The 72089-nt window shown below is 36.4% G+C and overlaps 1 protein-coding gene across 3 annotated transcripts; it reads right to left on the reverse strand.

Annotated features, from left to right (window-relative positions):
- Positions 1-5326: 5326 nt before the first annotated feature.
- CYSLTR1 (cysteinyl leukotriene receptor 1) lies at positions 5327-53793 on the reverse strand. 3 transcript variants are annotated; one of them, XM_058712420.1, is made up of 5 exons: positions 53293-53793; positions 51340-51489; positions 31718-31771; positions 12709-12794; positions 5327-9241 (listed from the first exon to the last, which is right to left on the reverse strand). In XM_058712420.1, exon 5 carries the CDS (start codon positions 9212-9214, stop codon positions 8195-8197), a length of 1020 nt encoding a protein of 339 aa, XP_058568403.1. In that variant the 5' UTR covers positions 9215-9241; positions 12709-12794; positions 31718-31771; positions 51340-51489; positions 53293-53793; the 3' UTR covers positions 5327-8194. The 3 variants fall into 3 exon arrangements, with proteins under 3 accessions (XP_058568403.1, XP_058568401.1, XP_058568402.1); XM_058712418.1 differs by lacking the exon at positions 31718-31771; XM_058712419.1 differs by lacking the exons at positions 31718-31771; positions 51340-51489.
- Positions 53794-72089: the final 18296 nt, after the last annotated feature.

Raw genomic sequence — 72089 nt, forward strand, 5'->3', positions numbered from 1 at the left:
GATTCACCCCTCTATGTATAACACCAAGTGCTCATCCCAACAAGTGTCCTTCTTAATGCCCCTTACCCATTTAGCACATCCCTCCACACACAATCTCTCCAGCAACCCCCAGTTTGTTCTCTATATTTAGGAATCTTTTATATTTTGTCCCCCTCCCTAATCTTATATTATTTTTGCTTCCCTTCCCTTCTCTTCATCTGCTTTGTACTTAAATTCCACATATGAGTGAAGTCATATGATATTTGTCTTTGTCTGACTAATTTCCATTATCATAATACACTCTAGTTCCATCCATGTTGGTGCAAATGGCAAGATTTCATTCTTTTTGACGGCCAAGTAGTATTACGTTGTATATATAAACCACATCTTTATCCATTCATCCATCGATGGACATTTGGTCTCTTTCCATTCTTTGGCTATTGTCAACAGCACTGCTATAAACATTGGGGTGCACGTGCCTCTTTGAAACAGCACACTTGTATCCTTTGAATAAATATCTAGTAGTGCAATTGCTGGTCGTAGGGAAGTTCTATTTTTAATTTTTTGAGGAACTTCCATACTGTTTTCTAGAGTGGCTGCATGAGTTTCCATTCCCAGCAGCAATGAAAAAGGGTTCCTCTTTCTCCGCATCCTCACCAGCATCTGTCATTGCCCGAGCTATTAATTTTAGCCATTCTGATTATTGTGAGGTGGTATCTCATCATGGTTTTGATTTGTATTTCTCTGATGAGGAGTGATATTGAGTATTTTTTCATGTGTCTGTTAGCCATCTGGATGTCTTCTTTAGAAAAGTGTCTATTCATGTCCTTTGCCCATTTTTTCACTGGATTATTTGTTTTTAGGTGTTGAGTTTGATAAATTCTTTATAGATTTTAGATACTAACCCTTTATCTTATTTGTCATTTGCAAATATCTTTTCCCATTCCATTTGTTGCCTTTTAGTTTTGCTGATTGCTTCCTTTGCTGTGCAGAAGTTTTTATCTTGATGAGGTCCCAATAGTTTATTTGTGCTTTTGTTTCCCTTGCCTCTGGAAATGCGTTGAGTAAGAAGTTGCTGTGGGCGAGGTCAGAGAGCTTTTTGCCCGCTTTCTCCTCAAGGATTTTGATGACTTTCTGTATTATATTTATATCTTTCATCCATTTTGAGTTTACTTTTTGTGTATGGTGTAAGAAAGTGGTCCAGGTTCATTCTTCTGCATGTCACTGTCCAGTTTTCCCAACACCATTTACTGAAGAGACTGTCTTTATTCCATTGGGTATTCTTTCCTGTTTTGTCAAAGATTAGTTGGCCATACATTTGTGGGTCCATTTCTAGGTTCACCTAAGTGTCTGTTTTTGTGCCAGTACCATACTGTGTTGATGATTACAGCTTTGTATTACATCTTGAAGTCCAGGATTGTGATGCCTCCAGCTTTGGTTTTCTTTTTCAGGATTGTTTTGGCTAGTTGGGGTCTTTTCTGGTTCCGTACAAATTTTAGGATAGTTTGTTCTAGCTCTGTGAAGAATGCTGGTGTTATTTTTGATGGGGAATGCACTGAACATGTAGATTTCTTTTGGTAGTATCGACGTTTTAACAATATTTGTTCTTCCGATCTATGAGCATGGAATCTTTTTCCATTTTTTCATGTCTTCTTCAATTTCTTTCATAAGCTTTCTATAGTTTTCAGTGTATAGGTTTTTCACCTCTTTGGTTAGATTTATTCCTAGGTATTTTATCGTTTTCGGTGCAATTGTAAATGGGATCGATTCCTTGATTTCTCTTCTGCTGCTGCATTATTGGTGTATAGGAATTCAACCAATTTCTGTGCATTGATTTTATATCATGAAATTTGCTGAACTCATGGATCAGTTCTAGCAGTTTTTGGTGGAATCTTTTGGGTTTTCTGTACAGAGTATCATGTCATCTGAAAAGTGTGAAAGCTTGACTTCCTCCTTGCCGATTTGGAGGGCTTTTATTTCTTTGTCTTGCCTGAGTGCTGAGGCTAGGACTTCCAATACTATGTTTAATAACAGTGGTGAGAGTGGACATCCCTGTCATGTTCCAGACATCCCAGTCAAGCTTTCAGTTTTTTCCCATTGAGGATGATATTAACATTGGGTCTTTCATATATGGCTTTTATGATCGATTAATCTACTATTTTTATTTACCTGTGAAATTTTTTCCTTTCCCAATTTTCTTCCTCCTGATTATGGCTTTTCTATTACACTCAAAAATTCTCTTTAAATTTTTTTTGTAAGGCTGGTTTAGTGGTAATAAATTCCTTTAACTTTTGTTTGTCTGGGAAACACTTTATCTCTCCTATTCTGAATGATAACTTTGCTGTATTCTTGGCTGCACGCTTTTTTTCTTTTTAGTGCTTTGAATATGTAATGCTAATCACTTCTGTCCTGCAAATTTTTTTTTTTGCTAAAGAATATCAGCTGATAGCTCAGTAGAGTTTCCTTTTTATGTATGTAACTGTTTTCTCTTGCTGCTTTTAAAGTTCTCTCTTGGAGCACCTGGGTGGCTCAGTTGGTTAAGCGTCCAACTTCAGCTCAGGACATGGTCTCATGGTTTGTGGGTTCGAGCCCCATATGGGGCTCTATGTTGACAGCTTAGAGCCTGGAGCCTGCTTCAGATTCAGTGTGTCTCTCTTTCTGCCCCTCCCCGACTTGCACTCTCTCTCTCTCTTTCTCTCTCAAAAATAAATGGATATTTAAAAAGTTAAAAAAAATAAACTTCTATCTTTATCACTACCTTTTGCCATTTTGATTACTGTTATGTCTTCGTGTGGATCTCCTTCAGTTGATTTTGTTGGTGGTCTCTCTGTGCCTCCTGGATCTGGATATCTGTTTTCTTTCCCAGATTAAAGAATTTTTCAACTATTGTTTCTTCAAGTAAATTATCTGCCCCTTTTTCTTTCTCTTCCCCTTTTGGTATCTCTATAATGCAAATGTTTTTCTTAATGTTCATTTATTTATTTTCAGAGAAAGAGAGAGCATGTGAGTGGGGTCAGAGACAGAGAGAGAGAGGAGAGAGAATCTCAAGCAGGCCCCATTCTGTCAGTGCAGAGCCTGACATGGGGCATGATCTCACAAACTGTGAGATCATGACCTGAGCCAAAATCAATAGCTGTCCACTTAACTGACCCATCTAAATGGGTGACCCATCTAAAATGCACATGTTATTACACTTGATGTCACCAAGTTCCTTTAACACATTTTCATTTATTATTTTTTGTTCAGTTTGATTGCTTTCTATTACTGTCATCCTTCTTGCTGATCCATTCTTGTGCATTTTCTAGTCTATTATTTATTCCCTTTAGTATATTGTTAATTTATGTTATTATTCATCTCTGATTGTTTATTTTTTTACATTTTCAATCTCTTTTGAATGTCTCACTGAGATCCTCCACTCCTTTCTCAAGTCCAGTGAGTATCTTTATCACCATTACTTTGAATTCTCTATCAGGTATATAGCTTATCTCTGATTCATTTTGCTTTTTGAGGGTGTTTTTTTCCCCTTTTCTTTCATTTAGGACATATTCTTCTATCTAACTCTCTGTTTGTTTCTATGTATTTGGAAAGTCAGCCATGTCTCCTGATCTTGAAAATACTGGTCTTAGTAAGAGGTCTTGCAATGCCTTGTAGTGCCATGTACCCTTGTGCACCAGAACCAGGTGCTTCAGTGGTGTCTCTTATGTGTGTTGCATGTACCCTACTGTTTGGTTGAGTTGTGTTTGTCTTCAGTCCAGTCAGCTGCAAAAACCTCTTTGTTTTGCAAGAATGGTTCGATGCTTGTGCTTTTAATGGGTCAGGCTGGGACACTTTTGGGTTGTAGTTGGGTCAGACCAAAAGTATGCCCTCAGCCCATTTGCTGAGGTTTGGGTCACATTGAACTGCAAGGTGCTATTGCTGTGTTGTCCCCTGAGAGGCTTCTCTTGGTGGGCAGGTCTTGCCATCAGACCACATGTCTGCCTACAGTACATCTGTGGAGTTTTCAGTGACTTTAAACTACAGGGATTTATTTTTATGCTTCTTTTTGTGAGGTTTTTGTTGGTGGGCAGGGCCTGAAGTCAGTTCAGTGATCTGCTTCTAGGCCACTAATGGGGATAAAGTTGAACTCATGTGGGTGTTTATCTTCCCATTTTTTTTCAGGGCAAGCATCACTTTGGAGGGGTACTAGTCACTGTTGGGGTATATAGAATGAGAACTGGTCAGAGCCACTTTGGAGGAACTCCTACAAGTGGGTTGGGTTTGGTGGGGCAAGTCTGTGGGAGACCATGGGTATGGTGAGCTCAGTGTTAGCAAGCTATGTGGCAAGTGTTCATGCTGGTTCATGCAGGTATCTGGGTATCTAGGTTGGAGGCTGGGTTGCAGAAATGGTGCCTACCCACTCTTTTGTTCTTGGATAAATCTTCTAAAGATTCTTGTCCCTCAAGTGCAAGTTCTCAGATTAGTAAATAAATCTCCATTCCATATAACCAGGTATTTTTCAGTTTCCTGCTTCTATGTTGTATCTTTCCAGAATTGTTTATTATACTGTTTTTTTTTAAGGGTGGGGATTCATTTTCCTATCATCCTCCAGCTTTCCCAGAGCTAAGCCTGCTGATTTTTAAAATACCTAAAGTTAAGCCTCACTGATTGTAACAACTCATGAAGTTAAGCTCCACTGGTTTACAAAACCAAGTTTTATATGGACTTGTCTTCCCATTGCAGGTCCTCATGTCTGGGGTGCCTGTTTTGAGGTCTGTTCCTCTTCTTTCTTTGTGTTTGTGGTATCCCTCTCATTTGTGGTTAGTCTCACCAGAAATTTGGTTTCCAAGTGGGTGTCTGACTTTCCTACCATTTTTGATGTTGCCTGCTCTCTACAATTAACTGTGGACAGTTTATTCTTCCAGTCTTTGGGTAATTTTCTGGGTTAGTTGCGCTGAGGTGGCTGTTATTTAGGTGTCTCCATGGGATGGGGTAAGCTTAGGATCCTCCTACTCTGCAATTTTCCCAAACTTTCCTCCATGTTGCTATTTTAGTATTGGACCGAGGCAATCTAACCCAGGATGTACACATGAAGATGAATAGAATAAGTGAGCTTCTTTTCCTACCTCCAATACAGTACTTACTAAAAAGGGCCAACAAATTTACATTGCTCTAAAATCTAATCTCATCTTTCAAGTTCCTAAAAAAATTTCACTGTTGGAGTTACTAAAGGATTAGTAAAAGTTAGATATTGAGGTATATATTTAATTATCTCAAAAGGCCATTTAAAAGTCAATTAAAAATGAAAAATATTTAGAGTGAAAGCCAGGTGATTTTGAGAACCCAAAATCCCAAAGTTTAGAGTCTGAGATGAGTATACAAAGCCATTTATGTTTATTCTGGAGAACAAAATACAAAACATTGCTTTAACATTTGAAATCGTTTTTTGAGATACAGACCTATATTAGCTGAACAAAATAAAAAAAAGTCAAGTGTATAATGAAAATGAACTTGAATAGCTGATGGGATTTCAAAGAACTGTTAGAGACCAAATGTATGTGAAGACTGTGTCATGGTAATGCCACAGGGTATTATATAGTCATTAGAAATTATAAACATTAGAGTCCTTCTAATGTCAATATTCTAGGATAGTATACAATATTCTTAAGATTTTGTTTCCAAATAAAATCATAGGCTTTGGTTCATGGTTCATGTGTTCATGTAAACAATTTAAGACTGTAGGTTATTTGTAAAATAAACAAATAAATCATTGAAAAAACCCTTGCTTCTACTCTTTATTTTGAAGATAGAACATGGTCCAGCAGGATAGCATAGAAAATTAAGGAATTGAGCTCTGGAGTCAGACTACCTATATTTGAATCTTAGTTCTGATCCTTACTAGCTGCCTGACAATGGACATTTACTTAATTTCTTTGTGCCTTGGTTCTTAAGTCAGCAAAACAGGGATAAGAATGTTATATATATCACAGGGCAACTGTAAGCTTTAAATGAGCTGATATAGATAAAGCACTTAAAACAGAATAAAAGCTCAATAATTATTAGGTACCATGGTTAAAAGGCATATTTTTCAACCTCAAGGAATTTATAATCCCAAAAAATGATGATTCCACTTTGGGAGAAAATACATACACATATGAAAAAAAGGAAAATAATTAAGTACTAAACAGTTTCATATAAGATACAAAACTAAATGACATTAAAGAATAACAAATCATGGTTAGATTGTACGTGATTGAATTATGGTATGTTTCTGTGTGGGAGAAAGTGGGACTGCTAGTGGAAGTGGAAACATAGGAAAACACCTAGAGGTGGGGATAAGACACAAGTTTCTTTTATGTGCATTAGAATTTCACTATGACTATATTTTGTTCTAATTCTTTCAAAATTTGGAATCCATGTAATAAATATGAATCATTATTTTTAACAAAACCATCTATATACTTTAAAATTATTTAAAAGTAAAGCTTTAACATCTGTATGTTAACATCTGTATGTATGTTATGATCACATTTGAGTTTCAAAAATGCCCTGTAATAAGGCAGAAGTATTATTATTCTTATTTTATAAATGAGGAAGCTGAATATCAGAACTCATGTCGCTTGCTTAAAGTTACACCACTTGTAAGTAATAGAGACAAGATTAGCAACCAGGTGTTCTAGCTTCCAATTTAGTGCTCTTCTACCACACTATACTTACTGAATAACAGAAAGCTTAGTACATGATAAATGAGGACTGATTTTTTTGATAAATAGTATGCTTGATCTTTGTCTCAACCAAGGAAAAATGGTATAGGATAAAAGTGTAGATACTGCTAAATCTCAGGTATGTTAAAAATAAAAATAAGTGGGCACCAGTTATTACTATGCCTTGGAAGTCCTCTTTCTTTCTGTTTTGAGTGCTTTCCTAAAGGGCTGCAACATTAGAAGTGAAATAGAAATAACATAATAACATACACATGGAAGATTCAGATAGAACTTCTCCTTTCATAACTTTCTTTTTTTCTTCACCATTATCATTTATTTCCTCTGAGGTAATGTGCCTTTTGAAACACAGAATAAAGGAACAGACCACACTTCAGCAAAACCTTGCCATGAATATTATATTTCAGCTATAATCAAGTTGTGTCTTAAGAACAAAGATTCCACTGTAATATAAAACCCACTGTAAATATATCCTTGATACTCCTGTCAATGTGCCAATAAAGAAGTAAAAAGTATAAAATAGTAATAAAACATAACTTCTACTCATAAATGTATATCATAGAACAAAATCTCTGACATAGTTGTATAAATATAAGTACTTCTTAAAACAATTTGTAATATCAACATTCAAATTTTTATTCAGAAACCTATTGGAGCTAGTTTTGATACCAGTAATAAGCATGTATAAGAAAAGTAGAATCCCTTCTCTCTTCTTTAGATAAATTTTAAATTACTTTTGTTCATATATGGGGGTGCCAGTTGTCTAGTTTCTTAAGGAAGGATTGTATGTCATATAGGGAGAGAATTACCTATAATAATGTCAATAAGCCACAAAAACTCCACTATTCTCTTTTGAGAGCCTGGGGTTAGGAGCAGAAGAAAACTGGACACAAACTGGTTTTTGACCAGGCTTATATTCTTCAGTTTCCAGATTGCACATTGCATGGGGCCTTTAGGACTATTTGGTTGGATATTACTGTTCTATCACTTGCATATTCTATTTTGGAGAAAAAAATGGCCCTACTTTGCCTAGTCAGTCAATATTACAAAGAAAGAGGGTGATGGGACATTTTATGTAGGTCCTCGGTTATTCCAGTTCTCATCTGATGACATGCCTGCAAAGGGATATGTTATGATGACTGGGGACTAATTGCTAATTTTGTATCTTAAAAAGCTATTTCTTATCCTTTGTAAAGTTTTTATTTGAGGAGAAAAACTTTGATCTCAGATCCATTTTTTTTTACAATGCCAAGACAAAAATATTCTTCACCTTTTGGTGAATGATCAAACAAACCACTTTTAATTTAGTTCATAGTTGTGGACCGAATTTTTAACACTTAAAATATCTTTACAACCCCTAACAGTGTGGATTCATAAATGAGATATATTTATAGGCACACATTCATTTAAGTATTTGTAAATTATTAATGGAAATTCTTATTTTTATTACAAATAGTTTGAGATAATACTTGTTTGGGAAACTCTTTTCATTGATTTGGATTAGAAATAGGCTTAAATTATTCTTTACATATTTCTTCTTTCTCTGGCAAAGAGGCTTTTTTCTTGGGTACATAAGTCACACTGGACAAAGAATGCTTTCTAATTGTAGACAGCCTTCTCCTAAAGTTCCCCCCTGAAAAGAAATATAGGAGAGGGTCAAAGCAACAATTTGATGCAGCCAGAGACAAGGTTATGACTACTGACTTTTGCATTCTAAGAACAGAATCACAGGGTTTAGTTTCATTGTGTAAAAAATGAAGGTGGATGGTGCGTTGAATATGATATGGCATGAAGCTGATCAAAAAGGCAGCTGTCACAACTATGATCATTCCTATAGCTTTTTTACGGCTTGACAGATTTTTGTTCATTGAATTTTTCAGTAAGGTTAAAATGATCATTGTGTAACAGACAATTATAATAACAAAAGGAATAATAAATCCGACAAACAATGACACATAATGCAAGACCAAAACATGATTTTTAGCCTGATTGTCCTGTGGAGGCTCAAAGCACTTGGTATTGTTTTTCTCATCTTTGTAAGATGTGGACATTAAAAATGGAGAACTGGTCAAAATTACAAAAATCCAAATGCCAACACACACAAATTTGGCTTTCTTCTGTTTAACCAAATTAATGTTCTGGACTGGGAAAACAATTGCAATGCACCGGAAAAAACTCATGGCTGTCATAAAGAAGATACTACAATAGAGGTTGACATACAAGGCATAGGTGCTGAGGCGGCACAAAAAGTCACCAAAGAGCCAAATGCCTTTGTGAACATAATAGACCACACGGAGAGGCAGTGTACACACGCACAGTAGATCTGCTACTGCTAAATTAATCATATATACTTGGAAAGCTGACTTCTCATGATATGTTTTTATGAGGACATAGAGCACAAAGCTATTGCCAAAGAAGCCCACAACGGAGATCATGGAGTACAGGGTGGAATACACTTGATTGCGGAAGTCATCAATGGTATCATTGCACGTGTTATTACTGCCAGAAGAAACTGTCAGATTTCCAACTCCATCCATATTTCTCTAGGAATGTCTGCTTGGTGCCTAAAATACATACATATATATATATATATATATATATATATATATATTTCTTGCCATTTTTTACCAGACAATAAATTACAGGAAGTATTAAGATTTCACTTTGTAGTGTCATTATATATACTTTTTGACCATGGTAGGAAGCACAGGTGCTGGGGAAATGAAGAGATATTCAGCTGCATCTTGCCTCCAAGAGAAGGGTTTGGGACCTACAGGCTCAAAGAAAACTCTTTTTCCCCTCTTTTTTCCATCCAAGCTTGCCTAATGGACTTACTCTTAATCTTCAAGACCTAGCTAAAACATCTCTGCTTTTCTTTAATTCATATTACTCTAGTACTATTCTGTAAATCTTCCTTTTAATTGAGTTTGTTTCTCTATTAGATAAAATCTTTAAAGATAGTAGTTTCATAAATATAAATTTCATCTATCTTCTATCTACCTATAGTTACATATCTATCATCATCTACCTATTGGAAGAGCATTGAATTCACTTGGAGAATACGATCTAGGTGAAAATGCTTGTTTTCTTCAAGAAAGCTTCCTAGGTAACATCTGCTGGTTGATGCTCATCCAGTTGCTTTAATTAGAGAAAAAAAGTTCCAGAGGTAAAACACGTTTCTAAAATCTGCACCATAAATTAAGGCTCTGAGGAAAGATGTAGCATAACTAGTTGAAATATACTTTCTGGGTAAGTGTATTGTTGTAACTGTTTATCCTTGTTCTCTTCCTAGACTCACTCTCAAAGTCATACTATTCAGCAATACATGATCATTTCTCTTTATACCAAGGGGTTGTTACTTGGTCTAATTTAGTTAAGTTATATCAAGACAGTCAATTAGGGCAGTAAACAAGCTCTGATTAGATAGAGCTAGGGATGAGACAATGTAGAAGTAATGATTTCTAGTGTTCCTCCAGATTCTTTTATTCTTTAAGAAAGTGGGAGCACCTCATCAATGTATAATATGGTGGATAATTTTTTACTGAAGTCTTATTTCTTGGACTTTTACATGGTTTCTGCTCCCTAGTAAGAAAGAGTTGGTTGGGGTTTGTAAGGTGGAAAGACTGACTGAATATAAAGAAGTCCCAACAATAGAAGGGACTGATCTTGTCTCTGAATTATAAATACAGAAACAGACAGCTATGGTAGTGGTTGTAGGTGGGATATAACTTCCCGGGTTTACTACTGCTAACAACTTGGCCAGTTCCATTTTTTCTTCGATTAAAAAATTTCATTATTTTTCACCAAGAACTGTTGGTATATGACAAAAACAATGAGGGTGGATATCTAAGATCAAAGAGAAAAACGAGGTGACTATTCCCAACTTCTGATTTATTTCTCAGGTTTTTTTCCAGCTGCCCACCTCTTTCACCATTGGCTCCCTGAACTCAGGTGCAATTATGGGAAAAAGGGAAACCACCTAAGCTTAATCTAGTCTTTTTTTGTTAGCTCTATTACTAGGTTTTCCACAAACTGGGCAGTGTTATGCTGAGGCACTAGATGGTGCTGTTGAGATTTTTTATATAACTTTTGTTTTAAGAACTACACTTGAAAGATATTAGATAATTGCCATCTGTCTTTCCTACCACCACCTTTACTCACTACATAATTTCCAGAATAATTTCCCTATATTGGAGCTTTCAACTATGTCATGCTCTGTTCTAAAACCTTCAATGGTCACTGAGTGCCTTCAGAATAAAATCCAAACTTCTTGGCCTGATATTTAAGGATCTCTAACACTCTAGTTGCAACTGAATTTTCATAGCTTCTCTTTCACTTTTCTCTTTTACACACCCTATATTTCTTTTTTAAAAAAATGTTTATTTATTTATTTTGAGATAGAGCATGAGCAGGGGAGGGGCAGAGAGAGGGAGAGAAAAAAATCTCAAGCAGGCTCTGTGATGTTAGCCCAGAGCCCTATGCGGGGCTTGATCTCACAAACAGAGATCATGGCCTGAGCCAATATCAAGAGTTGGATACTTAACCGGCTGAGACACCCAGGCACCCCTGCACACACTGTACTTCAATGAAACAACTATTTTATTATGCTAGGGACATGTGTTACATGTTTTCCCATCTGCTATCTTTTTTCATGGTATTTCTTTTTCCCTAAATGCTTTTTGTTTCATCTATCTGTATGTAAAAACTACCCACCCTTTAGCTCAAATTACACCCTCCTTGACTAAGAATTTCCTTATCCTCCTTCCACAGTAATTTCTATCATATTCTCTTATGGGGAACTTTAAATTTATCTTTCAGATCAGCAATTTGTACATATATATTGTCTTCCCTTACAGACTATCTTGTTGATATATAAGAAAGCATGTCACACAGGGCTAATACATATGTACTTTGACCATAATTGCTCAATAAATTTTGGTTGAATGAATGAATACATGAATGATGAACAAGTTTGTTATCTTAAAGTATTTTTTTAAGTTTATTTACTTATTTTAAGAGAGAGAATGAGCAGGGGATGGGCAGAGAGAGAGGGAATCCCAAGTAGGCTCTACACTGTCATAATGGAGCTTGATGCAGGGCTCAAAACCCATGAACCTTGAGATCATGACCTAAGTCAAAACCGAGAGTTGGACACTTAACTGACTGAGCCACCCAGGTGCCCCTTAAAGTATTATTTATAATTTAAAACCACTTAGAGTTATCCTTGCATTCCAATATCATTTAAAATTTTTCCACCCTCAGAGCCTAAAGCAAAGTTGCTTCCTAAAGTATTAAGGAAAGCACTAAATAATAAAGCTAACTGTAAGATTAAAAAACATTCATATCTTGACACAGAATACCCATTTATTTTTCTGTTAAATATTAGAAATTTGAAATTCCCAGATCTTTGAATAAAAGATGCCAAATAAAACTGATAAATAAATTAATGAAAAACGGATGGTCATTTGTCCCATTAATAAACTTTCCAGCCCTTACAGACCAAATTAAGTTTTCTTAGTAATGTTTGTATTTAGTTTCAATTGTTTATTTATAATTAAGTCACATCCATGACTTATATTAGGTTATAAAAATAAAATTATAAAACTTTCAAACAAGTAATGAATCCTAGAGGGGTAGAGATCACTTAGTCTAAGGCACTCATTTCACAAATGATGGCTTTGCTTATCTTAAACAGCATTTAATTCATTTTTGTAGAACTTACTATGTATGATCCCCCAATAATGAGATCTATGCTGTAAGGATACATAGATACCTAAGATCCCATCCATGCCTTCAAGCAGCTCATAATCTGTTCATGGAGAGGAGTGATGACTCAGAAGTATGGAGAGGTTACAACACAGTATGATAAGAACTATCTTAGAACAAAGCAAATGGGCTATTAATTGGTTAATATAAACAAGCAATAAACATAAATAAAATTAATTTTTGGTGAAGATGACAAAAAAAGTTACTTTGTTAAGATAATTTGCAAGTTGAAGAAACAAGATTGATTTAGAAAATGGAGCCATACCTCTTTCTGACACTGCAGTGCCTTTCACAAATGTTCCTAGTTAGTGGTCAGTGCTTCTTATAATGTAATTTCAGATGAAGCCTAAGCTGAAATCATAAGATTGAAAAAGAAGTTAATGACATTAGAAGTATTCTGGAAGGGTCATGGGAGCTTAGTGGCCTTAAGTACAGATCCAGAGTGTGTCATGGGACATCACAGCTTTAGGACAAATTTAGGGCTAGTTATTGGATTCCATGCTTCCTTCTTTCCTTCCATTCATTTTTACATCCCCAGGGAAGAAACTTGGAATACAGGCCAAGGCTGATCACAGATATTTGTTTCTGTGTGCAGAAAGCTTCCATATCTAAAGATGAACACAGTATCATAAAAATACTCCTCTCTCTATGAAACCATGATATTTTCCCTATTTTCTTTTCTAAACCATTTGGTATTAAGTTCAAAGGGGAAATAATTTGGAAGTTCATATCTGAAGATATAGTTTGCTAGAAAGAAGACTCAGAACATTAAAAATTTCAAATATATCTGTCTGGACTGGTTTAGGGACAATTTTCCTTTAAGGAATAATAGATTAGAGGACTTTGGACTCTTCTCCCTAAAAATCTCATAATAGTAGTTATTGTTTATATCACTAATTTGGCATATATTATATACCTGCAGAAACCAACTGTTTTGTAGTTTGTACAGTTAACTTTTCATGAGTATATGCTTCTTCTCTTCAATTAAACCATATCAGAAAATCTAACAAAGTATAACAAATCTCCAAGAAATGAACAAAGAAGGGTTTTCATGAAACATTAGCAACCTGGACACTTATCCCCTAAATTTGTATTTCCCTATGGCAATTTTCATCCCTGTCTCAAGGACTACGGAGACTGGCCACTTTTTTATTTATCTATGGTCTAAACCAACAAAATAAACACCTTCCTCCAGTTTATTCTTAGCAAGTATAAACACACTGGGCCTTTGTAAAGAACTCTGCTGAAAAAAAAAAAGGAAATCACAAGGAAAATAAAGGAAATTCAGAAATATAAAATATAGATATATTTTAAAAGTAGGAATCTCAACCTACAGCTATAATATTGTTTTTTGAATCCACCCTGTGTTCAGATAATCATTTTTAAGATCTTCTCCAACTTCTTTTCCCTTTATGAATTTCCCTCCTTCTCCAGGTAAGGAGTTGACATAGGTAACGTACTACTAGCAGTCTGGATGAAGTATGGACTGAAGGTGGGGAATTAGTCAAATTAGTCAAACTGCGTTGGCTTTTATTCAGTAAACTTTTTTTTGCTTAGCTTGTCCTAGGTCTCTGTAATCAATAAAGGTATACTGACAGAATATCGAATGAAAAAAGTCTTCTCTGAACCTTAAATTATATAATTCCATTCATGTATAGAGAAAATTAACTTTGGCTCTGTCACAATTTTGTATTTAGACAAAACATATTTTTTCCTAGTGTGGAAAGAGAAAGAAAGTTTATGAATTTCTAAGACCTATCTGTGAGAAGTATAATATTACCAGACTAATGTACTAGTTATTCATTTCCATGGTAGCTGTGCAATTATAACTTAATTCACACTACATGTACAAATAAGTAAATGTCACATTGTCCGGGCAACAGGGTAGTGTTTCCTCAAGTTTGGGATTCTGAGGTGTCTTCTATTATTTCCCAGGAAATCCTGAGCTTTGCACATAGTGGGCATTTAATACTTGGCTCCTTACCTTTTTTTTTTTTTTTTTTTTTTTTCAGTTTCCTAGAGGATTCTTGTCTCTGACAGCAGCTCCTTCCAAAATTAGATTCTACCATTCTTATCTGGGTGATTGGGTGGGTAGGCATCAGACAAAAAAGTAAGAGTATGAGTATGTGATTTTTTAATTTTAATTATTTAATTCAGGAGTTGCTAAGATCTTTTATTTGGGTCATTTGAAGTCCATGAACATGTGTGTGTGTGTGTGTGTGTGTGTGTGTAAATTTCTTTCCTTCAGCCCTTAGTTTCCATTGAACCTGTAACATGGTCAAGCTCCAGTGAATGAGGGAAATAAGAAATACAGAGATAATCTGAGAATACAAGGTCCCAATTCATGTACCATAGTCTTTATTGTTGCTGCATTATAACTACTTACAAACAAGAATGACATACACTTTGTGTTCTCTAAGCGTGGTCTGGGTAGAGCTGATGATCTACAAGTGTCCCTAGGCTTGTGTCTTCTATCAAATGAAGATAGTAATAGTGATTCTTTTTTATTTTTAATCAAAAAATGTCATTCCTGTTCTTCTCAATCTAATTTAGTATCTTTCTCCATTAAAGTTCTGCAGTATTTTGTTTTTACTGTTCTTGATCACTTTCATTTCTTGTTTTGTGTCATAGTCATCTCCTGGTTTTTCAATTTAAACTTCTTCATAATTCCCACTCCAGTTCCACTAGAATTAAATAACAAAAAACAAGTCTGATTCTTTTTGTATTTCATGCTATGTACAGTTCAATGTGTTTTAAATATTGGGTGATTTGAATTAATTTTTATATACTTTCATTAATGTCATCAAAATAAGAGAGAATCTTTGCATGGAGAAAGACAATGAACATGGTACAAAGTTTGTAGAACTGATAGGCATAAGACCTGAACGATCCTCAGACTATGGTGGGTGATTAATTGTGTGATCTTGAATAAATCACTTCCACCCTGTGATCTTTTCACTTATTTGCAATTCAATAGGTTTATATTATATGATCTCTGAATTTCCTTTCAGTTTCCCGTTGTATAAAACTATGAAGACCAGGGTACTTTTTTTCCTTGGTTTATTTTAATCCTAGGGAAAAAAGAGCAAGTAGGATGAGAGATCTATGGCTTTACTGAAGAGAAATATGGACAAAAGTTGTTTGAAAGCTTGATTTAAGACTATTAAGATATTCCCTGAGTTTTAGGTTAACGTCTGAGAGATATACTCAATTCTTCTTTGAATGTATTAGCTGCTCTCAGGATATGAACTTGGTCAGAACCTCTAAAGGCAACACAAGCATTTTTAGTGGTTTCTAAACTAGTGCTAATCTTATGACATAAAGCTGTCCCACTTTCTTTTGTTTCTTTAATTTTTAATTTTTTAAAATTTACATCCAAATTAGTTAGCATATAGTGCAACAATGGTGAAAGGAGTAGATTCCTTAGTGCCCCTTACCCATTTAGCCTATCCCCCTTCCCACAACCCCTCCAGGAACCCTCTGTTTGTTCTCCATATTCACGAGTCTATTCTGTTTTGTCCCCCGCCCTCTTTTTATATTATTTTTGCTTCCCTTCCCTTATGTTCATATGTTTTGCCTCGGAAAGTACTCATATGAGTGAAGTCATATGATTTTTGTCTTTCTCTGACTGACTAATTTCACTTAGCATAATACCCTCCAGTTCCATCCACATAGTTGCAAATGGCAAGATTTCATTCTTTTGATTTCCAAGTAATACTTCATTGTATATATATACCACATCTTCTTTATCCATTCATCCATTGAGGGACATTTGGGCTCTTTCCATACTTTGGCTATTGTTGATAGCGCTGCTATAAACATGGGGGTGCATGTGTCCCTTCGAAACAGCACACCTGTATTCTGTAGATAAATGCCTAGTAGTGAAATTGCTGGGTTGTAAGGTAGTTCTATTTTTAGTTTTTTGAGGAACCTCCATACTGTTTTCCAGAGTGGCTGCACCAGCTTGCATTACCACCAACAATGCAAAAGAGACCCTCTTTCTCCACATCCTTGCCAACATCTGTTGTTGCCTGAGTTGTTAATGTTAGCCATGCTGACAGGTGTAAGGTGGTATCTTCTCATTGTGGTTTTGATTTGTATTTCCCCGATGATGAGTGATGTTGAACATTTATTCATGTGTCGGTTGGCCATCTGGATGTCTTCTTTGGAGAAGTGTCTATTCATGTCTTTTGCCCATTTCTTTGCTGGATTCTTTGTTTTTTTGGGTGTTGAGTTTGATAAGTTCTTTATGGAATTTGGATACTAACCCTTTATCTCATATGTCATTTGCAAATATCTTCTCCCATTCTGTCGGTTGCCTTTTAGTTTTGCTGATTGTTTCCTTCGCTGTGCAGAAGCTTTTTATTTTGATAAGGTCCCAGTAGTTCATTTTCGCTTTTGTTTCCCTTGCCTCCAGAGACGTGTTGAGAAAGAAGTTGCTGCGGCCAAAATCAAAGAGGTATTTGCCTGCTCTCTTCTCAAGGATTTTGATAGCTTCCTGTATTACATTGAGGTCTTTCATCCATTTTGAGTTTATTTTTGTGTATGGTGTAAGAAAGTGGTCCAGGTTCATTCTTCTGCATGTCGCTGTCCAGTTTTCCCACCACCACTTGCTGAAGAGACTGTCTTTATTCCATTGGCTATTCTTTCCTGCTTTGTCAAAGATTAGTTGGCCATACATTTGTGGGTCCATTTATGGGTTCTCTATTCTGTTCCATTGTTCTGAGAGTCTGTTCTTGTGCCAGTACCATACTGTCTTGATGATTACAGCTTTGTAGTATAAGCTTGAAGTCTGGGATCGTGATGTCTCCTGCTTTGGTTTTCTTCTTCAATATTGCTTTGGCTATTCGGGGTCTCTTCTGGTTCCATACAAATTTTAGGATTATTTGTTCTAGTTCTGTGAAGAATGTTGCTGTTACTTTGATAGAGATTGCATTCAATATGATGATTGCTCTGGGTAGTATCGACATTTTAACAATGTTTGTTCTTCCTATCCAGAAGCATGGAATCTTTTTCCATTTCTTTGTGTCTTCTTCAATTTCTTTCATCAACTTTCTATAGTTTTCAGTGTATAGATTTTCACGTCTTTGGTTAGATTTATTCCTAGGTGTTTTATGGGTTTTGTGCAACTGTAAATGGGATCTATTCCTCGATTTCTCTTTCTGTCGCTTCATTGTTGGTGTGTAGGAATGCAACCTATTTCTGTGCATTGATTTTATATCCTGCAACTTTGCTGAATTCATGGATCAGTTCTAGCAGGTTTTTGGTGGAATCTTTCGGGTTTTCCATATAGAGTATCATGTCATCTGCGAAGAGTGAAAGTTTGACCTCCTCCTGGCTGATTTGGATGCCTTTTATTTCTTTGTGTTGTCTGATTGCAGAGGCTAGGACTTCCAATAGTATATTGAATAACAGTGGCAAGAGTGGACATCCCTGTCTTGTTCCTGACCTTAGGGGGAAAGCTCTCAGTTTTTCCCCATTGAGGATGATATTAGCATTGGGTTGTTCATATATGGCCTTTATGATCTTGAGGTATGCTCCTTCTATCCCTACTTTCTTGAGGGTTTTTATCAAGAAAGGATGCTGTATTTTGTCAAATGTTTTCTCTGCATCTATTGAGAGGATCATGTATTTCTTGTCCTTTCTTTTATTGATGTGATGAATCACGTTAATTGTTTTGCGGATATTGAACCAGCCTTGCATCCCAGGTATAAATCCCACTTGGTCGTGGTGAATATTTTTTTAAAATTTTTTGTTGGGTCCGGTTGGCTAATATCTTGTTGAGGATTTTTTGCATCCATGTTCATCAGGGAAATCGCTCTATACTTCTCCTTTATAGTGGGGTCTCTGTCTAGTTTTGGAATCAAGGTAATACTAGATTCATAGAAAGAGTTTGGAAGTTTTCCTTCCATTTCTATTTTTTGGAACAGCTTCAAGAGAATAGGTGTTAACTCTTTCTTAAATGTTGGCTAGAATTCCTCTGGAAAGCCATCTGGCCCTGGACTCTTGTTTTTTGGCAGATTTTTGATTACTAGTTCGATTTCCTTATTGGTTATGGGTCTGTACAAATTTTCTATTTCCTCCTGTTTCAGTTTTGGTAGTGTATATATTTCTAGGAATTCTTCCATTTCTTCCAGATTACCCATTTTATTGGCATATAATTACTTATAATATTCTCTTATTATTGTTTTTATTTCTGTTGTGTTGGTTGTAATATCTCTTTTTTCATTCTTGATTTTATTTATTTGTGCCCTTTCCTTTTTCTTTTTGGTCAAACTGGCTAGTGGTTTATCAATTTTGTTAATTCTTTCGAAGAACCAGCTTCTGGTTTCATTGATCTGTTCTACTGCTTTTTTGGTTTCGATAGCATTAATTTCTGCTCTGATCTTTATTATTTCCTGTCTTCTGCTGGTTCTGGGTTTTATTTGCTGTTCTTTTTCCAGCTCCTTAAGGTGTAAGGTTAGGTTGTGTATCTGAGATCTTTCTTCTTTCTTTAGGAAGGCCTGGATTGCTATATACTTTCCTCTTATGACCACCTTTGCTGTATCTGAGAGATTTTGGCTTCTGGTGTTATCATTTTCATTGACTTCCATATACTTTTTAATTTACTCTTTAACTGCTTAGTTAGCCCATTCATTCTTTAGTGGGATGTTCTTAAGTCTCCAAGTATTTGTTACCTTTCCAAATTTTTTCTTGTGGTTGATTTTGAGTTTCATAGCATTGTGGTATGAAAAGACACACGGTATGATCTCAATCTTTTTGTACTTACTTAGGGATGATTTGTGTCCCAGTATATGGTCTATTCTGGAGAACGTTCCATGTGCACTGGAGAAGAATATATATACTGCTTCTTTAGGATGAAATGTTCTGAATATATCTGTTAAGTCCATCTGGTCCAGTGTGTCATTCAAAGCCATTTTTTCCTTGTTGATTTTTTGACTGGATGATCTGTCCATTGCTGTGAATGGGGAGATGAAGTCTCCTACTATTATGGTATTACTATCAATGAGTTTCTTGATGTTTGTGATTAATTGATTTATATATTTGGGTGGTACCACATTTGGTGCATAAATGTTTACAATTGTTAGGTCTTCTTGGTGGATAGACCCTTTTATTATGATATAATGTCCTTCTGCATCCCTTGATACACTCTTTATTTTAAAGTCTAGATTATCTGATATAAGTATGGCTACTCCAGCTTTCTTGTTGACCATTAGGATGATAGATGGTTCTCTATCCCCTTATTTTCAATCTGAAGGTGTCTTTAGGTCTAAAGTGGGTCTCTTGTAAACAGCATATAGATGGATCTTTTTTCTTATCCATTCTGTTACCCTATGTTTTTTGATTGGAGCATTGAGTCCATTCATGCTTAGAGTGAGTACTGGAAGATATGAATTTATTGCCATTATGATGCTTGTAGTGTTGGAGTTTCTGGTAGTGTTCTCTGGACCTTTCTAATCTTTGTTGCTTTTGGTATATATATATATATTTTTTTTTTTCTTCATCTTTTCTCCCCTCAGAGAGTCCCTCTTAAAATGTATTGGTTTAGTGGTCACAAACGGCTTTAATTTTTGTTTGTCTGGGAAACTTTTATCTTTCCTTCTGTTTTGAATGACAGCCTTGCTGGGTAAAGAATTCTTGGCTGCATATTTTTCTAATTCAGTACACTGAATATATCCTGCCACTCTTTTATGGCTTGCCATGTTTCTCTGGATAGGTCTGCTGCAAACCTGGTCCATCTTCTCTTGTAGATTAGGGACTTTTTTTCCCTTGCTGGTTTCATGATTCTCTCCTTGCCTGAGTATTTTGTGAATTTGACTATGATATGCCTTGTTGATGGTCGGTTTTTGTTGAATGTAATGGAGGTCCTCTTTGCTTCCTGGATTTTGATGTCTGTGTCTTTCCCTAGGTTAGGAAAGTTTTCTGCTATGATTTGCTTACATAACACTTCTACCCCTATTTCTCTCTCTTCCCCTCTGTGACCCCTATGATTCTGATGTTGTTCTTTTTTAATGAGTCACTGATCTCTCTAATTCTTAAATCGTGCTCTTTTGCCTTAATCTTCCTTTTTTTTCTGCTTCATTATTCTGCATAAGTTTGTCCTGGATATCGCTGATTTTCTGTTCTGCCTCATCAATCCTTGCCACTGCTGCATCCATCTGTGCAGCTCAGTTAAATCATTTTTAATTTCATTCTGGCTATTTTTTTACTTTTTTTTCTCTCCACAGAAAGGGATTCTAATCTATTTTCGACTCCAGCTAGTATTCTTATTATTGTGATTCTAAATTATGGTTCAGACATCTTGCTTGTGTCTGTGTTGGTTAAATCCCTGGCTGTCGTTTCTTTGTGCTCTTTCTTTTGGAGCGAATTCCTTCCTTTTGTCATTTTGAATGGAGAAAAGGAATTAATGAGGTAGAGAATTTGAAATTACAAAAAAATTAAAATTAAAAAAATGTTAATATTAAAAATTAAAAACACATCCACAGAATAAAATCGAATAAATGATGCTAGATCCTAGCTAGGTGTGTTTTGGTCTGGGTGTTGAAAGTTCTTTGACAGATTAGAGAAAAAAAAGTGTGAAAAAGAAAAAAAAATGAAATTATTTGAGAATTTGAAAAAACGAATACACTGAAGTAGACTAAAATGAGATGATGGGGTAAAATAGAATTTGAAAAAATATACACAAAAGTAAACAATACAATAGAAAAAAATTAAAGAATATTTTTAATAAAAATGAAAATAAATATGAAGTTTTTCTTTTTCTGCATTCAAGAAAAAAGAAAAGAAATTAAAAAGAGAAAATATTTAAAAAAGAAAGAAAAGGAAAGGAAATTATTTGAAAATTTAAAAAAGTGAATACACTGTAGTAGACTACAAAAAATGATGGAAATAAAATAGAATTTGAAAAAAATTGCATAAAACTAAAAAATATAGTAAAAAATTAAAGATATTTTTAATAGAAATTGAAAATAAAATGAAGTTTTTCTCTTTCTGCATTCAAGAAACAAAATGAAAAGCAGAAAAAAGAGAAAGAAAAAAGTAAAAAGGAAATTGCTTGAAAATATGAAAAGTTGAATACACTGAAGTAGACTAAAATAAAATGATGGAAGTAAAATAGAATTTGAAAAAAAATTTACACAAAACTAAAAAGTATAGTAATAAAAATTAAAAAAATATTTTTAATAAAAATTGAAAATAAAAATGAATTTTTTCTTTCTCTAGTCAAGAAAAAGAAAATAAGTGTAAAAGAGAAAAAGAAAAAAAATAAAAAAGAAAATTGAATAGATGAACCTGCTAACAGATTGAGGTAGGACTGAAATTATTTTGTTTGCCCCTAGAAGTCAGTCTGTGTAGCAGTTTGTAGTCCATAATCTAAGCCGCAGTGAGACTTGTGTTCTTGAAGAGTGAAGTTGGCCCGGTTGGGAGGGGCTCAGTGTAACAGCTCCGCTCGTCTTTAGATGGCGCTGCTAGCCTACTGTGGTGGATTGTTGCAGTGCTTGTAGGTGCTTATGCGCATGCACGGGAGCGGTATGTCGCCACCCAGCTACCCAGTCTCTTCCGGATCAGCAATCGTGCACCTGTCCTCTGTCTTCAGCTCTTGTCCACTCCCCGCCTTTTCACTCTCCGTGACCAGGTCCCAAGCAGTACCTCTCTCCCAAGTTTTGTCTCAGATGCAGCTGTTTTCCCTGGCGCCTTACTTCTGAAGGACTTCGGCTTTGGCCCTTTCTGCCCCTCTGCAGGAGGGTCTCACTGAGCAATGGCTGAATGTTAGCTGCATCCAGGATTGCTTGCTGGACCCTGTTGCTGCTGGTGCCCCGAGACTGCAGCCAGGTGCCAACCCGCCCCAGAAAAAGTTTTCGAGATAGTGTAGCAGCAGCATTTCAGGGATTACAGAAAATCGCAACACACATCTGGCCCCAGGCTTCACCCTTAATGACCTTGTTCAAGCACCAGTGAATGTGGCCATTTTCCGAGGTCTGCTGGGACCAGGTGGTTTCAACAGTCTCCACCAAATGTCCTTCCAGCAGTGGAACCACTTTTTCCTGTGTGGCCCGAGAACCTCCTGGACCCCACTCTGTGCCTGGGGATTCACCCTTCCCACCAGAGCTCCTCCAGGTATTGAGCTGTGGAGTTGCAGACTGCACTCCCCTTATTTACAGTCTTAACGGAACTTAAACCTTCTCCTTTCTCCTTTCTCCTTTTTTAGTTTAGTCCCTGCGGCTGTTTCCAGTTTTTCACTTTCTCTCCAGCTGCTTTTGAGGAGGGGTGCTTTTCCCGTATGCTCCCCCCGCCCCAGTCTCCATCCTCTCTCCACCCACAAAAGGGGTTCCCTACCTTTTGCAGCTTCTCACTCCCCAAATTCACCTCTCCACGCCACGTACCTGCTGAATTCTGTGGTTCAGGTTGTGCAGATTGCTGTGTTAATCCTCTAATCAGTTTTCTAGGTGTCTGACTGTATTTCATGGATGCCAGACACACAAAAACCTTCCATGATGTTCTGCCATCTTGGCTCCTCCCCCAAGCTGTCCCACTTTATAAGGCTCAGAAGTCTTTCTAGCCAGCCTTACCCTTTTTGTTTTACAATAACAAGTCACACCATCTCTTGTTCTGGTATTATGAACACCATTCTTCTTGTTCTGGTAGTATGAACAGCATTCTTCAGATCTAACAGAGAAGCCCCTAAAGTCATCTTTGTTGTTTCCTTTTTGTCATCTCTTGTATGAGATGCCCATCCTACTTGATCATATGGTATTAGGGTGCCAGGATGAACAACACATCCATTCATATCTTAGCTAACATGTGAAATTTATCCTGCATAGTATATAACAAGCCTTAATTTCTGTTAAAATGACATTGTCTTTAGGTCATTCAATCCCCAAATTTATCAGACTCTGTCATTGCCATTAGATGGAAAGAGTTTTGGAAGAGTTTTATTAAAGCTGATAGTGGCAAGAGGAAAATAGCAAAAAGGCACTGGAAATCTGAGACTTGAAAACACTGAGTTAAAATTACAGATAGGGAAAACACCATAGATGCTGGGGGTGGGGGAAGGGAGGAGGAATCTGACTCCTTCCCAATTTTGCTCCAGTTCCAGCTAACTTTTATATAGTCTGATACTAAGTCTTAATCTTTCCCTCTTCATTTATCTTCATTCCTACTGTTACTTCTTCACTTCTGGCTCTCATTACCTCATACATAGATGACATTATTACCTACTTTTTACATGCACTTTGTATTTTAGCCATGCTGAACTTTTGTAATTCCTGGAGATGTTTCTCATACCCCATTAATTTCAGGCTTTTTTCTCTCAAAATCATCTTACACACCACTGCCACATTGGTCATTCTTTTTATTCATTTATTTATTTTTTTACAGTGGTCATTCTTTAACCTTTGGGTACACCAATCTTTTTGCTGCTCAAGAGCCTACAATGACTATAATAAAATGCCAACCTTATATTTCAGGCAAACCCCTCCACAATCTAGCCTTAGTCTCCTACCCAACCTTCTGTCTTAGAGAGAAAGAAAATAATGGAAGAGGCCAAAGAACTACCAGCTGGAGAAAGGAAAAATCCACTAGTAAGTATGAAAGACTGCTTAGAGTTCTCAGAAAGAGAGCCCTGAAATAATATGTGGCATCTTTTTGGATGTACAGTTTTCTCAAACTAAGATATTCTGTATAATGAAAGTGACAGTTCAATTATTGTAATAGTGACTCGTGACAAAACTTTTGTCAGGGACAAGGTTACTCTGACATGCTAGTTTAAAATTCTGATTGTTGAGACAGTCCTGCGTCTTGTGTGTAGTATAGGAATGCACCAAAGTAAGCTAATATCCTTGCTCTTCAGATAAGTGATTTTTTTCCTGAGACTATGTGTTATAATACCATTGTTTAATTTATCTTTAATGTTATCTTGTCATCATTTACAAGTATCCATTGTTTTTACCCAACCCCTTCCCCCAGGTCCACTTCCAGCCTTGCCCCACTTGAATCATCTTTTGAGAAATGAAACATCTATTTTGAAGTTGTTATTTATCCAATATAAACAAATCAGAAACATTTTTGTTTACTTATAGGTAACATCTTGAGAGGTAGTCAAGTGTACGTGATGTCTCTAATAACCCTAATTAGGGGAGATGCCAGAGCCAACTTTAATCAACAGAATGACAGGTGGGAGTTTGTGTTCTGGCATTTGGACTCTAAAATGATCTTAGGAGAACTTAATTCTGAAATTTACTCCCTAAAGACTGTGAAAAAAAAATTGAAAACACAAAAATAAGAGCAGCTGTATTAATCTGAATTTGGGGACTTTATACTACTGATCGCATTTTGTTGGAATAAAGCAAATTACAAATCTTTTTACGTGGGAAAAATGACTCACTCATTTGGATTAAGTGCCCAAGGAAAAAAGTTAGTCTGCATTAAGGGAGATATATACTTTCTATAAGGGGCAAGGAGATGATGTGAACATTTACACTGAGCCCACTTTGTTTTCCAAAATATAGGAAAACAGTGAAATATTTCAAAATTAGAGGTAAAGGAACATGGTTGATTTTAAGATAAGTTTGTTGGCTTTAAAAATGTATGTTTTTGAAAGGTAGATATTGGTTATGGTGGTGAGGGGATAGCAGAAAATTTCTTCAGTTTACATCATGAACAAGCAAGAGGACTACTGTTGTTTAAAATACCCGAAACTCACAGTTAGGTTATAAACTGTAGTTATTTTAAAGTTTACAATTTGAAAGAAACATCCAAATAGAAAATATTTAGATTTAAGAACAATCTTAAGGAAAAATATGGCCATTGATTTTAAATGTTTCCAAAAGAACAAAGAGAATGAAGTTCATAAAATAGTGATTGGATTAGGAGGTCAGTGGTGACCTTAGAGAATACATTTACAATATAAAGATATTGGTAAAAATACAAGACCGGTATGTAGTAAATACTAAAAGAGGAGCAGGAAGATGGCAGCAGAGTAGGACCCTGGGCTTACCTCGTCCCACAAACACAACTAGATAACTATCACATCATCCAAAATACTCCAGAAATTGACCTAAAGTTGGACAGAACAAACTCCACAACTAAAGGTAGAGAAGACTGTACACTTAAGAAAGCAGGAAGTGTCGAGACATGGTATAGCGGACAAATGGATTTCACGTGCTTTGGAAAAAAAGGTTCTATGGTCCTTGGAGAAGGGCAAGAGAGAGATAAGAACACAAGGAAATTCACAAGGAGAACATTTTCCCAAAGCCATTGGTGTGGAAAACAAGAGGGGCTGAATTTCGTGAGTTCTTGCAACCAGCAGGGATTAAAATCTAGAGTTTAAAAGGTCAGCAGGATTGGCTGGGATAGAGCCCAGAAGGCACTGAGCTCCTCCTATAGAGAAGACAGGCAAACAACCCCGGAGGAGGACAGCAGGAAAGCAATCATTTGAAGAACACTTGGGGCACACAGTGGGGAGATTATTTGCTCTTATCAGAGAACATCACTGAGAGCATTTATGGACACACCTGTCAGGGAAAGGAACTGGTTGGCCACCATTTCCTTTCCCTACCCCTCAGCATAAACACAGAACCACCTACAGGAAGCAGTACAGCACAGACACTGGCTGCCTAACTTGCTTATACCAAGCTCCAATCCTTTGGCTCTGGTGGAACTTCCCTTTTCAGTCATGCTTTCCTTAGTCTGGCAGGATTTTCCACTGGAAAACCAGTAAAATCCCTACACATGCCATGTCTCCCAACCAGAGAGTTTTACAAGGCCTCAGTTCCAGTAGGGGTTGTGACAGGTCTCATTTCACAAGCAGACCAGAGCACACCTAGCTAAAACTCATCACATTCAGATCAGAGACCAAACATTGCCCACAGTAGGCAAGGAGAGCCTCTGTAGATGACTGGGATGAAGGACACAGGAGCCAGAATATAACAGCAGAGCACACACAATACACAATGGAGGCACTTACTGAAAGCTGACCTGGGCATTACATGATATCTTCTTCATAAGACCATTACTTTCAGAAGGAGATATAAATGGCTTTTCTAACACAGAGAAAGTAGAGACTTAGACAAAATATGAAGACAGAGGAATTTGTCCCAAATGAAAGAACAAGATAAGGTCACAGCCAGAGATCTAAGTGAAACAGATATAAGTAACATATCTGATGGAGAACTTAAACAGTGATCATAAGGATACTCAGTGGGCTTGAGGAAAGAATGGAAGACATATGGGAGGCCTTTACCACAGAGATAAAAAAGTTAAAAAGGAATCAGAGATGAAGAGTGCAATAAACGAGATCAGAAACATGCTTGATGGAATGAACCGCTGACTAGAAGAATCTGAGAAACAAATTAATGACCTAGAAGACAAAATAATGGAAAGCATAAAGCTGAACAAAAGAGAGAAAGAAGAATTATATAGCACAAAAACAAACTTAAGGAACTCAGTGACTCCATCAAACATAGTAATATTCATATTATATGAGTCCTAGAAGAAGAGAGAGAAAGGGGGCAGAAAATTTATGTGAAGAAATAATAGCTTTGCATAACACTCTCCAGTTCCATCCACGCTGGAGAGTGTTATGCTAACTGAAATAAGTCATACAGAGAAAGACAGATACCATATGTTTTCACTCTTATGTGGATTCTGAGAAACTTAACAGAAGACCATGGGAGAGGGGAAGGAAAGAAAAAAAAGTTAAGGAGGGAGGGAGCCAAACCATAAGAGACTCTTAAAAACTGAGAATAAACTGAGGGTTGATTGGGGGTGGGAGGGAGGGGAAAGTGGGTGATGGGTATTGAGGAGGTCACCTGTTGCGATGAACACTGGGTGTTGTATGGAAACCAATTTGACAACAAATTTCATATTAAAAAAAAGAAATAATAATTGAAAACTTCCATAAACTGGGAAAACAACATCATTTTGAAAAGGTCCCATCAAAATCGACAAAAGCAAGTCAACACTGAGACATAATTGTTATTAACTTTGAAAAATAATAAAGAAAAATCGTAAGAGGAGCAAGACAAAATAAGTCCTTAACTTACAAGGAAAGCCCCATAAGGCTAGCTGGAGATTTATCAACAGAAACTTGGCAAACCAGATGGGAGTGGCATGACATATTCAAAGTGCTGAATGGGAAAAATCCACAGCCAAGAATACTCTATCCAGCAAGGCTATCATTTAGAATAGAAAGAGAGATAAACGGTTTCCGAAACAAAACCTAAAAGAGTTTGTGACCACTAAACCAGCCCTGCAAGAAATATTAAAGGGGACTCTTTGAGTAAAAAGAAGAGACCAAAGGAAACAATATAAATTCAGGAAACACAAAAGCAGTAAAAATAAATATTTCTAAAAAAAAAGTCAAGGAATTCACACACACAAAAAGGGATACAAAATATGATAACATACACCAAAAATGTGACAAGGAGAGGAGAAAGGAATGAGTTCAAACTTGAACAACCATCAACCTAATATACACTGCTATTTTCAGAAGAGGTTATATGCAAACCTAAGGTTAAACATCAAAAGCCACTAATAAATATGCAAAGAATAAGGAGAAAGAAATCCAAATATATCACTAAAAATCAGCAAAACATGAGAGAAAGAAAAGATCAGAGTAAATCTCTAGGAACAAGCACAAAAAAAGTAATGAAATGGCAGTAAATACATATAAAAATAATTTTGATGTAAATGGACTAAACACTCCAATGAAAATACATAGGGTGTCATAATGGATAAAAAATCAAGACCCATCTGAGGCGCCTGGGTGGTTCAGTTGGTTGAGCATCCGACTTTGGCTCAGGTCATGATCTCACAGTTCATGGGTTCGAGCCCCGCATCGGGCTCTGTGATGACAGCTCAGAGCCTGGAGCCTTCTTCAGATTCTGTGTATCCCTCTTTCTCTTCCCCTCCCCTGTTTATACTCTGTGTCTTTCTCTGTCTCTCAAATATTAAAAAAAATCAAGACCCATCTGTATCCTGCCTCCAAGACTCATTTTAGACTTAAAGACACCTGCAGATTGAAAGTGAGGAAATGGAGAAACTATCATGCAAATGGATGTCAAAAAGAAAGCTGGACTAGCAATACTCATAATCAGAAAAAATAAACTTCAAAACAAAGACTGTAACAAGAGACAAAGAAGGACACTATATAATAATAAAGGGGACAATCCAACAAGAAGATAAAACAATTATAAATATGCACACAATGTGTGAGCATCCAAATATATAAAACAATAATAAACATAAAGGAATTGATAATAACATAATAATAGTAAGGGACATTAACACCCTAACTTACATCAATGGACAGCTCATCTAAGCAGGAAATCAACAAGAAAACAATTTCTTTGAATGAAACACTGGACCAGATGGACTAAACAGCTATATTCAGAACATTCCATCATAGAACAGCAGAATGCACATTCTTCTCCAGTGCACATGAAACATTTTCCACAATATATCACATATTAGCTCAAAAACAAGCCTCAAAAAATTAAAAAAATATTAATCTCATATCATGCATCTTTTCTGACAACTATGCTATGAAGGTAGAAGTCAACCACAAGAAAAGATGTGGAAAGACCACAAATACATGGAGATTAAGTAACATGCTACTAAACAATGAATAGATCAACCAGGAAATCAAAGAAGAAATTAAAAAAACTTAAATAGAAACAAAAGAAAATTGAAACACAATGATCCAAAACGCTTCAATTTTTTAAATGTTTATTTTTGAGAGAGGGAGAGAGAGGGGGAGAGAGAGAGAGAGAATCAGAAGCAGGCTCCAGGCTGTCAGCACAGAACCTGACACAGGGCTCGAACTCACAAGCTGTGAAATCATGACCTGAGCTGAAGTTGGATGCTTAACCGACCGAGCCACCCAGGTGCCCCTGATCCAAGACATTTCAGATGCAACAAAAGCAGTTCTACAAGGGAAGTTTATAGGAATATAGGCTTACCGATAGAAGGAAGATAAATCTCAAATAAACGATATAAACTTACACATAAATGAGCTAGAAAAAAACAAAAAACAAAACATAAACCAGCAGAAGAAAGAAAAAATAAAGATTAGAGCAGAAATAAATGATACAGAAACTAAAAAAAAAAAAAACCAAACTAAAAACCCCCCAAAAATAATACAGCAGATCAATGTAACCAGGAGCTGATTTTTTGAAAAAATTAATAAAATTGAAACAGCTCTACCCAGACTTATCAAGAAAAAAAGAAAGGACTCAAATAAGTAAAATAAGTAAAATCAGAAATTAGGAGAAATAACAATGAGCACCACAGAAATACAGATAATTAGAATATTATGAAAAACTATATGTCAATAAATTGGACAACCTGGAAGAAATGAATAAATTCCTAGAAGCATATAAACTACCAAAACTGAAATAGGAAAAAATAGAAAACTTGGAGAGACCAATAATAAGGATAGAAATTGAATCAATAATCAACTCCCAAGAAACAAAACTGAAGGGAGCAGATAGCTTCACAGGCTAATTCTACCAAACATTTAAAGAAGAGTTAATACCTATTCTTCTCAAACTATTCCAAAAGATGGAAAAGAAAAGAAAGTTTCTAAATCCATTCTATGAGTCCAGCATTACCCTGATACCAAAACCAGATAAAGACACCACTAAAAAAAGAACTACAGACACTAATTCTGCCTCAAAAAAATACTAGTAAACTGAATCCAATATTACATTAAATAAGTCATTCAACATGATCAAGTGGGATTTATCCCTGGGATGGAAGTGCTGTTTAATATTTATATATCTATCAACATGATACATCACCTTAGAAAAAGAAATAAGAATCATATGATCACTTCAGTGGATGCAGAGAAAGCATTGGACAAAATACAGAATCCATTCATGATAAAAAAAAAACTCTCAACAAAGTAGGTTTAGAGGAAACATGCATCAGTATAATAAAGGCCATATATGAAAAACTTCCAGCTTATATCATCCTCAATGGGGAGAAACTGAGAGTTTTCCCTCTAAGGTCAAGAACAAGACAGGGATGTCCTGTCTCATCACTTTTATTCAACACAGTACTGGAAGTCCTAGCTAAAGCAATCAGACAGCAGAAAGAAATAAAAGGCATCCAAATTGGCAAAGAAGTAAAACTTTATTTGCAGATGACATGTTACTCTATATAGAAAACATGAAAGACTCAACCAAAGAAGCTGCTAGATATGAAAAATGAATTAAGTAAAGAAATGTATGGAAATATGTTTCATTTCTATACAGCAATAACAAAGCAGCAAGAGAAATCAAGTAATTGATCCAATTTACAATTGCACACAAAACCATAAGACACTTAGGAATATACTTAACCAAAGAGGTTAAAGAACTGTACTCTGAAAACTGTAGAACAATGGTGAAAGAAAATGGAGATAACACAAAGAAACAGAAGACATTCCATGCTAATGGATTGGAAGTACAAATATTTTTAAAATGTCTATATTACCCAAAGCAATCTACACATTTAATGCAATTGTCAAAATGCTAACAGCATTTTTCACAGAACTAGAAAAAATAATTTCAAAATTCGTATTGAACCACAAAAGACCTCCAAAAAAAAGCAACCTTGAAAAAGAAAATCAAAGCCACAGGCATGGCAATTCCAAACTTCAATTTATACTACAAAGCTGTAGCGATCAAAACCACATGGTGCTGACAGAAAGAGAAACACATAGACCAATGGAACAGAACAGAAAACCCAGAAATGAACCCGCAACTATATGGTCAATTAATCTTCCACAAAGCAGTAAAGAATATCTAATGAGAAAAGTCTCTTTAACAAATAATGCTGGGAAAACTGGACAGCAACATGCAAAATAATGAAACTGGTCTACTTTCTTGCATCATACACAAAAACAAATGCAAAATTGATGAAAGACCTAAACGCAAGACAAGAAACCATCAAAATCCTAGAAGAGAACATAGGCAGTAGCTTCTTTGACATAGATCATAGCAACTTCTTTCTAGATATGTCTCCTGAGGCAAGGGAAACAAAATAAAAAATAAACTATTGAGACTACATCAAAATAAAAATCTTCTGCACATCGAAGGAAAAAAATCAACAAAACTAAAAGGCAACCTGAGGAATGGGAGAAGATATTTGCAAATGACATATCCAATAAAGGGTTAGTATTCAAAATATATAAAGAACTTATAAAACAACACTCCAGAAATGAATAATCCAATTAACAAGTGGGCAGAGGGCATGAATAGACATCACATGAAAAGATGCTCAATATCACTTACCATCAAGGAAATGCAAATCAGAATTACAATGAAATATCATCTCTGTCAGAATGCCTAAAATGAAGAACGCAAGAAACAACAGGTGTTGGTGAGGATGGGGAAAGTGGGCAACCCACTTGCACTGCTGGTGGGAATGCAAACTTGTTCAGTCACTGTGGAGACCAGTGCAGAGGTTCCTCAAAAAGCTAAAAATAGAACTGCCCAGGGGCCCCTGGGTGGCTCAGTCCCTTAAGCATCAGATGTCAGCTCAGGTCATGATCTCACTGTTCATGAGTTCGAGCCCTTCGTCAGGCTCTGTGATGACAGTCCAGAGCCAGGAGCCTGCTTCAGGTTCTGTGTCTTCCTTTCTCTCTGCCCCTCCCCAGTTTTCTCTCTCTCTCTCTCTCAAAAATAAATAAACATTAAAAAATAGAACTACCCTATGATCCAGCAATCTTACTACTAGGTATTTACTCAAAGGATGCAAAAATACTAATTCAAAGGAAAACATGCACCCCAATGTTTATAGCAGCATTATCTATAATAGCCAAAGTATGGAAACAAAAAACAATTATGGAAACAGCTCGAACGTCCACTGATTGATGAATGGATGAAGGAGATGTAACATATATACTCAATGGAATATTAGTCATAAAAGAGAATTAAATCTTGCCATTTGCAACAATATGGATGGAGCTAGAAAGTATTATGCTAAGCAAAATAAGTCAGTCAGAGAAGGGCAAATGACAAATGATTGTACTCATATGTGGAATTTAAGAAAAGAAACAAATGAGCAAAGGTAAAAAAAAAGTGAGAGAAATGCAAACCAAGAAATAGACTCTTAACTATCTAGTAACTGATGGTTACTAGAGGGGATTTGGGTGGGGAATGCATTAAATATGTTCTGGAGATTAAGAAGTGTATTTGTGTTATCATTGGGTGATGTATGGAGGTGTTGAATCACTATATGGTACACCTAAAACTAATATTATGCTGTATGTTAACTAACTGGAACTTAAAAGCTTAAAAAATAAATAAGAAAATATAGTAAGAGTGCTAGTTGTATTAAGAAGAAATTAAGGGGTGCCTGGGCGGCTCAGTTAGTTGAGCATCTGACTTTGGCTCAGGTCATGATCTCATGGTTCATGAGTTCAAGCCCCATGTCGGGCTCTGTGCTGACAGCTCAGAGCCTGAAGCTTGCTTTGGATTCTGTGTCTCCCTCTCTCTCTGCCTCTCCCCCACTTGCACTATGTCTCTTTCTGTCTCTCAAAAATGAATAAACATTAAAAAAATTTTAAAAAAGAAGTTAAGCTGACTTTGTAAACAGAAGAGCCAATTAGCCTGTTTTAATATTTACTTTTATTCTTCATAACACAATAATAAAGCAAAAAAAATGTGGTATAACTATAGAACTTCTTTATGCCTAATATTATATCAATTTATTAAAAGTATTTTCTAAGCCTCTGTTATTTATATTTATGTACCTGGCTTAGCTCTTCTCACCTGAAGCTTTTGGGGCAGGTACCATGTCTTTCTCATCTTTGTGTTGTCAACAATCTTAGTCCAGGCTTGGGACATGGTAAGTCCTCAAAGGTGTTACTGATTGGTATTGAATTGGCAGGAATATTCTTGAGAATGATAACTGATCTGCATTGGTCTGAGACTGGAATAAGCCATATTACACAGTGTGGGCCTTGGCCAAGAACTCTTTACTGATATCCTTAATAACAGGCAAGGAAACAGAATCATTACTTTATGCAGATGTAACCAGTTGGTAGCTACAGGTTAAAACTCTGAATAATTGGGGCGCCTGGGTGGCGCAGTCGGTTAAGCGTCCGACTTCAGCCAGGTCACGATCTCGCGGTCTGTGAGTTCGAGCCCCGCGTCAGGCTCTGGGCTGATGGCTCGGAGCCTGGAGCCTGTTTCCGATTCTGTGTCTCCCTCTCTCTCTGCCCCTCCCCCGTTCATGCTCTGTCTCTCTCTGTCCCAAAAATAAATAAATTAAAAAAAAAAAAACAAACAAACAAAACTCTGAATAATTTTGAAAAATGAGTTAGGAGATGTAACTAGGGTGAACGCCTAGTAAATTTGTGTAGTTTCCTTTTTGTTGTTATTGTTTCAAGCTTTCTTTTTATTCCAGTTATTTGACATATAGTGTAATATTAGTTTCAGGAGTAGAATTTAGTGATTCATCAGTTCCATATAATACTCAGTGCTCATCACAGCAAGTACCTTCCTTAATAACCATCACATATTTAACCCTTCCTGCCATCAACCTCCATCCAGCAAACTTGTTTGTTCTCTACAGTTAAGAGTCTGTTTTATGGTTAGTCTCTCTCTTATTTCCACCCTTTTTTTTTCATCTCTTTCATTTCTTAAATTCCACATATGAGTGAAATCAATATGGTATTTGTTTTATTTCACTCAGTGAATTTCACTTAACTTATTGTTTATTTCACATAGCATGATGCACTAGCTCCATCCATGTCATTGGTAATGGCAGTATTTCATTCTTTCTGATGGCTGGGTAATACTCCATTTTATGAAATATATGTATCCATATTCTTTATCTGTTCATCAGTTGATGGACATTTGGCTCTTGATAATTTGGCTATTGTTGGTAATGCTGCTATAAATATTGGAGTGCATGTGTCATTTTGAATCAGTATTTTTGTATCTTTTGAGTGAATACCCTAGTATGCAATTGCTGGGTCATAGGATAGTTCTATTTTTAACTTTTTAAGGAAACTCCATACTGTTCTCCAGAATGGTTACACCAGTTTTCATTCCCACCAACAGTGTAGGAGGGATCCCCTTTCTCTGTGTCCTCATCAACATCTGTTTTTTCCTGTGTTAATTTTAGCCATTCTGACAGGTCTGAAGTGATATCTCATGGCAGTTTTGATTTGTATTTCCCTGATGATGAGTGATGAGCATCTTTTTATGTGTCTGTTGGCTGTCTGGATGTCTTCTTTGGAAAAGTGTCTATTCATGTCTTTTGCCTATTTCTTCACTGGATTCTTTGTTTTTTGGGTGCTGAGTTTGATAAGTTCTTTATAGATTTTGGATACTAACCCTTTATCAGATATGTCACTTGCAAATATCTTTTCCCATTCTGAAGGTTGCCTTTTAGTTTTGTTGATTGTTTCCTTAACTGTACAGAAGCTTTTTATTTTAATGAAGTCCCAATAGCTCATTTTTGCTTTTGTTTCCCTTGTCTCAGGAGACATATCTAGTAAGAAGTTGCTATGACAGATGTCAGAGAGGTTTCTGCCTGTGTCTTTCTCTAGGATTTTGATAGTTTCCTGTTCCACCTTTAGGTCTTTCATCGATTTTGCATTTATGTTTGTGTATGGTGTAAGACAGTGGTCTAGTTTCATTTTTTGTATGTTTGTCTCCAGTTTTCCCATTTGTTGAGAAACTGTCTTTATCCATTGTGTATTCTTTCCTGCTTTGTTGAAGATTAGTTGACCATATAGTTGTGGGTCCACTTCTGGGTTTTCCATTCTGTTCCATTGATCTATGGATCTGTTTTTGTGCCAGTACCATACAGTCTTAATGACTACATACAGCTTTGTATTAAAAACTTGATGTCCAGAATTATGATGCCTCCAGCTTTGCTTTTCCTTTTTAAAATTGTTTTGGCTATTCATTTTTGTTTTTTTGTGGTTTCATACAAATTTTAGGATTGCTTGTTCTAGCTCTGTGAAAAATTCTGGTGGTGTTTTGGTGCAGATTGCATTAAATATGTAGATTGATTTGGGTAGTTATAGACATTTCAACAATATTTGTTCTTCCAATCCATGAGCATGTAGCATTTTTCCATTTTTTTTGCATTATCTTCAATTTCTTTCATAAGTGTTCTATAGTTTTCAGGGTACAGAACTTTTGCCTCTTTGGTTAGGTTTATTCCTAGGTATCTTATAGTTTTTTGGTGGAATTGTAAATGGGATAGATTCCTTGATTTCTCTCTCTGCTGCTTCATTTTTGGTGTATAGAAATGCAACAGATTTCTGCACATTGATTTTGTATCCTGCGACTTACCTGAATTCATATATCAATTCTAGCCAAATTTTTTCGTGGAGTGTTTCTGGTTTTCTACATAGAGTATCATGTCATCTGCAAATAGTAAAAGTTTGACTTTTTCATTCCCAATTTGGGGGTCTTTCATTTCTTTTTGTTGTCTGATTTCTGAGGCCACGACTTTCAGTATTATGTTGAATAACAACGTTGAGAGTGGACATCCCTGTCTTCTTCCTGATCACAGTAGAAAAGCTCTCATTTTTCCCCCATTAAGGATGATATTAGCTGTGTGTCTTTCATATATGGCCTGCATGATGTTGAGGTATGTTGTCTCTATCTCTACTTTATTGAGGGATTTTATCATGAATGGATGCTCTACTTTGTCAAATGCTTCTTCTGTCTGAATCAATTGAGAGTAGCATAGGGTTCTTAACCTTTAAAAAAAAACGTGCTACTGCATGTTGATTGATTTGCAAATATTGAACTATTCTTGCAGCCCAGAATTAAATCGCACATGATAGCAGTGAATGATTCTTTAATGTACTGTTGGATTCGATTTGCTAGTATATTGCTGAGAATTTTTGCATCCATGTTCATCAGGGATATTGGCCTGTAATACTCATTATTAGTAAGGTCTTTGTCTAGTTTTAGAATCAAGGTAATGTTGGCCTCATAGAATGTGTTTGGAAGATTTCCTTCCATTTCTATTTTTTGCACACTTTGAGAAGAATGGGTATGAATAGGTTCAAATGTTTGGTAGAATTCCCCTGGGAAGCCATCTGGCCCTTTACTTTTGTTTGTTGGGAGATTTTTTGATTAGTTATTGGATTTTTTTGCTGGTTCTCAATCTGTTCTAGTTTTCTATTTCTTTCTGTTTCACTTTTGGTAGTTTTTATGTTTCTAGGAATTGCTCCATTTCTTCCAGATTGCCCAATTTGTTATCATGTAATTTTTCATAGTATTCTCATAATTGTTTGTATTTCTCTGGTGCTGGTTGTGATCCCTCATTTCTTATTAATGATTTTATTTATTTGGGTCCTTTCTCTTTTCTTTTTGGTAAGTCTTGGTAGAGGTTTATCATTTTTTAAAAATTCTTTCAAAGAATCAGCTTCTGGTATCATTGATCTGTTCTATTTTTTTGTTTCTGTATCATTTACTTCTACGCTAATATTTATTATTTTCCCTTTTCTGCTTGCTTTAGGCTTCATTTGTTATTTTTTTCTAGCTCTTTTAGGTGTAAAGTTAGTTTGTGTATTTGAGATTTTTCTTGCTTCTTAAGGTAGGTGTATATTGCTATATACTTCCCTCTTATGACTGCTTTTCCTGCATCCCCAAAATTTTGTACTTTAGTGGTTTCACTTTCATAGTTTCCATGTATTTTTTAAATTTTTTCTTTAACTTTATGATTGACCCATTTATTCTTTAGTAGGGCGTTCTTTAACCTCCATGTATTTATGGTCTTTCCAAACTTTTTCTTGTGGTTGACTTCAAGTTTCATAGCATTGTGGTTGGAAAATATGCAGGGTATAATCTCAATCGTTTTTTACTGATTGAGGCCTGATTCGTGACTAGTATGTTATCATTTCTGATGAATGTCCCATGAGCACTTGTAAAGAATATGTATTCTGCTGCTTTATGATGAAATGTTCCAAATAAATCTGTTAAGTTCATCTGGCCCAGTGTGTCATTCAAAGTCATCATTTCCTTATTGATTTTCTGTTTAGATTATCTGTCTATTGCTGTAAGTAGGTGGGTTGTTAAAGTCCCCTACTATTATTTTATTATTATCATTGAATTCCTTTATGTTTGCTAGTAATTGTTTTACATGTTTGGGTGCTCAGGTTGGGGGGCATAAATATTTACAATTATTAGATCTTGTTGGATAGACCCCTTTATTAGGATATAATACCTTCTTCATCTCTTGTTAAAGTCTTTTGTTTAAAATCTAGTTTGTCTTCTATAATATAGCTACTCTAGCTTTCTTCTGACATCCATTTGCAAGATAAATATTTCCCCATCCCTTCAATTTCAATCTGCAGGTGTCTACAGGTTTAACATTAGTCTCTTGTAGGCAGCATATAGATTTGGTCTTGTGTTTTTATCCATTTTGGCACTTTATGTTTTTTGATTAGAACATTTAGTCCATTTACAGTCAGAGTGAATATTGATAGATATTAATTTAGTGCTATTTTATGATTATTTTTGTTGTTTCTGGAGGTTTTCTCTTTTCCTTTATAGTCTTCTTAACTTTTAGTCTTAATTTCCTATTCAAAGAGTCCCGTTTAATATTTCTTATAGGGTTGGTTTAGTAGTCATGAATCCCTGTAGTTTTTGTTTGTTTGGGAAACTCTTTATCTCTCTTTCTATTCTGAATGACAGCCTTGTTATCCAGAGTATTCTTGTCTGCATATGTTTCCCATTCAGCATGTTGAATATATTATGCCACTCCTTTCTGGCCTGCCAAGTTTCTGTGGACAGATCTGTTGCTGACCTTATGTATCTTCCCTTGTAAGTTAGGGACTTATTTTTTCTTGCTGCTGTTAGGATTTTTTTTATTTATCTCTATATTTTGCACAATTAACTACGATATGTCTTGGTGTTGGCCTGCTTTTGTTGATTTTGATGAGAGTTCTCTGTGCTTCCTGGATGTAGATGTCTGTTTCTATCCCTAGATTAGGGAAATTTACAGCTATTATTTCCTCAGATAAACCTTCTGCCTCCTTTACCATCTCTTCTTCTTCTGGGACTCCTATGATATGAATGTTAGTACATTTGATGGAGTCACTGAGTTCCCTACATCTACAATAATGGTCCAATATTTTTCTTTGTGTCTTTTCAGCTTCATTATTTTCCATAATTTTATCTTCTATATCACTTATTCATTCTTGGCTTCTTTCATCCGTGTGGTCATTACACCAGTTGATTTTACATCTTGGTTATAACATTTTTGTTTCAGCCTGATTAGATTTTAGATCGTTTATCTTGTGCTTACAAACTCCCTGGTGTCTTCTATGTTTTTCTCAAGCTGAGCTGGTACCCTTGTGGTTGTTGCTTTAAATTCTGGATCTGGCATATTACTGATATCTGTTTTGATTAGATCCCTGGTGAGAACTTTTTTGTTCTTTCTTTTGGGATGAATTCTTCCATCTTGGCATTTTGTCTAGGTCTCTGTCTTCCTCTGTGTTTTAGGTTTGGGAAAACCTGTTATGTTTCCTGCTCCTGAGAGTAATGACTTTATATAAAAGAGGTCATATATTGTCCAGGGCCTGGCACTGCAAGAAGTAAGTATTTGTGGTGTTTCCTCTGTGCACTCTGTTGCTGTGTTTTGGCTGCTCTTTTCCCTATGTCTGTCTTGTGCAGTGTTTCTCCTTGACTGCAGTGGGGAGTGTTTGGACCTTGGCCAGAGTGTGGTCGGTTTCTTCTAGACGAGCTCTTGTCTGCTTGTTAAAAGAGATCTGATGTGATTTCCACTAGAGCTGAAGCCTTGTGGCACTCTATGATCAGTAGACATGGTGTGTGTGTGGGTGTGTGTGTGTGTTGGTCTTCTGTGTGAAGGGCCTGCTGCTCTGGTTCTCAGGCACACTTGCCCAGAAAAACAGCACCTGCAGAGTGCAGGGGGCAGACCTTGTTGTAAGCGGTTTTGGCCACTAGTATTGGTGCTGTCTGTTCTGCTTACAGAAGTTAGTTTATGCTGAAGGGTGGAGGACAGAAATGGCACCAGACCCTTCCCTCATTCTGTAGAGGGGATTTTACACCCACCACTGTCCAGGAAACCCTCCAAGATGAGCAAATAATCTCCATTCTTGTGTCTTGGCATCCCTTAGATCCCTGCATTCATCCTGTTTGTGTCTGAGCTGTGTGCCTTCCCAGTAGTGCATTGCACATGTGTTTTATTCCAGGCAGGCAGGCAGGCTGTTTTAAAACTCTCCCAAACTTTAAGGACTTGGCACTGTGGGGATTCATGCTTGTCTGAGGGAGGGTCTTGCTGCACTGGGACTGATATAGGTTTGTCCCAGAAGGGCAGTTGCATCAAAGTGCAAGAGCCTGGAGTTTGTAGTAAAGCACAGCAAAGAGTCAGTGCCTAGGTTAACTGCCCTCAGCAGGTACCTCTGCACCTATGCTGAGGAGTGGGGGCTCCTGATGGTTCTTGTCCCCAGAGAGGCAATGACACCTTTACCTTCTGTGCTCCAAGAAGGGGGAACCATCTCTCCCAGTGTGTCACAGGAGATCCTCAGACCATGCCATCTGTTACTGGGCTATCTGCCCCCTTTCTCCACAGGAACACTGCAGCACCTGCCAGGCTCCATACTGGACATGTTATGGACCTCTAAAACTCTAGTCTTTGAGCCTCACTTGTTGTAAATCTCAGGAAAATCAGCCCCTCTAATTTTACCAGCCAATGGCTTTGAAGTAGTGTTTTCTTTGTGTGATCTCCTGTGCATTCCTCTCTCTGTCTCTGTCTCTGTCTCATCTCTCCCTGTGGCCAGAGATGCCTCACCTCCCCAACACCTGTGTTCCATTTCTCCTCCAAATCACATATCCACACCTCCTACCTTCCACAATGTGGTCTCTTCTCTCCCTCTAGTTGTGAAGTTTGTTCTGTACATCCTCAGATTAATTTCTTGCATATTCACAATGGTTTGATATTTATCTACCTGTGTTGGAGTGAGGAGGCAAGCCTAGGGTCCTCCTAATCCTCTGCTATATTAGCTCCTCCCCACCCCCAATTTTGTGTAGTTTCTTAAATACCAGTCAGGAAATGTAGTGTTTTGTTGCAAGTAGAACTAGGAAGGAAGGAAGGAAGGAAGGAAGGAAGGAAGGAAGGAAGGAAGGACGAACAAGCTAGGTATACATGTGAAAAGCAAGCTTTAACTTGTTCATAAATCAGCAGTGAGGAGGTAGTTCTCACTGAACACCATCTTGATCATACATTTTTAATTTTTTTAATGTTTATTTATTTTTGAGAAAGGGAGAGAGAGAGAGAGAGAGAGAGAGAGAGAGAGATAGCCAGCAGGGAAGGGGCAGAGAGAGAGGGAGGCAGAGAGTCCAAAGCAGGTTTCAGGCTCTCAGCTGTCAGCAAAAAGCCCAATATGGGGCTCAAACTTCCCAGCTGTGAGATCATCACCTGAGGTGAAGTTGGACGCTTAACTGACTGAGCCACCCAGGCACCCCCGCCTCAGAATCTTCTAATTGCTTATAAAAGCAAATATAAATTTTTTCCCACTAATTTATACTAAGTTGCTTCTTAGAGTCCCTTTTGTTACTGTAAATCTGTTAGCATAATATCAGATTTGTTTCTCTAAGACATATCCAATTATTTGAAAAATTTTACCTGTGATACCTGGGCACTCTTTACAATAAGAAATGGCAGAAAAAAAACGTAACTTAGCAGTGTCCTAGTGTTCAGGCTTTCCTGAGGATTTGAGACCAAACGTGATCACAGATTGAGTCATATGAGAAGGGGTAATAGTTATGTTCCCACACAAATGTTAGGTGAAACCAGGTCACTGTAAACAAGTCAATAAAAAAGGAAGTACATGTCAGGATACTGAAAACAATTCTTAAAAAGAAATACTCCATTGACTGAAGCTTCCCTAAAGGGAAATAAAAATCTCTGACTAGGATTCAATGATGTAGTTTTATAGAATTTTAGAGGTAGAACAAAACTTAGAATGCATTTAATTCAACTCTCTTTATGACCCAGAAAGATAAAATGATTGCAAAAGTAACACACAGAATTAGTGGCAGAGTCAGGATGCTTGACTCACTGTCCATTGCTATTTTTACCACACAACACTGTTACGTTACAGATAATACAAGCTCTAGCACTAAACACTGACATAAGACAAATTCAAATACTGGTACAAATCATGGCAGTTGAACAAACTGTTGTGAAGACAACTGCACATAAGCCAAGGATCGATCTATTTCTTGATCCTCTTTTTGGTTATAATATGGGACTATTTTTAATGAATATTAGAAGTTAAAATTTTCATTTTAACTTTCTTGCTTCTCTTCTATTCAGTCTATCCTTATCACTTATGCCAGATTATTCATCTTAAAGCACAGTTTTAATCATATCACTTCCCTTTCAAAGGTCTCCAGTGCCTTAAGTTAAGCTTGATGCAGCATTTAAGACCACAATAATATTCTATCTTAACATTATAGTGTCACTCTTCATCATTTATTATATGTATATTATATAAATGTGAACTTACGACAAGCTCCATCCTTATTTGGTCTCTTTTCCTTTGCTCAGGCCATTTTGTCATCTGATATGTTCTTTTTCCTCATTGCTATCATATGTAATTCTAATCATCTTTATGACTATCTCTTACATCATATCCTTCTTAAAAAATTTCCTTGTCTTCTGTACCATTGCGATATGTTAGTCATATCAAAAAGGATGTATTAGCTGCTTACTATATGTCAATTCTATCCTAGACCCTTTGGAAAATAAGACACAAGCCCTGCCCATCAAAAGTTTACACTCCACTAAAGGGAGACACAGATGTGTTAACAAATTAATTCACTGCACCATCACAGCTGTAGCAATAGAAGAATATAAAGGACACAGAATGGAAATACAAATTGTTCATGTATGTTAGTAAAGGCTTCATAAAATATAGAAGAGTAGGGCAGGTGGGGAAGAGCATTTTAGGCAGGGTTAGAAAGTAGAATGAACAAAGGCTTGGAGATAAGAAATAACCTGATATGTGTAGGGAAAAGTAACAATGTGATAAGGATGAAATATAAGATAAAGGTGTGTGCAGCTGTGCATATTTGGGTGTATGTATCTGTATGTCATTGGACTATGGGGTTTGAAATTCTAGAGAATTTGGGTTTATCCTCTAGGGATTAGGGAGCTATTAGAGGGTGCAGAGTGAGAGAAAATACTGACATGTAAATGAAAGTGGAAGTGGAGCAGAAAAAAATAGAGGTTGGTCATCCCTGAGGTTTAATTTTCTTGGTAAAATAAGAAATGATGGTGTCTGATGAGAAAAAGATGGCTTCACTTGGGTTCAGGTCTTCTGACAATTGGTAAAGTTTTGAATGGTAGCTCTGGGAAATGGAAGAGAATTATGACCAAGACTCTGAAGGCCCAAGAGAAATTGGATAGTGTAGATTTTTAGCGGCCCCAGTCTACACAATTATGTGATTTATCCCAGTGGTGTTCAACAGCCTGCATGTAGGAAAGAAAAAATACAAATGGTTAAATTGATATAAGATTGGGAGTAACAGATAAAACTTACGGAAGAACAATAGGTAGGGAGACTGATTGAGAATGCTACCAAAAGGGTGGTTAACAATGAAACTATGAAGTTTTAACAGATTGGGAGAAAAAGGAGGGACCAAGGGACTGGAAGATTCACTGAGATTTAAGAAGTGGTGTAGTAGCAATAAGGGTGTGAGAAAACTGAAAGTCTAGGAGTTTGTGGTGAGAGTGTGGTACAATGGAGTTTTAGATTTCAGTTGTGTGATAATAAATTGAGGTTCCAAGTATGGCCATGGAATGAGTAGGTAAGGTAGAATGTGAATGCGTATTGTTCTAAATAAGGAGGTCAAATAAGTTAAAATCAGTTTCCTAGGTTGGTTGTTTATATGGAATATGAAGTTACAAAGGTGATAGCAGGATTTGGGGTAAAGAGGAAAACCACAAGCCAAATGCTAAATTATTCAGTGAATTAGGGAAAAATAACTAGGAGGTCAATAGATGGTGATATTAATAAGGAAAATTAAAGGGTGGCAGAAGTGAATGGCTGCATTATAGTAGAAAAGTAATGATTTAAAATGGCACTAGGAAGCCAGGAGACATTGAACAGACTCTCTAGGTTTCACAGTAGATGAGATGTAGAAAAATAAGCAGCTTACTTTTGATGGGGAGCACCAAGTTTTACATAAGGCAATGAAGTGGTGGGAGAATTATTTGAAGCGATTTAATATGTAGGAGAACTTATAATGAAAATGGTGTTGTAGAGGGCACAGTGAAGAGAGAGTTTGTAGAAAGGTTAAATGTGGAAGGAAGAATCAGGAAGTACAGGGTATTCTCAGGACGACAGAACCTTGGAGAGCAGTTGACCACAGTGGCCAATGGTTCAACTACAGAATTCAATTTTGTATTTCTACCTGTTTTTATTTTTTCTTATAGTAATTTGTATATTTACATAATGTCCACTACTAACTTTTAGACATTTTTGAGGACAAAGATAAGATATAATTTATAATAAAATAGTTTCTATAGAACCTAGTAAGGAACATTACACTTGTTGCTCAGTAAATATGTTGAATCAGACCAACTCATTTCAAAATTGTTTTACTGAGTCACCTTAGATGTATAGTTCTTTTATTATATTACTTCTTATTTTTCTTTTGTTGTAACTTTTGAAACAGAAGCAGGGATTTTTTTCCAGAGCATTTTGTCAAAGCAAAAAATAGGTACAACTTTGTATAAGAGATAAATTTAAGCTGCTTGTTTCTCATCAAACTATAGTGATACACAAGTCTGGGGACACCTTGGTGACTCATTCGGCTAAGTGTCTGATGTTTGATTTGGGCTCAGGTCATGATCTCATGGTTTGTGAGTTCAAGCCTTATGCAGTGCAGAGCCTGCTTTGGATTCTTTGTTTCCTTCCCTCTCTACCTTTCCCCTGCTCTCTCTCTCTCTCTTTCAAAATAAACAAATAAACATTTAAACAAAACAATATAAAAAATGATACACAAGTCTGGCAGCAGAATTATGACTTACTGTGCATAAGCTGAATGTGAGGCCAGTAATTTCAACTAGATTTCAAGTTCCTTGGAAACAGGGATTACATCTTCATGTTTTCTTTTCCCACTTTACTTCCTTTTATACTTCCCCAGTTTTCTTCTAGAGTGGTTACCATAGTAATTTGCATACACAGCAGGAACACAATGAATGGCTAATGAAATTCTATGCCATTATTTTTTTAAAGTTTATTTATTTTGGGAGAGAAAGAGAGAGAATCCCAAGCAGGCTCTGTGTTGTCAGCACAGAGCTCCATGTGGGGCTCCATCTCACAAACCATGAGATCATGACCTGAGCTGAGTTCAAGAGTTGGATGCTCAATGGACTGAGTCACCCAGGCACCCCTCTATACCATTATTTTAAAAGAAAATTATATTACTGAGCCATGTCAGTAGAATGTGCTTTTTGCTATTCAAAGAACAGGTGCCAGAGTGAGTCGAAGTGATTTTAGAGATCCTGTTCCAATGGACTTTTACATGTTCAAAAATGAAACCTATGAATGGGACTGAAGTAGTGATGACTTGCTCAAGAGTGTATTGATAATGACAGGGCTGGGACTAGAACCCAGGCATTACAACCTTCAGTCCAAATCTGCTACTACCACACTGATACCCCAATACCCACTCTTCCCTTTGGTCTCCTTTCATCAATGACAGTTTTTTTCAGATAGCCAATTGAGGTTGTTAGCATATCTAAGATCTGTGAAATGCGAATGTTTGGTGTTTATCTCTTTGGTTCTATCTTTCCCTTGGATAACTTAACTCTCATGTTTTAAAATGATCACTTTCATGTGGATGACTCAAATCTCTGTCTCAGCCACAAACTATTCACCTGAACTTTAGTCTTTCATTTTCAACTGCCTAGAATATTGCTCTTCTTGAATCTTATGTTTTTCCCCCTCAATTTAAACATGCTTAAATACAAATATATTATCTTCCCTCCCAAATCAACTCTTCCAAAGGACTTTTTTTTTTCATTGACATTAAACATCTTCCAGTCACTCTGGCACAGAAGCTGGTAGTCAGAGTTGATCTTTACTGACCTCATTTCTCATGTGTAAATTCAAAGTTCTGTTGAGGCTTATCTTGCAGTTCTCCTGACCTTCTCTCACCAACTTAGATCAGGATCCTTATATCAACATATCTTGTCTAATTGAAGATACTCAAACTATGTACCCTCTTTCACTAGACAAAGAGGTGAACTTTGAAACTGTATACTTATACTTCAAGATTTAAGTTGAAGTTTTTATTCTTTGTAAATGTTCCCTTGTTTGTGGTACTATTACCATATTTATTAGAGTGCTGTAATCACTCTTTTTGATTACATATCTGTCATATCCATTTAGACAGTGAGCCTATTAATGACAGTGAGTCTGCTTTATTCAGTTTTGCTCTCTTCCTCTCCTAATTGAGCAACTTTGGAAGAATAACTGTGCAGTATTAGGCGCTTTTGAGTAATACAGTATTTAATTCCTTAGGATGGGTGTCTAGGGGTGGAGGAAGGAACAAGTTTTTAGTGTGGAAACACAGATGCTATTGTTCAGGAATCTAGATAATGGCATAAAGTGGAAGTAAAATATGGACTTCGCTAGCAGGGTAGAGTCTATTAAAAAAGAAACCTGAAAAAAAAAGTGTAGGGGACCATGACCTGTGGATGAACACTACAAATCACTGGAGAAGAAAGCAAAGGGGGTGGGGCAGAAGAATCCACATATTTAGGAAGGAACAGAAGGCAAAGAACATAAAACCAAAAAAGCAAAAGTAGTTTAGTGGGACTGAAGGAGAAATCAGAAGTGGTATAGGTGAGAGATTGATGAGAATCCCAAGACCCAAGGATGTGTCTGGCTATATAAGGTTTGGGGTTTGGGGTTTGGGGGTTTATGAGTATTTTTTAATTCAGCCTCCAGGAGAGACTTAAAGATTAAATCAATATTTGGGGGTAGTTTATGATTACATTAAGCATAATGCCTCACTCAAGGCTTCCTTTACCTTTCTAATAAATGCTAGCATGCACCGGATGGTGTGTGCATGTGTTGGACGACTGCCAACAGGGATAGGGTAAGGAGGGCAGGGCCAAGGCAGAAGAGGAAGTGGGGGAGGTTAGGACATAGGGTTCAGTCTTCTAAGGCAGATACTTCTGCTGAGCAGCGGCAAGATGCAGGAAGCTTAATTTTCATGAAAGTACAGCTCAGCGGGGCCCTACTTTTATTTGGCCAATGCCGCAGTGCCCTTTTGGCTTTCTTTATGATCCTATTATTGCCAAATGATAAAAGTTAGTTGTGCTGTTCACCCTATAAAGATAAGCTCAAGGAGGTGAGGTACAATTTTCCCCAGCTTTATTAAAGTATAATAGACAAATAAAATTGTAATATATTTAAAGTGTACATGTACATTATGAAGGGATTCTCCCCATCAACTTAATAAATGGGGACAAAGTTTAGTTAATCTTTTAATACAGCAGGTGTCTGTTGAATGATGCATAATAAATAGGAGAATCAGCAAATATAAATGTTTTGTTAACTGTAGAACACTACACAAATGTAAATTTTTATGACTCTTTTTCATACTCATACTAGACTCAGCTCAGGTTCTATTTCCTGACACCTACTTTGACCACCCCATTCTACACTAATATCTCTCTTCTTTCAACTTGTATTATGTTTATTGTCTTTACCAATAATATGGTAGTCATTATTCTATTATCTTGTATCTTTTAATGAGAATAAATCTTGTCTCCATAGGTAGATTGTGAACTCCCATAGGGTGGGAGAAAAAAAGTCCAACCTTTTTATTCTTAAGCTCTGTGAACCCCAAACCTAGCCTGTCACAATGTTTTGCAAATAGAAAAATGTGCAATAGAGGCACCTGGGTGGCTCAGTCGGATAAGCATCTGATTTCTGCTCAGGTCATGACGTGGTTCCTGAGTTCAAGACCTACATTGGACTTTCTGCTGTTAGTGCAGAGCCTGTTTTGGATCCTATCTCCCTCTTTCTCTACCCCTCCCCCACTGGTGTGTTTTCTCTCTCTAAAAAATAGAATTAAAAGAAGAAATATGTGCAATAAGTGCTTATTGAGTGATTGGTCATTAATTGGAGCAAAGCTACACATCCTCCATAAGGTTTTAATCTATAAACAACAAGGCTTATATTAATGATTTCAATGGCTTTCCTCCACGGCAATAAATAATTTTGGTGAGGGGAGCAGAAAGACCCTCCTGTCATCACTATAGCTTTATTATCACAATAAGTAGCTTTTTAAGTTGGCATTTCCATGGAAATGCTTAGCGGCATTCTCACTGGTATTAGAAGCTACATGGGAGTCACTACATTGTTGACATTTCTAAGAAGTTTTTCCCTCCAATAGCTTATTTACCATTAAGTGGAGAACATTACATTAATAACACTGGGCCACTCTGTTGTCAGACAGCTGGATTCCAAACCCAGGACAGTGTTAAGCCCCAAACGAACTTGGAATGTGGTATTCAGAGCTAAAGACACAGTCTGTCCCTTTACATAGTACTGTGACACGAATGTTTTATCCTGTATAATCAGAATAAAGTGATCAGGAACATACCTGAAGGGATACACAAGTCACAAAATAGCAATAGAGATATTGAGGAGTGCATGGGTATGGTGGGAGTGCATAGTGTGAAGACAGTTCTAACTTTAGTCTGGGTGATAGAAATATGTTACAGACAGCTTACATACTTTTGGACTTTTTATAAAGCACTAACTAGAGGGCCTACTTTCTTCCAGGGATACCTGTTAAGTCTTTACCTAATTACCGGCAACTTGGAATCCCCCTACGTTCTGAAACCATTGATCACAGCTGACTCTGAGGCCTGCCTCTAACTTCTTGGAATTTAGATGCCTGAATCTTAGAAGCAGGATAACTGTTTTCTAGGAGACTGTTTTTTATTGAAGGCCCAAATAAGGTCTTCAAATAATTTAAATTCAGATTAAACCAATAGGTAACCAATTTATGATGAAAAGAAACTTTTTATATTTTCTGAGGCCTGAATTTCCTATGAACTTTGGAATATTTACATAAGGTGTGTCAGAGAGGTTTGAGTGTTGTTATTGTTAGCTTAATTCCACTTATTTTAAATCCATGACAACACAAATACAGCCATATGTAAAAACAGACTGTTAATCTCAAATAGATGAGAAATTTTAGGATTCTTACATGTTAGAGATCTTAAAATGTGATACCAAATTGGATTTTTCTTTCCTTTTTAAGGAGGGAATTAAAAAAATAATAAAAGAAAGCCTGAATGTTCCAGGGGACTCTAGGTCTAGATATCAGCTCCTTTTCTTTTTCCATTAGCTACATTTAAGTAGGATCTCAAATGTCTGGGATGTATCGATTCTACAAACACTGTAAATATGATAATGACATTTTAGTCATCAAAAGGAAAACCACCTCTGTGTTTAAGTGCTCAGGGGTCTATGTTTACTTTTCTGTTTTGTGTCTTTCCCCCTATTTCTACCAGAGCCCCTCTCTAAGTAACTTGCCCCAAATATTTAAAGATTTTTGTTTCTGTTTTCTCTCCTAAATCCAGAAGAAAAACTGGTGGGGCACAAAGAAAAGAGAAGTTATGATAGGATGTAGTAAAATGGGATGGAATGAGGAAGCAAGAAAGAAGAGTTTTGCTGTGCACAACTTGTTTAAACAGTGGTCTTTTCTACCAACCTATGAAGAATTATCAGTTGAAAGCAAAAGTAATTATAACTAACACCAGTACTGTAACATGAATTAATGGATCTGAGATGTCTGGATTTATCAAATCAAGTTAAGTGGCTTACTTTGTTGCCTTTTCTGTAAGGAAGAGAATGTGCCACCACCTGCTATGAGTACAGCAGACCTCTTAGCAGTTGTATTTCCTCAATGCAAATCAACAAATTGGCATGCACATTGAGGACTGCATAGGTATGGTAGAATTAAAAGTAACCCGAGAGTTGGCTCCTACTGGCATCCTAAAAATAGGATGCTTACTTAGAATTGCTGATCGCAGTTGCTGATGCTTACTTAGAATGAGGCCCCTGTTTGGAGGTACAGTATTGGGAGCAGAAAGTATCTGGTCCTACTCAGTCCACATGCAGTCTTGTTATGTGTCTTATTCTCCTAGAATGGAATTTGAACAAAATCCTTTTGGATTATGGTTTGTATTTTCAAGTCCCTTTCACTTTATCATTTTAGCAGATCTGAAAAATATCTTTATAAGCTCATTATTACATTGGATACGTGAGGCAACCAAGAAATACTGATGTTCAACAATTTGCTAGAGGACACACAGCTGATTAAACGGCAAATCTAGGATAAACTTCCAGTTACCCAGGCCAAGTTTCTTTCCCATTGAAATATATGCAGCAAGGTAGTTTAAAGATATCATTGTTAGGTTGCAGAGTTTATGACAGAGTCCAGTTTGAAAGATAACTTGAAACAAAATATCTCCATGCTTGTTTATAGTAGAATAACAATATTTTTTGGGTGCTCATGGTATGTATAAGGCACTATGCTAGTTATACTTGGGGAGAGGAAGTTTAAAAGAATATATAACCTGACACCTTTTGTCAAGACTCTTGGTATATTTTGAGAACTATATTTCTGTGGCTTTTATTTCTCAGGACTCTCTTCTTTCTCTTGACCAAAAATGTATGCACTGCACAAGTTTCAGTCTTTGGTCATCTCTTAGATTTTCTTTCTCTAAGATGGGCCAATCTTATGGCCTTGGTTGTTACATGCCCCAGATTTAATTTTGGCTTCCACCACTTAACCATCACTCACAGTCAGGGTCATTATTTCCAACTATCCATAAGACGTTGCTTCTTGGAATTTTTGCCATCTCCTCAAACTTGACAGGTTAAAAACAGAACTCATCACGTCTTACATTCCCAATTTCCATCCCCAAATTACCTATTGCTGTGTATAATGTAGCACCACTTCCCAGATCCCACAGGTTCAAAATTTTAGGGACAGCTCTGACTTTCTTATGCTGCCTATATCTAATCACTCACCAATTTCCATCTATTATTCCTCTTAAATGTCTCCTTGAGTGTTTCTCCATTCCATTTCCACTGGCATCCACCTATCCTATAGTCTAATTAATTTCTACTCTTTAAGTGGCTTCTCCATCTCCAGTTTTCTCAAATGTACTTAAGCCTATGAAACTCTGCTAGATTCATCAACTAAAAATGTTTTTCCATCATATACTTGTTTATTCAAAGCTTGCTGATATGATTTCCCATTAAAAAGTGCCTGGAATTCAAAGTCTAATAATCTGGGCTTACATTTCTATCCAAATTTATTTACTGTTACTCCTCAGCTCAGTCCCTTTACTCTAGCCAAATCAGGTTCTTTGGTGTACACTACAGGTACCAAATTCACTTTTGATACAATGTATTTCTGTCATCATTTCTATGACTAGAATTGAATGCAAACAACATACATTGAACACTTACTATGTGCACAGGAGGTTTGTTTAGCATGGTCCCATATTGTAGACGTTCATTTAAGCCTATCTCATTTTATCTCCTCTATGAAGCCATCTCGATTCAGCCAAACCCACTGCTATCTTTCTTCTCCAAACCCCTTTGCCATTAAAAATATAACATTGGTTTACTGTCTCATATTTTTATGTTCTGTAGGTCTTATATCCCTACCAGCATTGTAAGTTCCCCAAGAGCAGGAACTTCATCTTACCTTTGTGTCACATACTGTATTGAGGTTAATTGACATTTGTTTAACTGGATTATAATAGATTCTAGATATTTTAATAAGAACATAAGAAATAACAAAATGGATCAAAGTAGATCAATGCAGAGCCATGTTATTTAAGAGATTATGATAGTTACCTTTCATGGCATCAAATCCACAATATTAGATATGTCTCTTAAGATCAGTGCCATCCTTTAATGCCTTATTATCAGTCAGTGATTCGCAAAGGCAAATTTATAATTTCCTGCACCATGGTAGAATCTTGCTTTTTCCCAGATAAGTACTTCCTAAACACATCAAAAGTTTGATTAAAAGTAAGAAATAAAAAGTAGTAGAAAATGAAATTGATGATTTTGGGCTAGGAAGACACAAAAATGCTGGATTCAGATTGGACTCAATCTGGAAACTTTCTTTCATCTATTCTGTTCGGGTTCACTGTCATTTATAGGAACTGATTAGCTAGTGCAGTCATTTAAATATTTTGGGGACCAGGGAAACAGTTTTTATTAAGGTTGTATTAAGGATGTAAATGTAGTACCTGAGGTCATTAATTTGATATATAAACAGAGACCACCTTTAGTTCTAATTGGGAAATTAATAGCAAAACAACAACAGAAAATATTTTTGAGTGATTGCAATAGATACCAAAACTTAAAATTATCTAGAAGCAAATTTCACTAATGTATTTGAAACATAGTATAGTCTGAAGTCCAGGTTTACTTACATTTTATTTTAGAATAATCAGCTGATAATTATATGTTGTGGCCTCTCTCTAGTCTTCAAAACAATCAGAGTACTGAAAGGCAGAACCACTAAATTCAAGGATTTTTTTCTTTTTATCTAGGGGTGGAACTCACCAACTCATTTGTTTACCCTTGAAAACAGCTTCTTTGCTGCTAAGTAGAGTTATGCTCCTCGTCAAAAATTTTCATTGAAATGTATACAGTGTTGGCTCTGTGGAAACCTGGTGTATGTCAGATATGTCTAAATTACTAAACAGATCATGTAATTTCCTTATATCGATTTATAGTTGTGAGAGGTTTCTGTTTGCAGTTGCTAGTTAGAATCTGTTAGAAAATTTATTAATGCCTCTGAGTCTATTTCCTTATTTGCAAAACAGGGATAGTAACACTTACCCTATCTAAAATGCATGATGATGAGAGGTTCAAGTGGGATAATGAATGTGAAACTACTTTGTGAATAAGCTAGGTCATTCTTCATTATTTGTTTTACTTTTATCAGCAATGTGGAAACTTGCCTGCTTGGCCAAACTTGAGAGTTTGCATGTATACTCAGGATAACCCTTTATAGTTTTTTTTTCCATAATGAAAGAAACTGCCACTACAGATTAGAGAAACTCCTCTGAGCCCTTGAAATAAGATTCTAAAGTATGCCTTATATTTCTTTTTCTTTTTAAAAATTATTATGAGGTACTTTATTTGTTTTATTTTATTTTATTTTTTATTTTTTTTTAATTTACATCCAAATTAGCATATAGTGCAACAATGATTTCAGGAGTAGATTCCTTAGTGCCCCTTACCCATTTATCCCATCCCCCTCCCACAACCCTTCCTGTAACCCTCAGTTTGTTCTCCATATTTATGAGTCTCTTCTGTTTTGTCCCCCTCCCTGGTTTTATATTATTTTTGTTTCCCTTCCCTCGGCAATCAAAAAGAATTAAATCTTGCCATTTGCAACTACGTGGATGGGACTGGAGGGTATTATGCTAAGTGAAATTAGTCAGAGAAAGACAAAAATCATATGACTTCACTCATATATTTCTAACTTAATTGCAAATGTGCTGGAGACTTGGGTAGTGTCCCCCCTATATTTTGCCATATTGAGCCCCAACAGAAGCACTGAGCAACACTTGTTGACAGACTGATTAGATTATCAAATCTCTGGCCAATAAGTAAAGTATAAAGAATTCATAGTAGCAGCCTAATTTAAAACAGGCAAGGCAGATTAGCTACCCTCAAACTCCTGGGAATTTGCTAAAATCCCAAAAAGCCAAAAGCCAAAAAGCCAAAAGAATAATTTTACTACAAACTATTTTAGTTTATTCACAGCATTGAAACATCAAATCTTACCTGCTACCTTCAAGACTGACAGTTTAGGGTCCTTTTGCATTCATTTTCAGACGCAAGCTCCAAGTCTTCCGTAAATCGTCCCTTGGAGAGCTAACTTTCTTAGTGAGCTCCACAATGAATTTGAATACCCTAGAGGGTTCTAAAAGCAAACTCCATTCACAGGGTGCCTGTTCTTTAGGCAGATTTCTTTGAAAAGATGAGTTGCGATTTTCAAGAAGAGAGAAGGCAGGGCACATATGCTAGCCAATGTATACAGATTCTTCTTCCTCTTTCAGATTAGTCCTCATACTGTAGAGCACGCCTAAATTTGGCTTCTCTGGTGCAAACTGGGGGAGGGCAAAGCAGAGGGAAGGAGGAGGAATAGAAACTGGAGACATGCAGGCTGTTGTGTATATAAATGAGATTTTATGCCTAGCTCTAGCAACAGAATCCTCGGGAAATCTTGTAGCTGCTCTGAGATGGGAAGCAGGAAGGCGTATACTCTGTGAGGCTTAGTTCTAATTTTTACGACTTAAGGGTGGTTAGAGTATTTGTAGGCGGAGAAAGATAGTCCTACCAGGATGTGCTAATCTAACTGCCATTATGTGAAACTTGATTTTAGGCAAGATAAATTTCACCTTTCTCTCTTTTTTTCTCTGCCTCCCTCACCCTCCTTGTATCTCTCTCTTTCTCTGTCTCTTTCTCTGTGTCTGTCTCTCTTTCCTTAATTGTATTTGTGGCTCTATCCATACTCTAAAAAATTCTTTTTCTTTTTGGTGACTTATGTTCTGGAAAATAATTGTCTTAGTTTGAGTCTGATTTCCAAAAATCTCCATGGCAGACATTGCCTCCATTGGATTAAAGGTAGTTTTGTTTCCATCACGCTGAGAATGACCTGGAATGACTAGACTTGCCATCAGTAGTCCTGTATTAGGAATCTGGAAGGCAGGTAGATACTCTTAGATTTTGATTAGGCTCTGGAGTGTTGGAACAATGGGATGCCCTGTCTGTCTTCTGGAGAATAAGGATATGGCAGTCTGCTATGCCTTTATTGGAGCTTGGGGTGGCACCTTGATATTATAAACAATGGATGAGAACAACAAGGTGTGAGTTGTTTACATCAATTATATTGAGCTACATTAGAGTGGTATATATGGGGATGGGTACAAGTATGTTCATTTTAACACCTTTTAAACATGTTCCCATAACTAATAATTAATAATTAATTTGGTACTCAGTAAAACATGAGCCCAGCAACAGCCCTCTGTTTACTACTTGCTGTAGATGCAAAGCCATTTACTCAAACTTTGCATATGTAGGTACCTGAATTATATGACAGGAAACTTGAGGCAAGGGCACTAAAAATTCTGAAATCTACTTTTTCTTTCATAGAATTCTTAGTTATGGTAGTGGATGAGAGAGAAAGCTGTGCAAGCAAATTAAAGGGAGAGATAACATTTGGATCCAAGACCAGACTCTTCAATCTTCCCCTGGGGCATTTACTAGCTAAAGTGACATTATAACTAGAATTTTTTCAGCTGAGTTTGCATCCCCAGAGGCCTAGGGGAAAGTTAATAAGGGAGGCAGAATATGAGTTATCACTTCCTCTCTAGTCTGGACTATTACAGTCATCTTGAGCTATGGTGGAAAAGTAGTTTATACTCAGGTAATGAAGAAAAGAGAAAGGTTTTAACATATTTGAGCTTCAAGATGTCGCCACAATAGCTATGACAGAGAGGGGATGCCATGTGATGCTCATGTGTGCTCCCCTACTTATTTCCGTCCTTAGCTGCCTCTCTGCTTCCTGAGTGATGGGAAGGGCAGTGCTCCATCCATCCACAATTGGGTCTTTTCCCTGTATAGCTGCATCAATTTATATCATGTTTGATATAATAACTAACATTTTTTTACCATTCCAGGAAATGATGAAATGCCAAAACTGATACCTCTTTGCTGCCTTCTCTCTACTCTTTCTCATTTTTCCAGATTATTTCAGTTCTTATTTTGTTACTGAGTTGGAGAGGACCAAGTAGGGAATGGTGAAGAAGAGGGGGAATAACATATAGTTGGATGGAGACACTGTCTTAATTAACTAAGACTTTGGTACAAGGTTAAAGGATTTTCAGTCATAGAATGTTTACTCATTAATTATGAGCTACAGGATTCATAGTTTACATGAGCTTATAGAGCTGAAAAAGGAGCCTTAAAATCATTTTGCTTACACTTTTTTATTCAATTGAGTCCCTGAGGGTCTAATTGATCACAGGTCTAATTTATCATGTGTCACCAGCTGTTAGCTTTCTGCCTTGTTTGTTTTGTCAACTAAATAAATCTAGTCCAACTCTCTCATGTTAGAGATGAGGAAACTGAAACCAGAGAGAGACTTTCTTAAGATATATTCATTTCACCATAAAATCAAGAGGAGTAATTTTTTTCCCTCCAAGAACTGAAATTGTTCCACAATAAACACTAATGGCACTTTGGAAAGGAAGATAAAGAGTATTACTATACTCATAGCACAGTGATATACACACATGTACATTCATTCACAGAGACTGAGATAGCTGTGATTCATCCTTTTATTTCAATTCATGGAAACTCAGAGACAATAAAAATATATCAGTCTAAGCTGTGGAAATATGGCTTTCAACACTTTCTTCCTGCCTCAGGGTCCACTGCATGAGTGTAAAGCAACCCCGGATTTTTACTTCTGGTGAGGTCAGGGTACACTAACAGAATTTTAGATGAGTTTGAATAAAACTTGTACAGAATAGCATAGATAACCTAGGAAAGATCGTACAGATCATTAAAGTCAACATCCTTATGTTATTCTGTGCTGTCCAATGTGGTATCCACTAGTCAAAGTGATTATTTAAACTAAAATGTAGAATAATAAAATAAAATAAAATAAAATAAAATCCTTCAAGAAAACTAGCCATCTTCCAGATGCTCATAGGCAAATGTAATGTGGATAATGGCAACTGCATTGAAAACCACAGATTTAAAATAGATTTTAGTGATGATCAATGTTGAAAAACTGGGAGCTTCTCCCATAAAGTCAGGAACAAGATAAGGATGTCCACTTTCACCACTCTTATTCAGCATAGTATTGGAAATCCTAGCCACAGCAATCATACAACAAAAAGAAATAAAAAGCATCCAAATTAGTAAGGAAGAAGCAAAAAATTTCACTATTTTCAGATACATGATATTATATGTAGAAAACTTTAAAGACTCCACCAAAAAATTACCAGAAGTGATAAATGAATTCAGTAAAGTTGCAGGATACTAAATCAATTTACAGAAATCTGTTTTGTTTCTATACCCTAATAATGCAGCAACAGAAAGAGAAATTAAGAAAATAATCAAATTTATAATTGCACCCAAAATAATAACATACCTAGGAAGAAAGATCTGTACTCTGAAAACTAAAACATTGATGAAAGAAATTGAAGATGATATAAACAAATGGAAAGATATTCCATATTCATGGATTGGAAGAAGAAATATTGATAAAATTCCCATGCACCCTAAAGCAATATACAGATTTAACTCAATCCTTATCAAAATTCCAACAGCATTTTCACAAAACTAGAAAAAACAATCTTGAAAATTTTTATGGAACCACAAAAAAACCCAAAATAGCCAAAGCAATCTTGAAAAATAAAAACAAGGCTGGATGTATCACAATTCCAGATTTCAAGTTATACTAGAAAGCTGTAGTAATCAAAACAGTATGCTACTGGCATGCAAAAAAACCCACATAGGTCAATGGAATAGGGCAGAAAGCCCAGAAATAAACCCACAATTATATGGTCAATTAATCTCTAACAAAGGAGGCAAGAATATGCAATGTAAAAGAAAAATCTCTTCAGCAAATGGTATTGGGAAAACTGGCCAGCCACCTGCAAAAGAATGAAAGTGGACCACTTTCTTTCATCATATACAAAAATAAACTCAAAATGGAGACCTGAAACCATAAAAATCCTAGAACACAGACAGTAACTTCTCTGACATATGCTATAGCAACATTTTTCTAGATATGTCTCCTCAGACAAGAGAAAAAAAAAACAAAAATAAACTGGTGTGTCTGGTTAGCTCAGTTGGTAGAGTGTCCAACTTTTGATTTTGGCTCAGGTCATCATCTCATGGTCATGAGATCAAGCCTCACATCAGGCTCCTTGCTGGGCGTGTAGCCTACTTAAGATTCTCTCTCTCCCTCTCCTTCTGCCCCTCCCCTGCTCAAACATACTCTCTCTCTCTCTCTCTCTCTCTTTCTCTCTCAAAAAACAAAAACAAAACAACTATTGGGACTACATCAAAATAAAAAGCTTCTGCACAGCAAATGAAACAACCAACAAAACTAAGAGACAACCTATGGAATGGGAGAAGATATTTTCAAATGACATATCTGGTAAAGGGTTAGTATGCAAAGTATAACTTATCGAACTCAACACTCAAAAATTAATAATCCAGTTAAAAAATAGGCAGAAGATATGAATAGACATTTTTGCAAAGAAGACATTCAGAATGGCCAACAGACATATGAAAAGATGCTCAACATCACTCATAATCAGGGAGATATAAATCAAAACTACAATGAGATATAACCTCAAACCTGTCAAAATGGCTGAAATCAACAACACAAGGAATAACAAGTGTTGGCAAGTATGTGGAAAAAGGGGAACCCTCTTGCATGTTGGTGAGAGAATGTAAACTGGTGTAACCACTGTGGAAAACAGTATGGAAGTTCCTCAAAAGGTTAAAAATAGAAATATCCTATGATCCAGGAATCACACTACTTGTTATTTACTCAAAAAGTACAAAAACACTAATTCAAAGGGATACATGCACCCCTATATTTATTGCAATATTATTTACAGTAGCCAAATTATGGAAGCAACCCATGTTGTCGACTGACAGATGAATGGATAAAGAAGGTGTTATATAATTAGCCAGAAAAAAAGAGCGAAATCTTGGCATCTGTGACAACATGGATAGAGCCAGACAGTATAATTCTAAGTGAAAGAAGTCAGTCAGAGAAAGAGAAATACTACATGATTTTAGTCGTATATAGAATTTAAGAAACAAATGAACAAAGGAAGAAAAAGAGAGACAAACCAAAAAACTCTTCACTGTAGAGAAGAAAGTGATGGTTACTAGAGGGGAGGTGGTTGGGGGAATGGTGAAATAAGTGAATGGGAGTGAGAGTACATTTATCTTGTACACTTGAAACTAACATAACACTGTATGTTTACTGTACTATAATTAAAATAAAAAAATAGAATAGATTTTATTAAAATTTTTTTTATCTCTTGAAGTCCCCATATGAGTGATATGATTTTGCTCATATGAGGACTTCAAGAGATAAAACAGATGAACATAAGGGAAGGGAAACAAAAATAATATAAAAACAGGGAGTGGAACAAAACATAAGAGACTCACAAATATGGAGAACAAACATAGGGAGGGGGGGTGGGCTAAATGGGTAAGGGGAACTAAGGAACCTACTCCTGAAATCATTGTTGCACTATATGCTAACTAATTTGAATCTAAATTAAAAAAAATGTTGCTTCCAACAGTATATGACATTTTCCAAAAGCACTGTAAGTAAAACTTTACAGCTTTCATTAAAATAATTGACAAGTTAGAAGTTAAAAAAATTAATTTTTATTTATTTCTGAGAGAGAGACAAACAGCATGAGCAGGGGAGGGGCAGAGAGAGAGAGAGAGAGGGATCCATCCATGCTCTGAGCTGCTAGCACAGAGCCCAATGCGGGGCTGAAACTCATGAACTGTGAGATCATGACCTGAGCTGAAGTCGGATGCCTAACCAACTGTGCCACTCAGGCGCCCCAAAAATAGAACAGATTTTAAAATAAATATCTAGATTGGAGTAAGAAATATCAGAAGTGCAAGGTCATATAATTAACTGCCAAAATTGGAAAAAAGAATCAGGTTTCGGAATTCCCAATCTAAAATCAGCAGTTTGGGGCATCTGGGTGGCTCAGTCAGTTAAGCATCTGACTTAAGCTCAGGTCTTGATATCATGGCTCCTGGGTTCGAATCCCCTGTCAGGCTCTGTGCTGACAGTTCAGAGCCTGGAGCCTGCTTCAGATTCCGTGTGTGTGTGTGTCTCTCTCTGAACTCCTCCACTCATGCTCTGTCTCTCTCTCCCTCAAAAATAAATAAACGTTAAAAAAATAGAAAAAAAAAGAGTAAACAGATTTATTTCCACACCCTGCAGTTATTTCTATCTCATTGTAGATCTATGGGCATAACTGAGGTACACTGATTGTATGTGACTTTATTTATAGGTTTGAGGTTTCGGGAGGAAAGCATCTAGTTAGAATGAATGAGGGCCCTCCTTTACATGGATTTGCACAGTTCTTATCTGTCTTCCCTGACAGGACAAAAAGCGATAGTATACATAAAAGTGGAGTGAAAAAAAAGGTATACAAATCGAAAGTGTAGTAATGTGATCAACTCCAGCTTTACTTCCTTACATTTAATGCCCCTGAGTTCAGCAGAGATGGGTGTTTGTGGGGAAACTGGCTGGACTGGTAGGTCAGTTTGGCCACTGAAATAAGAGAGAGTATGCTGGATATGTGTGGTCAGGGAACCTGCAAATAGACTGCAAACCTAGGAACTAGGGCTGGTTGGACTTGACACCACCTCAGCTTTTGATCCAGGAGATGACCAGTAATGGAGTGATTAGACAAAATCTTTAGTGAGAAGTAGGTCTTTCCTTAATTGGAGTGATTATCTACAACAACTTAAAAGTGTATTAGTTCAGGTTTCTTCAGGGAAACAAAATTTTCTATGAAATCACAGTAGTATAAATTCCTGTTGAGGCTGGCAACTACTAAGAGTTATTTTAGGAGTATTTAAGAAATCCACAGTTCCTCAAAGCTCTTGCTACTCCATACTTGCTAGCATAAGCCTGAAATACTATTAAATGTAGTGCACACTGAGAGTCCTCTCTTAGATGCCTTTAAAATCAAGTTCACTAAGAAGAAGTGAACCAAGAACTGATTCTCATAGGAGAGGTCATCCACTATGGATGGGGAATCTAAGTGTTCTTATTAGAAAAAAATATCAACAATCCCTATTTTGTAACATTTAAAAATTAAATAAAATGAGAGCCATAAAAATGCTGTATAAGCTATAGGGAAATATTCAGATAAAATTATTTCATTAACTATTTCTCCATTCTCTTCTACACAGTGCTACTTCTCACCTAAAATATTGCATGAGTTCTCATGCAAATTTTTTTGAGGGAAATTTAGGTAACTTTGAGATAATTTGGGACCCTGTAGGGTGTTATAATCCAAGAGCAGAGAATTGATGCCATTGAGGATCTAGTTGCAAAAGCCTATTTTTATACCTGGAGGTAAGTTTGCACAGAGACAATATCTGACAGGCCTACTTGTATGTGTTTTCTGTGTGTATGGGCTACTGAAGTGCTATTTGTAAAACTGCCTTAGCTACCTGAGATTTCTGAAGATAAAGTGAAAACATTCATTTGACTTGAAAATGAAATCCCAAAACCTGGTTCCACTGTGGCTACATCACTTTTGGTGTGACCTGGAAGAGAGAAAGTCACTTGAATTTTCTGAGTGTCAGTTCTCCCATTTGTAATTAATAACAGTAAAGGGTTAATAATTGTCACTATGTCACTTCACTAGAAATAAGAGTGAGCTAATGCAAGAGTGAGAAAATGCTTGTGAACTGTCAGTAGCTATACAAACAACGTAATTATTTCCTAGTATCTTGGATAATGTCCCAGGGACGTGTTTAGAAGCTGTCTTTGATATATTTCCTTTATTTAGGCAGGGACCAATCAATTCTCTGGCCAAGAAGGGAAAGTGCTTCAATGGAAGTGTTTTCAATGACTCGCCTTTTTCATTTTTCCTTTCAGAACCCCTCCTTTAGATGGAGTAGTTGGTAGCAGAAGTAACTATATTCTGAGACATTGTATGCACTAGTAGTTAATAGTGTAAGCTCTGGAGACAGAGAGATCTGGGCTCAATCTTGGTTCCACCATTTACTATTTGTGATCTTGGGTAAGTTATTCAACCTCTTAGCTCCTTAAATTCCTGGTCTGTAAAATAGAACCAATAATTACACTACCTCATGGGGTTGTTACAAGGCTTAAATGCAATAGTGCCTGGCATAATGTTTCCAATAAATATAGCTTTATTTTTATTCACACTATGGTTTTGCTCACTCAGAGTTATTATATTTTAAAATTACCAACCAGGAATTAGACACTGTCCTGAAGAATGACTTCTGGTTTGGAGTGTTAAGAACTTTCCCACATTGTAGCCTTGCTGGTTTGGTGATTTGGTGATTTGTACAAGTGAGCCAACCCTCCGGAAATATTAGGCACAAATTTGAATACAATGTAGAATCTTTAGTTTTTGTTTTCATTTCTATTTCCACAGTTTTTCCAATTTACACTTTTTGGTATTTTTTTTTTTTTTTTACTTTTGCTTTCAGGCGATCAAAGTGCTTTACTTGATATTCATTATATCCTAATAAATACGTGCATCAGAATTTAGCCCAGAAGACTCCTCACTACTAAATATCTAGTACCTAGTACCTGGTACCTAGATTGGCTGCTTGAAGCTTTGAACTTGACTAAAACAAACTAACAAAAATGAAGATTTTGTTTACTGTTCTAAAAAAAACCACACAGAATATAGTATTTCTCTCATGGGACTAAGCTGAATCCCTAGAAGTATAATAGATATGGTTATGGAAAAAAGGGATTAGTTTGTTTAATTTCATGATTTTTGATTTTGAACATACTTCTATGGATCAACCTCAAGTTCATTTTGTTAGTTTAGAGATTACCTTTTGTTCCATGAAGTTGTACATGGCAATTTATTTCTCACCCATAGAGAAGAAATATGGGAAAGGAAGGAGACAAATGTGTGGTTACTGGTTGGTTGAACATTTTCCTTATAGCAGGAAAATACACTTAATAGGATGAGGAGTAAAGGTTTATCTGGTGTTCAGGCACATAAACTGATCACTTTTGTTACATCTATTTTCTTTTATTCTTTTTTAGAGAGAGAGAGAAAGAGAGAGAGAGAGAGAGAGAGAGAGAGAGAGAGAATGTGATCCAGGGAGAGGGGCAGAGGGAGAGAGAGAGAATCTCAAGCAGGCTCCATGCTCAGCACAAAGTTGGACATGGGCTCACTCCCACAACCCTGGGATCATGACCTGAGCCAAAATCAAGAGTTGGATGCTCATCCGACTGAACCATCCAGGCGCCCCTATTGCATCTCTTAGCATGGAATGTGAATTGTTATCTTCCAATTCTTCACTGTTGATCAAATGAAGTTTATGAAAGCACTTTAAAAAATAGGAATTCACTGTAAAATTCTGAGATCATTATTTGTTATTAGCTTAATGTTGATGGAGAAATGCTCTTGTTAGAGAATATTGAAATTTCTCATTTGCATAAAGATATTATTGGTATGCTCCCTCCTCTGAAATGGTTCTAATGTCCATTTTATTTCTAAATGAAGCACTTTTTTTCTCTTTGGAATTTGCACATATATTATTTGTTTATTCTTACTGCCAATAAAATTTCCACATACAGAACATAATCAGATGGTAACTATATTTAGGTCAAACTCAATTTATAAACAGATTAAAAATTATTGACTTATTTTTAAGATTTTTCTTAAAATTTTCTTTTTATTTGAATATAGTTGATACAAATGTTGCATTAGTTTCAAGAGTACAACAGAGTGATTCAAATTCTCAATGTTATGCTATGCTCACCACAAGCATAGCTACCATCTGTCACCATACAATGTTATTATAATATCACTGTCCATATTCCTTATGATGTGCCTTTTATTCCTGGGACTTTTTCATTCCATAACTGGAAACCTGTATCTCTCACTCTCCTTCACCCATTTTGCCCATCCCCTCACAACACTTCCCTCTGGTAAACATCAGCTTGTTTTCTGTATTTATAGGTCTGATTCTACTTTTTGTTTTTGAATATGATGACTATTCAATCTCTAGGCTGCCTTGAGTCCAATATCATTTAAACAAATGAGGAGTCATCAGGATTAGTCAAGATGGTACCTGTAAAAGTCTGTCTCTTTGTTCCTGAGATAAAGAGGACTCATAATTTACTCATTTTTATTTTATAACTGTCAGTCCTTCTCTTCCTTCCTGTTTTAAGCAGGAAGTGCTGGTAGCATTATATATAAATAAGCACTACATGTTGCATAACTGTGCCTCCTTTCAGACTTTTAAGAGTGTATCAGATAGTTTAGTTGTACTTAATAGGTTCTCAGGGCAGCAAGTCAGAAGAACATTTTAAACACAGAAGAAAGGGGCTAGAAACCTAAAAATCTCTTCATACTACATTTTTCTTGGGGCCATGTTTTGTCTACTGCACATGTGAAGTTAAGTCAGAACTTGTCAGTCCAATAGGATAACCCCTGAAGAAAATTAGGAATAAGTGAAGTGAGCACTTCTTGACTTCTGTTTTATTTAAAAAACTATTGCCCTTTTTAAATTTTAGTATTTTATTAAAGTATATTTTTAACTTTTTTGAGGAACCTCCATACTGTTTTCCAGAGTGGCTGCACCAGTTTGCATTCACACCAACAGTGTAAGATGGTTCCCCTTTCTCTGAATATGGGCCAACATCTGTTGTTTACTGTGTTGTTAATTTTAGCCATTTGACAGGTATGAGGTGGTATTTATTCACAGTTTAGATTTATATTTCCCCGATGATTAGTGATACTGAGCATCTTTCATGTGTCTGTTGGCTACCTGTATGTCAATTTTGGGAAAATGTTGATTCATGTCTTCTTCCCATTTCTTAACTGTATTATTTGTGTTTTGGGTGTTGAGTTTAATAAGTTCTTTATATATTTTGGATACTAACCCTTTATAAGATATGTCATTTGAAAATATCTTCCTCCATTTTGTATTCTGTCTTGTAGCTTCGTTGCTTTTTTACTTTGCTGTGCAGAAGCTTTTGATCTTGATGAGGTCCCAATAGTTCATTTTTGCTTTTGTTTCCCATGCTTCTGGTGATGTGTATAGTAAGAAGTTGCTTAGGCCAAGGTCAAAGAGATTGCTGTCTGTTTTCTCCTCTAGGGTTTTGATGGTTTCCTTTCTCACATTTAGATCTTTCGTCCATTTTCAATTTATTTTTTGGGTATGGTGTAAGAAAGTGATCCAATTTCATCCTTTTGCATGTTTCTCTCCAGTTTTCCGAACACCATTTGTTGAACAGAGTGTTTTTATACCATTGGATATTCTTTCCTGCTTTGTTGAAGATTAGTTAACCATATAATTGTGGGTTCATTTCTGGGTTTTCTATTCTGTTTCATTGATCTATGTGTCTGCTTTTGTACCAGTACCATACTGTCTCGATGACTACAGCTTTGTAATATAATTTGAAGTCTGGAATTATGATGTCCCCACTTTGCTTTCTTTTTTCATGATTGCATTGGTTATTTGGGGTCTGTTGTGGTTTCATACAAATCTTAGGATTGTTTGTTCTAGCTCGGTGAAAAATGGTGTTATTTTGATAGGGATTGTATTAAATCTATAGATTGCTTTGGATACTGTAGACATTTTAAAAATATTTGTTCTTCCAATCTATGAATATTCCAAACATGGAATGATTCTTTGTGTTTTTTCAACTTCTTTCATAAGTGTTCTTTAGTTTTCAGAGTGCAGATCTTTTACTTCTGTGGTTAGGTTTATTCCTAGTTATCTAATGTTTTTGCTGAAAGTGTAAATGGGATTGATTCTTTGATTTTTCTGCTGCTTCATTATTGGTGTATAGAAATGCAACAGATTTCTGTACATTGGCTTTATATCCTGCAACTGTGCTGAACTCGTGTATTAGTTTTAGCAATTTTTTTCATGGAGTCTTTCAGGTTTTATACATATAGCATCATGTCATCAGCAAATAGTGAAAGTTTAACTTCTTCTCTGCCTATTTGGATGCTTTTTATTTCTTTTTGTTGTTGGTTGCTGAGGCTAAGACTTCCACTACTATGTTAAATAGTAATGGTGAGAATGGATATCCTTGTCTTGTTCTTGACCATAGAGGAAAAGCTCTCACGTTTTCCCCATTGAAGATGATACTAGCTGTGGGTCTTTCATATATGGACTTTATGGTGTTGAAGTATGTTTCATTAATAACTACTCAACTGAGAGTTTTTGTCAAGAATGGATGCTGTATTTTGTCAAATAATTTTTCTGCACCTATTGAGAAGATCATATGGTTCTTATCTTTTCTTTTACTAATGTGATGTGTCACGTTGATTGATTTGTGAATATTGAACCACTCTTACAGTCCCAGAACAAATCCCACTTGTTCGTGGTGAATAATTCTTTTAATGTACTGTTGAATCCGATTTGGTAATATCTTGTTGAGAATTTTTGCATCCATGTTCAAGCAATATCGGCTTGTAATTCTCCTTTTTATTGGGATCTTTGGTTTTGGAATCAATGTGATGTCTCATAGAATGAGTTTGGAAATTTTCTTTCCCTTTCTATTTTTTGGAACAGTTTGAGAAGAATAAGTATTAACTCTTTACATGTCTGGTAGAATTCCACTGGGAAGCCATCTGGCCTTGGATTTTTCTGTTTTGGGAGATTTTTGATTACTGAATCAATTTCTTTGCCGGTTATGGGTCTGTTCAAATTTTCTATTTCTTCCTGCTTCCATTTTGGTAGTTTGTATGATTTCAGGAATTTATTCACTTCTTCCAGATTGCTGAGTTTGTTGGTGTGTGTGTGTGTGTGTGTGTGTGTATGTAATATGCTCTTATAATTGCTTATAATTATGTGATGTTGGTTGTGTTCTTTCCTCTGTCATGTATTAGAGTTTTTTCTCTTTTCTTTTTGATAATTCTGGCTAAGAGTTTATCACTTTTATTAATTCTTTCAAAGAACCAGCTCTTAGTTTTGTTGATCTGTTCTACCTGTTTTTTTATTTCCATATTATTTATTTCTGCACTAATCTTTATTATTTCTCTTCTTCCACTGGCTTTAGTCTTTATTTGCTGTTCCTTTCTGTAGCTCCTTTAGCATAAAGTTATGTTGTGTATTTGAGACTAGTTTTACTTCTTTAAGTAGTCCTGTATTGCAAGCAATATACTTCCCTCTTAGGACCACCTTAGTTGCATCCCACAGGTTTTGGACTGTCATGTTTTCATTTTCATTTGCTTCCATGTATTTTGTAATTTCTTCTTAAATGTCCTGGTTGTTAGCAATGGACAGATCAGCTAAGTGGAAAATCAATAAAGAAACAATGACTTTGAATTACACACTGGAACAGATGGGTAACAGATATATTCAGAACATTTCATCTGAAAAGAGCAGAATACACATTTTTTTCAATTACATATGGAATGTTCTCCAGAATAGATCACACACTGGGTTACAAATCAGCCTTCAAGAAGTCAAAAAAGATTGAGATCATACCATGCATATTTTTAGACAACAACTCTTGCTAAACTTGATGTCAACCACAAGAAAAAAAATTGGAAGGAATATCCTACTAAAGAATGAATGTAGGCTGGCAGAGCAGTGGCAGGGTCCCAACATGGCAGGGCAGCATGGAAGTTCTCTGTTTCTCTCTTCCCTGAAATGCAGCTAGATCAGAATCAAACCATTTTGCACACCTAGAAAACTGATCTTAGGATTAACACAACAATCTGCATAACTAGAGCTGCAGAACTTGGCAGACACATGGTGCAGAGAGGTGAATTGGGGGATAGAGAAGTTGTGGGAGGTAGTGAGCAGTACTTGTGGAGAGAAGACAGAGAAAGGGGGAGAGTACAGGAAAAGCACTCACCCCGAAAGTAGCTGGGAGAAAGAGAAAGAGTGGAAACATCCACAAGTGACTGAACAAGAAAGGGAGAAAGGAGAGGCTTCCAATACCATTAGGACTCTATAAAAAAGGCAGAGCAGTGTTGGAATTCCACTGCCCAATGGCTGGAAACACTCTGTTTGGAAGGGCAAATCCTCAGGAGCTGGTAACAAGGCCCAAGGGGTCTGTGGGCCACACTGGGATAAGGGGGTCCCCTACTAGGAGAGCATTTGGTAGAGGCTGTACAGCCTCCCCACAGGCAAAGGTCCTAGGGGACCCTAGGGAACACAGTTGCTGGTATTGGAACAAAGTGTCTAGGGTGCAGTGAAACCTGGAGCTGGTTGTGTGTTGTGATTTACCATAATCCCTGAACCACTGTCTCTTTGTGATCTCATGAACTTATTCTGGGGCAAGCCAACACCTGGCCACAACTTCTGAGCCTCTGCAACATTGTGATCACAAGTATGTTCCCAGGGGCATTCTGGCACTTGGCCGTTGCTTGGTGAAACCCTCCCCCAGAGGGTCAGATTGGGTCCAAGCAGCAGGGCCCTCAGAAGTGAGGGGTTTGGAAACACAGACCCATCTGAGATAAAATTCAGGGGAAAGGTGCCGCCTGACAGGCCAATGGTTTGGAGGCAGACAGTAGAGAAGCAGGGAGTGCATGGAAGCCAGAGATAAAGGGGGGATGCTTGATTGCCAGTTGGTGAGAGCACAGAGTTCTGGTACTAGAGACTGGGAAGTTGGGTGATGCCATTTTCACCTCTTCTACACATGTACACACACAGGTTGGAGCACCACACTGATCCACCCCAGTAAACTAAGAAGCACCACCTAGTGGAGAATGGAGCCGTTACACCAAGCCCCATCCAACTTCACCAACCAAGCCCTAGAAGACCACCACAAGTCTGTCTACCTGTTTAATGTATGGACAATAAAGTGCTTCATAGTTTGACTTGTAGGGGAAAGTGGATGTAATTTCATTCATATATCATTCTGTTTGCTGGTCCATCTATTTTTTTTTCTTATTCTTATTTCTTATACAGAAAAAGATTTATTTTTATTTTCTGTTTTTATATAAAATTAAAAATTTTTTACTATATTTTTATTTTTATAAATTTATTTTTTATTCTATTTTACCTTCTTCAATTAATTTTATTCTATTTTATTGTATACAATTTTTATTATTTAAGGAAATTTTAATGTTTTATTATTTTATTATTTTTGAGAGAGAGACAGAGTGCAAGTGGTAGAGGGGCAGAGAGAGGGGAAACACAGAATCCAAAGCAGCTCCAGGCTCTGAACCATCAGCACAGAGCCCGATGCAGGGCCTGAACCCACAAGCTGTGAGATCATGACCTAAGCTAAAGTCGGACACTCCACCAATTGAGCCACCCAGGCACCCCTGTAAACATTTTTTTAAATTTTAGATGTTTTCTTATTTTTTTCTTTTCTTTTTCCCTTTCTTCTCTATTCAGTCAAGCTTATTCCAACAATCAGACCAAAACATACATAGGATATAGCTTCTTTTATTTGATTTTATTGTTTTGTTTTTGCTCTTTTTAATTTTTAGTTTTTAGTTTATTAATTGTTTTTTTTCTCCAAAATGACAAAACAAAGGAATTCACCCCAAAAGAAAGAACAGGAAGAAAGTACAGCCAGGGACTTAACACAGATATAAGCAAGATGTCTGAATTAGAATTTAGAATCACGATAATAAGAGTACTAGCTGGGATTGAAAAAAGCATAGAATCCCTTTCTATGGAGATAAAATAAGTAAAATTTAGTTTGGACTAAATTAAAAACGCTATAACTGACATGCAATCTTGAATGGATGCCACAGTGGCAAGGATGGATGAATCAGAGCAGTGAATAAGAGATATAGAAGACAAAATTATGGAGAGTAATGAAGCAGAAAAAAAGACGGAAACTAAGGCAAAAGAGCATGATATAAGAATTAGAGAAGTCAGTGACTCACTGAAAAGGAAGAACATCCAAATCCTAAGAGTCCCAGAAGATGAAAAATGAGGAAAAGGTGTAGAGGGTTTCTGCAAGCAAATCATAGTGGAAAAGTTTCCTAACCTGGGGAAAGACACAGACATCAAAATCCAAGAATCACAGAGAACCTCCATTAAATTAAACAAAAACTGACCATTAACAAAGCATATAACAGTCAAATTCACAAAATATACAGACAAGGAAAGAATCATGAAAGCAGCAAGGGAAAAATGTCCTTAACCTATAAAGGAAGACAGATCAGGTTTACAGCAGACCTACCCACAGAAACTTGGCAGGCAAGAAAGGAGTGGCAGGGTATATTCAACGTGCTGAATTGGAAAAATATGCAGCCAAGAATTCTTTATCCTATAAGGCTGTCATTCAAAATAGAAAGAGAGATAGTTTCCCAGACCAAAACAAACAAACAAACAAACAAACAAAAACCTAAGCGAGTATGGTGACCACTAAACCAGCCCTGCAAGAAATTTTAAGAGGGACTCTCTGATGGGAGAAAAGACAAAGCAAAAAAGACCAAAAACAACATAGACTAAAAAGGACCAGAAAACACCATCAGAAACTCGAACTCTACAGAAAACACAATCGAATTAAGTTCATATCTTTCAATATTAATTCTAAATGTCAATGGACTAAATGCTCCAATCAAAAGACATAGGGTAGCAGAATGGATAAGAAAACCAAATCCATCTATATGTTGTTTACAAGAGACCCATTTTAGACCTAAACACACCTTCAGATTGAAAGTAAGGAGATAGAGAACCATCTCTCATATTAATGGTCACCAAAAGAAAGCTGGAGTAGCCATACTTATCTCAGATAATCTAGATTTTAAAATAGACTGTAACAAGAGATGAAGAAGGACATTATATCATAATCAAGGGGTCTATCCACCAAGAAGATCTAACAATTGTAAACATTTATGCCCCATTAATTAATCACAAACATAAAGAAACTCATTGATAATAATATAATAGTAAGGGACTTCAACACTCCACTTACAACAATGGACAAATCATCTAAATAGAAAATCGACAAGGAAACAATGGCTTTGAATGACACACTGGACCAGATGGACTTAACAGATATATTCAGAACATTTCATCCTAAAGCAGTAAAATAAGCATTCTTCTCATGGAAGATTACTTGGAGATTAAAGAACATCCTAACATGGGGTGCCTGAGTGGCTCAGTTGGTTGAGTGTCCAACTTAAGCTCAGATCATGATCTCACTGTTTGTGGTTTTGAGCCCCACGTTGAACTCTGTGCTGACAGCTCAGAGCCTGGAGCCTGCTTAAGATTCTGTGTTTCCCTATGTCTCTGCCCCTCTCTGGCTCATTCCTCTCTCTCTAAAATAAATAAACATTAGAAAAAAAGAACATCATACTCAAGAATAAATGGGTTAAGCAATAAATTAAAGAGGAAATTAAAAAGTACATGGAAGCCAATTAAAATGATTACACGACAGCCCAAAACCTCTGGGATGCAGCAGAGGCCATTATAAGAGGGAAGTATTATAGCAATCCAGACTTTCCTAAAGAAGGAAGAAAGGTCTCAGATACACAACCTAAACTTACACCTAGAGTAGCAAATAAGGCCCCAAACCAGAAGAAGGCAGGGAATAATAAAGATTAGAGCAGAAATCAATGCTACCAAAATAAATTTTAAAAAAGTAGAACAGATAAATGAAAATAGGAGCTAGTTCTTTGAAAGAATAAACAAAATTGATAAACTTTTAGCCAGATTGATCAAAAAGAAAAAGGAAAGGAACCAAGTAAATAAAATGAATTGAAGAGAAGAGATCACAACCAACACTGAAGAAACACAAATAATAATAAGAGAATATTATGAGCAATTATATGCCAATAAATTGGGCAATCTGGAAGAAATGAACAAATTCCTAGAAACGTATAAACTATGAAAACTGAAACAGGAAGATAAAGACAATTTAAACAGACCCATAACCAGTAAAGAAATTGAGTTAGTAACCAAAAATCTCCCAACAAACAAGAGTCCAAAACTGGATAGTTTTCCAGGGGAATTCTATCAAAAATTTAAATAAGAGTTATTAAATAAGCTTATTTTTTGAAGCTGATCAAAAAATAGAAATATAAGGAAAACTTCCAAATGCATTCTATGAGGTCATCATTACCTTGATTCCAAAACCAGAGACCCCACTACAAAGGAGAACTATAGACCATTATTTCCTGATGAATATGGATGCAAAAATTCTCAACGATACTAGCCAACTGGATCCAACAATACATTAAAATAATTATTCACCATGATCAAATGGGATTTATACCTGAGATGCAAGGCTGGTACAATATCCACAAATCAATCAATGTGATCCACCACATCCATAAAAGAAAGGACAAGAACCACATGATCCTCTTAATAGGTGCAGAGAAACCATTTGACAAAATACAGTATTTTTCTTGATAAAAACACTCAAGAACGTAGGGACAGAAGGATCACACCTCAAGATCATAAAAGCCATATACAAAAGACCCATCGCTAATATCATCCTCAATGGGGAAAAACTGAGATCTTGCCCCCTAAGGTCAGGAAACTACAGGGATGTCCCCTCTCACCACTGTTATTCAACATAGTACTGGAAGTACTAGCCTTAGTAATCAGACAACACGAAGAAATAAAAATCATCCAAATTGGCAAAGAGCAAGTGCAGCTTTAACTCTTTGCAGGCGACATGATACTCTATATGGAAAACACAAAATATTCCACAAAAAACTGCTAGAACTGATCCATGAATTCAGCAAAGTTGCAGGATATAAAATCAACGCACAGAAATCAGTTGCATTTCTATACACCAATAATGAAGCAGTAGAAAGAGAAATCAAGGAATCAATCCTGTTTACAATTGCACCAAAAACCATAAAAACCTAGGAATAAACTAGCTTAAGAGATGAAAGATC

Source organism: Neofelis nebulosa, chromosome X (genome assembly GCF_028018385.1).
Source record: "Neofelis nebulosa isolate mNeoNeb1 chromosome X, mNeoNeb1.pri, whole genome shotgun sequence".
NCBI lineage: Eukaryota > Metazoa > Chordata > Mammalia > Carnivora > Felidae > Neofelis > Neofelis nebulosa.

Coding starts and splice junctions, on each gene's coding strand:
- CYSLTR1 (XM_058712419.1), bottom strand. CDS start 9,214: ATGGATGGAGTTGGAAATCTGACAGTTTCTTCTGGCAGTAATAACACG.